The sequence below is a fragment of the Pleurodeles waltl genome, chromosome 11 (genome assembly GCF_031143425.1).
Source record: "Pleurodeles waltl isolate 20211129_DDA chromosome 11, aPleWal1.hap1.20221129, whole genome shotgun sequence".
In the NCBI taxonomy this organism is placed as follows: domain Eukaryota; kingdom Metazoa; phylum Chordata; class Amphibia; order Caudata; family Salamandridae; genus Pleurodeles; species Pleurodeles waltl.
In genome coordinates this window covers 497,705,448-497,777,536 of record NC_090450.1, presented here as the reverse complement: position 1 = coordinate 497,777,536, position 72,089 = coordinate 497,705,448, and positions in this window count along the sequence as shown.

Genomic DNA, 72,089 nt, shown 5'->3' with positions numbered 1-72,089 from the left:
GCCACTGCTCCTCCGCCTGATGATGCTAATGCACACAAGAACAGGGAGACCACAAAAAGGGGGTGGAAGACAGAAGAAAGACATGTTGAGTGCATGCATTACCGCTACCGTTGGCGAACACGACAGACACAGAAGCCCCGTGCACTACGCCATGCTCTTGGGCTCCACTGTTCAATTCCTGGGAAATGGCCTACAAGGCTATGGATGACATCTGCACACATAGATGATACAGGGGCAGGACTAGGTGTGCTTGGCACTCTACAGAGGTGAGCTGGGGTCCCACATGGCCTGCCTTACGGAGGGGCCTTGCCTACGGAACTCGCCCTGGCCTAGGGAAACCCACAGCCCACCTCCCCCACCCAGACCCCTCCACTGCGCGCAAAATCAGCAGAATGAGAGTGTACTCACCCCCTGGTGGCTGCTGTGATGGCCTCAAGCGCCCATCCAACTCCGGGTAGGCTACCGCAAGGATCCTGAACATCAGGGGGGTCATGGTGCAACTAGCACCCCTCCCACGTTGGGAGGCCATCCCCAGCTGAGCCTCTGCCGTCTTCTTGCTCTAGCGGCGAATATCCTCCCATCTTTTCCGGCAGTGGGTGCTCCGTCTGTGGTAGACCCCCAGGGTCTGGACGTCCTTGGCGATGGCACGCCAAATATCTTTTTTCTGATGGGCGCTGACTTACATAAAATGTACAGGGGAAAAAGAGAAGTTATTACCAACTGCACCGTCAAATTGATTGGCCCCCATCCCTACCCTTGACATGTGGCACATGCATTCACCGTCTTTCATGCACGCAGCACTCTCCCCCCTTCTGTCTTACATCCAGCCCTCTCCACACAGACATAGCCCATACAACATGCTCCCTGTGTACTTACCTGTTTGTCTGGAGGACCGTGGATTAGCGTGTACTGGGGGAGGACCCCATCCACGAGCTTCTCCAACTCCTCCGATGTGAAGGCAGGGGCCCTTTCCCCAGACACTCGAGCCATTGTCTCTTCCAGACCGAGGTCACAGCAGCACTTGCAGTGTAGTTCCTCTCCTGTCAAAGATCAGGTATCGAGTGATTGAACAGATAGAAAATGGCGGTCACATCCGCAGCGGTGCGTATCGTCACCGCCGGCGTACATCATCATTGGCTCCTGGGACCCATAGGGTCAAATGTTAACCACTGCAGCATTGTGGCGCGGTCTTCGACCGCCTACCGCGACGGTGTACAATGCCAGCGCAGTTACCTCACATCCCATTGTCCCACTTTAGAGGTCAGGCAGCTGCCATTTTAGGGCCCCACATGGCTTCATTTCCAACTGTGTCACACATACCTAGGCTTAGACTCAACACACACACAGGCCACCTTTTGTGTATGATTGGTGTTCTGGGTAAACTGTGGGTACGTACCTCTGAGTTGTTTGACTCTGTACTCGCTGTTGTCCTTCATAGGCACCGTCCGCTGGGACATGTAAGGAGATGGCGGCATCCTCCGGTGTGCCGACCGTTGGTGGACCTGTCGACAATGGAGGAGCGACCTTTGATTATCACATACAGGCTTGACCGTGCCACAATCCAGGAACTGTGTACCCAGTTGGAGCCAGACCTGATGTCAGCAATCCACCATCCCACAGGAATCCCCCCTCAAGTGCTGTCAGTGCTCCATTTCCTTGCAAGTAGGTCTTTTCAAACAACAGTGACCATAGCATCAGGGATGTCCCAGCCTATGTTTTCCAACGTATTGTCTAGAGTGTTGTCTGCCCTTCTGAAACACATGCGGAGCTACATCGTTTTCCCTCAGGTGGAGGATTTGCCTACAGTGAAAGGGGATTTCTATGCCCTGGGACACATCCCCAACATCATAGGTGCCATTGATGAGACCCATGTGGCTTTGGTCCCCCCCCACAGGAGTGAACAGGTGTTCAGAAACCGGAAGAGTTATCATTCTATGAATGTACAGATGGTATGTTTGGCAGACCAGTACATCTCCCATGTGAATGTCAAGTTCCCTGGCTCAGTGCATGACGCCTACATCCTGCGGAATAGCAGCATCCCTTATGTGATGGGTCAACTCCAGAGGCACCGTGTGTGGCTATTAGGTGAGCACCTGGAGGCAAGTCAGTGGGAATGTTTGTCTGGGTCTGGGGATATCCCTCCAGGTTAGTGCGTGTCTAACAGTTGTCCCTCACCATTTGCAGGTGACTCTGGTTACCCCAACCTGTCATGGCTACTGACCCCAGTGAGGAATCCCAGGACAAGGGCAGAGGAACGCTACAATGAGGCCCATGGGTGAACTAGGAGGGTGATCGAGTGGACCTTCGCCCTCCTGAAGGCCAGGTTCAGGTGCCTCCATATGACAGGTGGATCCCTATTCTACTCACCAAAGAAGGTGTGCCAGATCATCTTGGCCTGCTGTATGCTTCATAACTTGGCTTTGCGACAACAGGTGCCTTTTCTGCAGGAGGATGGTCCAGATGGCGGGGTTGTTGCAGCTGTGGAGCCTGTGGACAGTGAAGACGAGGAAGCAGAGGAAGAAGACATGAACAACAGGGACTCAGTGAACCAGCAACATTTCCAGTGAGACACAGGTAAGAGTACAGACCTGCCTACTACATGTACTTTAACACTACTACCTCTCTACTGTGTGTCGTTTTCACCCAGTGTATGGTCACTGAGTTGTCACTTTCCCTTACGATTTCACAGATGTGGGTCCCACTGTGTGACATCTGCTTAGATTCCTCATAGACTAGAGCTGTGTGACATAGGTATGTTGACATTACAATTTAAAGAGCATTTTGTCACTGTAATTGCTAATACACTATTTCGAAATCACAGACAGACTCCAGATTGTTTTGTGCTTTAAGTGTGTTTATTTAAGTGCTCAATATTGGAGGGGGTAGTGAAATGGTGAGGGGTGATGGTGGAGGAATGTCCATGGCAGAGTCCAGTCTATTAGTCTCACTGCCCAAATGGGCATAGGAAGTGGAGGTGGGGCAGTTAAAGTATGGACAGGGTGACAAAGTGGGACAGTAGGATGACAATCAGAATGGTCTCATTTCTTGGCGGGGGTCTTGGCATCGTGCTCTGTCTTTGCCCTGGATCTCTGGGACCGTTTGCGGGGTGGTTTTCCCTCTGCAGGGTGTGGGGTTCTGGTGTGGTGGTCCTGTGGCAGGGCGTCCTGTACACTAGCGCCGGCGAAGGTGGTGGGCAGTTCATCGTCCATGCTAGTGTCAGGGGCCCCTTGTAATGCCACAGTGTCCCTCCTGGTGTTGAGTACTTCCTTCAGCACCCCTACGATGGTGCCCAGGGTGGAGCTGATGGTTCTGAGTTCCTCCCTGAAAACCATATACTGTTCCTCCTGCAGGCGCTGGGTCTCCTGAAACTTGGCCAGTACAGTTGCCATCGTCTCCTGGGAGTGGTGGTATGCTCCCATGATGGAGGAGAGGGCCTCGTGGAGAGTGGGTTCCCTTGGCCTGTCCTCCCCCTGTCGCACAGCAGCCCTCCCAGTTCCCCTGTGTTCCTGGGCCTCCGTCCCCTGGACCGGGTGCCAACTACCACTGCCCCCAGGTCCCTGTTGTTGTTGGGGTGGTGGGTTATCCTGGGTTCCCTGTAGTGGTGGACACACTGCTGATTGACGTGTCCTGGGGACGGAGGTATGGGCCCGCTGGGTGGGTGCTGTGCTGGTGTTTCCAGAGGGGGGAAGGTCTGTGGTGGCCTGTGACTGGGTGAGGCGAACCGACTGTCCCGAGGTCCCCAATGGGCCGGGCTGGTCATCTAGATCCAGTTGGACAGAGCTGCTGTCATCACTGTGGGCCTCTTCTGTTGGTGGTGTGGACATCTGTGGACCCTCCTGTCCGGTGACGTTGGGTAGGGGTCCTGCATAGGTATAAAAGGATGGTTATTACATCTGTGTGTGTCATGGTGTGCAATGGGTGGGTGACCGTGTACCCCAGTGCTTGCATTCATGTGTGGGACCTTGTGTGAGGATGGTTTAGGGGGTTGTATGGGTTGTATGGGTATGTGCAGTGGCCATGCTTTAGTGATGGGTGTCCATGCTTTGTTGTTGCATGCAAGGCTTGGTGTTGGGATGGGTGGTTTGTGATGTTGGGACATATGTGAGGAGTTGGGGTGCTTGGGGTGAGGGTGGGGGTATGTGATGGCATGCAGGTAGGGTGGGGGATGTAATAATTAAGATTTGTCTTACCAGAGTCCATTCCTCCACCTACTCCTGCGAGGCCCTCAGGATGCAGAATCGCCAAGACCTGCTCCTCCCATGTTGTTAGTTGTGGGTGAGGAGGTGGGGGTCCGCCGCCAGTCCGCTGAACCGCCTGATGGTGTCTTGAGACCACGGAACGCACCTTCCCCCGTAGGTCGTTCCACCTCTTCCTGATGTCCTCCCGATTTCTTGGGTGCTGTCCCACTGCGTTGACCCTGTCCACTATTCTTCGCCAGAGCTCCATCTTCCTTGCAATTGAGGTGTGCTGCACCTGTGCTTCAAATAGCTGTGGCTCTACCCGGACGATTTCCTCCACCATGACCCTGAGCTCCTCATCCGAGAACCTGGGGTGTCTTTGCCGTGCCATGGGGTGGTGTAGGTGATGTGTGGGGTGGAGTATGTGGTGTTAAGTGTGCTGATATGTAGTGGTGTATTGTGTGAGGTGTGTGGAAGTTCTGTGGGTGATGTTGTTGTGTGCCTGTGTATGCTGTTGTTCTTGCTGGTGCTATCTCTCTCTGGCCTTCTTTCTGAATTTTTGGTCATGGGGGTTTGTGGGTGATGTGGGTGTGTGCTTTATATTGTAATGGGTGTGTGGGAGTGGTGTGTGTTTGTGTATCAGGTGTGTGTATTTCGAATTGTCCAATGTGGCTGTGTTTTGTAAGAGTGTGTGTATTTTGAGCGCGGCCGTGTGTACTGCCAATGGAATACCGCGGTTGAAAGACCGCTGCGTGGATTCGTGTGTCGTGATAGTGTGGGTGTATTTCTGTTGGCGTGACGGTGGAGGTTTTGTTTTCGCCAGTTTATCACTGACCTTTGGTGTGGCGGACTTGTGTGGGTGTCTGAATTTTGGCGGATTCTGAAATGTGGGTCATAATAGCTGTGGCGGAATTCCGCAGTGGTGTGCTGGCGGTCTTCTGCACGGCAGTAAGCGGCTTTTACCGCCAATGTTGTAATGACCGCCATAGTTCTGTCCGGCTTCGTTCAGCTTTCTGGACATGTAGGCTACAGGATGAAGTTGGCCAGAGTCTTTACTTCGTTGTGACAAGACTGCACCAATTGCCACATCTGAGGCATCAGCTTCCACTATGAATGGACGATCCACATCAGGGTGAGTCAAGACTGGGGCCGTGGAAAAAGCTTCTTTAAAAGTTGAAAAGGCTTAGTCAGCTTCTGGAGACCATACAAATTCTTCTTTCTTTCTCAATAACTTGGTGATTGGGGCCATTGTTTGAGAGAAATGGTTTATAAACCTGTGATGAAAGTTTGCATACCCCAGGAAACATTGTACATCTTGAACAGTTTTTGGAGTGGGTGTAGGAGGCTGGCCTGGCTTGTAGTGGGTACCAGAGGTACCTACATCTTGTGCCAGGTCTAGTTATCCCTTATTAGTGTAGAAGAGGTGTTTCTAGCAGCTTAGGCTGATAGAAGGTAGCTATGGCAAAGCAGCTTAGGCTGAACTAGGAGACATGTAAAGCTCCTACTATACCACTGGTGTCATATGCACAATATCATAAAAAAACACAATACACAGATATACTAAAAATAAAGGTACTTTATTTTTATGACAATATGCCAAAAGTATCTCAGTGAGTACCCTCAGTATGAGGATGAGAAATATACACAAGATATATGTACACAAACCAAAATTATGCAGGAAATAGCAAAAGGAAGTAATGCAAGCAATGTAAATTTACAGTAGGTTGCAATAGGAGCACATAGGTATAGGGGCAACACAAACCATATACTCCAAAAGTGGAATGTGAACCACGAATGGACCCCAAACCTATGTGAGCTTGTAGAGGGTCGCTGGGACTGTAAGAAAACAGTGAGGGTTAGAAAAATAGCCCACCCCAAGACCCTGAAAGGTAGGTGTAAAGTGCACCTACTACCCCCAGAGAGCACAGAAGTCGTGATAGGGGGATTCTGCAAGGAAAACAAACACCAGCAATGCAACAACAATGGATTTTCGGACCTGAGTACCTGTAAGAGAAGGGGACCAAGTCCAAGAGTCGCGACAGTGTCGAGAGTGGGCAGGAGCCCAGGAAATGCCAGCTGAGGGTGCAAGGAAGCTGCCACTGGGTGGAAGAAGCTTAGGGTTCTGCAAGAACGAAGAGGACTAGGAACTTCCCCTTTGGAGGATGGATGTCCCACGTCGTGAAGAAGCTTGCAGAGGTGTTCCCACGCAGAAAGCCCGCAAACAAGCATTGCTAGCTGCAAGGGTTGCGGTTAGGGTTTTTGGATGCTGCTGTGGCCCAGGAGGGACCAGGATGTCGCCACTTGGATGAGGAGACAGAGGGGGCGCCCAACAACGTAGGGAGCCCTCACAGAAGCAGGTAGCACCCACAGAAGTACCTGAAAAGGCACTTAGAAGAAGAGTGAACTGGAGTCCACCCGAAGTCACAAAAGGGAGTTCCACGACGCCGGAGGACAACTCAGAAGGTTGTGCACTGCAGGTTAGAGTGTCGGGAACCCAGGCTTGGCTGTGCATGAAGGAAATCCTGGAAGAGTGCACAGGAGCAGCTGCAAATCCCGCGGTACCCAGCAATGCAGTCTAGCGTGGGAAGGCAAGGACTTACCTTCACCAAACTTGGACTGAAGAGTCACTGGACTGTGAGAGTCACTTGGACAGAGTTGCTGAGTTCCAGGGACCACGCTCGTCGTGCTGAGAGGGGACCCAGAGGACCGGTGATGCAGTCTTTTGTTGCCTGCGGTTGCAGGGGGAAGATTCCGTCGACCCACAGGAGATTTCTTCAGAGCTCCTGGTGCAGAGAGGAGGCAGGCTACCCCCAGAGCATGCACCACCTGGAAACAGTCGAGAAAGCCGGCAGGATGAAGCGATACAAGGTTGCTAGTAGTCATCTGGCTACTTTGTAGCGGTTTTGCAGGCGTCCTGAGCAGTCAGCGGTCGATCCTTTGGCAGAAGGTGAAGAGGGAGATGCAGAGGAACTCTGGTGAGCTCTTGCATTCGTTATCTGGTGAGATCCCCAAAGCAGAGACCCTAAATAGCCAGAAAAGGAGGTTTGGCTACCTAGGAAGGAGGATTGGCTACCAAGAGAGGTAAGAGCCTATCAGAAGGAGCCTCTGATGTCACCGGCTGGCACTGGCCACTCAGAGCAGTCCAGTGTGCCACAAATACCTCTGTTTCCAAGATGGCAGAGGTCTAGGACACACTGGAGGAGACTGGCTTATGCAGAGATGGGCACCATCTGTGCCCATCAAAGCATTTCCAGAGGCTGGGGGAGGCTACTCCTCCCCAGCCTTCACACCTATTTCCAAAGGGAGAGGGTGTTACACCCTCTCTCAGAGGAAGTCCTTTGTTCTGCCTTCCTGGGCCAGGGCTGCCTGGACCCCAGGAGTGCAGAAACCTGTCTGAGGGGTTGGCAGCAGCAGCAGCTGCAGTGGAGACCCCAGAAAGGCAGTTTGGCAGTACCCGGGTTCTGTGCTAGAGACCCGGGGGATCATGAAATTGTCCCCCAATGCCAGAATGGCATTGGGGTGACAATTCCATGATCTTAGACATGTTACATGGCCATGTTCTGAGTTACCATTGTGACGCTGTACATAGGTAGTGACCTATGCACAGAGTACGCGTGTAATGGTGTCCCCGCACTCACAAAGTCCGGGGAATTTGCCCTGAACGATGTGGGGGCACCTTGGCTAGTGCCAGGGTGCCCACACACTAAGTAACTTTGCACCCAACCTTCACCAGGTGAAGGTTGGACATATAGGTGACTTATACGTTTCTTAAGTGCAGTGGTAAATGGCTGTGAAATAATGTGGACGTTATTTCACTCAGGCTGCAGTGTCAGGCCTGTGTAAGAATTGTCAGAGCTCCCTATGGGTGGCAAAAGAAATGCTGCAGCCCATAGGGATCTCCTGGAACCGCAATGCCCTGGGTACCTCAGTACCATATACTAGGGAATTATATGGGTGTACCAGTATGCCAATGTGAATTGGTGAAATTGGTCACTAGCCTTTTAGTGACAAATTTGGAAAGCAGAGAGAGCATAACCACTGAGGTTATGGTTAGCAGAGCCTAAGTGAGACAGTCATCACACAGGGAACACATACAGTGCACATACTTATGAGCACTGGGGCCTTGCCTGGCAGGGTCCCAGTGACACATAGACTAAAACAACATATATACAGTGAAATATGGGGGTAACATGCCAGGCAAGATGGTACTTTCCTACACAACCCCCCCCCCAAACGAAGGACAATAAGACTAGCCATGACCTGATGAGTCTTCATTGTCTAAGTGGAAATATCTGGAGAGTCCATCTGCATTGGAGAGGGTACTCCCAGGTCTATGTTCCACTGCATAGTCCATTCCCTGTAGAGATATGACCCACCTCAACAATTTAGGGTTTTCACCTTTCATTTGTTTTAGCCAAAGTAGAGGTTTGTGGTCTGTCTGAACAATAAAGTGAGTGCCAAACAGGTATGGCCTCAACTTCTTCAGTGCCCAGACCACAGCAAAGGCCCCCCTCTCTATGGCAGACCAACGCTTTTCTCTAGGGGTCAACCTTCTGCTGATAAAAGCAACTGGTTGATCCTGGCCCTCAGAATTTAGTTGTGATAAGACTGCCCCTATCCCTAATTCAGATGCATCAGTTTGAACAATGAATTTGTTGGAGTAACATGGGCTTTTTAGGACAGGTGCAGTGCACATGGCCTGTTTGAGCTCCTCAAAAGCTTTCTGACAGCTAGCTGTCCACAATACCTTTTTCAGCATCTTCTTGCTAGTGAGATCATTAAGTGGGGCTGCAATGGAGCCATAGTTTTTAATGAATCTCTTGTAATACCCTATGGGGGCCTAGGAAGGCTCTCATCTGGGTCTGTGTTGTAGGGGGAACCCAATCCATGATTGTTTGGATTTTCCCCTGAAGTGGTGCAATCTGTTCTCCACCTACCAGGTGTCCCGGATAAACCACCTTTCCCTGCCCTATCTGGCACTTTGAGGCCTTAATAGTGAGGCCTGCCTTTCCAGGGCCTCCAAAACTTTCCAAAGGTGGACCAGGTGCTCATCCCAGGTGGAGCTAAAGACAGCTATATCATCTAGATATGCTGCACTAAAAGCCACCAACCCTTGCAGGACTGTGTTCACCAACCTCTGAAAAGTGGCAGGTGCATTTTTCAAACCAAAGGGCATCACTGTAAATTGGTAGTGCCCTCCTATAGTTGAAAATGCAGTTTTAGGTTTAGCATCCTCAGCCAATTTGATCTGCCAATACCCTGCAGTCAAATCAAAGGTGCTTAGATACTTGGCAGATGCCAGTGTATCTATGAGCTCATCTGCCCTGGGTATAGGGTGAGCATCAGTTTTTGTTACCTGGTTGAGACCTCTGTAATCTACACAAAACCTCATCTCCCTTTTTCCATCTTTTGAGTGAGGTTTTGGTACAAGTACCACAGGACTCGCCTATGGGCTTTCAGAAGGTTCAACCACTCCTAGATCAAGCATTTTCTGAACCTCTTGTTTTATGCAGTCCCTGACATGGTCAGGCTCCCTATAGATTTTACTTTTGACAGGCATGCTGTCTCGAGTATCAATTGTGTGTTCACACCAAAATGTGGAGCCTGGCATAGTTGAAAAGAGTTCAGAAAACTGTCCAAGGAGATTTATGCAGTTGTTGTTCTGTTCTGCAGTAAGAAAGTCTGCCAAAACCACTCCCTCCACTAAAGCATCTTCTTCAGTGGATGAGAAGAGATCAGGGAGAGGGTCACTCTCTTCTTCCTGTCCCTCATCTGTTGCCATGAGCAGGGTGAGATCAGCCCTGTCATAGTAGGGTTTTAGGCGGTTGACATGAATCACCCTAAGGGGACTCCTGGCAGTGCCCAGGTCAACCAAGTAGGTGACCTCGCCCTTCTTTTCAACAATTAGATTGGGTCCACTCCATTTGTCCTGGAGTGCTCTTGGGGCCACAGGCTCCAATACCCACACCTTCTGTCCTGGTTGGTACTAGATCAGAACAGCCTTCTGGTCATGCCATTGCTTCTGGAGCTCTTGGCTGGCCTGAAGGTTTTTACTGGCCTTTTTCATGTACTCAGCCATTCTGGATCTTAGGCCAAGTACATAGTCCACTATGTCCTGTTTGGGAGCTTTTAAAGGTTGTTCCCAACCCTCCTTCACAGGTGTTAGTGGACCTCTTACAGGGTGTCCAAAGAGGAGTTCAAAGGGGCTGAAGCCCACTCCTTTCTGGGGTACCTCCCTGTTGTAAGCAAAAAGGAGGCAAGGTAACAGGATATCCCATCTCCTCCTGAGTTTTTCAGGGAGTCCCATTATCATTCCTTTGAGAGTTTTATTAAACCTCTCTACCAGTCCATTAGTCTGTGGATGATAAGGTGTGGTGAATTTGTATGTTACACCACAATCCTTCCACATAGCCTTCAAGTATGCAGACATAAAGTTGCTACCTCTGTCTGATACAACCTCTTTTGGGAAACTCACCCTGGAAAAGATTCCAAGGAGGGCCTTTGCCACTGCAGGTGCTGTAGTGGTCCTTAGAGGAATTGCTTCAGGATATCTTATGGCATGGTCCACAACCACCAAGATAAACCTATTGCCTGAAGCAGTAGGAGGGTCAAGGGGGCCAACTATGTCAACCCCAGCCCTTTCAAAGGGAACACCAACCGCAGGTAGTGGGATAAGGGGAGCCTTTGGTGTGCCACCAGTCTTGCCACTGGCTTGGCAGGTCACACAAGACTTACAAAAATCTTTTGTGTCCTCTGACATCCTAGGCCAGTGAAACAGGGGGACAAGCCTTTCCCATGTTTTGATCTGGCCCAAATGCCCAGCCAAAGGAATGTCATGTGCCAGAGTTAGGAGGAACTCTCTGTACTGCAGGGGAATGACCAATCTCCTGGCTGCTCCAGGTTTTGGGTCCCTTGCCTCTGTGTACAAGAGGTTGTCCTCCCAGTATCTCTATGCGAGTCACTGACATCCCCATTTTGCTGTTTGACAGCTTGCTGTCTGAGACCCTCTAATGTGGGACAGGATTGCTGTGCCTCACTCAGCTCCTCCCTGGCAGGCCCCCCTCCACCCAAAAGCTCAGCAGTGTCTGCTGCCGGCTCATCTGGTGAAGGTTCTGCACAGGGAGGAAATTCTTCTTCCTCAGAAGAAGAATCATCTGTAGAGAGAGGGATAGTGGGTAGGGATTTACCCTTGCTACCTCTAGCTTTAGGGAGCACTTGGTCCATTGTTCCAGGATCCAAGTCACCCTGTCCTTTTTGCTTTTTGGCCTGAGCCCTTGTCAAAGCAAAAATATGCCCAGGAATGCCCAGCATTGCTGCATGAGCCTCCAACTCTACTTCTGCCCAAGTTGATGTCTCTAAATCATTTCCTAGTAGACAGTCTACAGGTAAATCTGAAGCAACCACAACTTTCTTTGGACTAGAAACCCCACCCCCAGTTGAGATTCACAACAGCCATGGGGTGGCTAAGAGTGTTGTTATTAGCGTCTGTCACTTGGTACTGGTGACCAAGTAGATGTTGTTCAGGGTGTACCAGTTTCTCTATTACCATGGTAACACTGGCACCTGTGTCCCTGTAGGCCTGAACCTCAACACCATTTATTAGGGGCAGTTGCTTGTACTTATCCATATTAAGGGGACAAGCAACCAAGGTGGCCAAATCAATGGCACCTTCAGAGACTAGCACAGCCTCTGTGGTCCCCCTAACAAGACCAACCCCAACTAAATTACCAAAAGTGAGCCCAGCTACTCCTTTGGATTGGCTATTAGTAGGTTTGCTCCCACCACCACTGCTATTACTAGGGGCACTAGAGTTTGCAGTAGGGGTTGTAGTAGTGGGAGGTTTGGTGTTTTTCTTTGGACAACTGGCATCAGTTGTCCAATGGCCTTTGACTTTACACAAATAACACCAAGGCTTTTTAACTTGATTTGAAGAGGATTTGGACCCACCAACCCCACCAGAGGATTTTTGTGGGCCTGATGAAGACTCAGTTTTAGTTTTGTCCCCACCCTTGTCAGAAGACTTACCATCCTTCTTCTTGCCATCCTTGTCACCCCATGTATGAACTTTTCTGTTCACTCTTGTTCTAACCCATTTGTCTGCCTTCTTTCCCAATTCTTGGGGAGAGGTCAGATCTGAGTCCACTAGATATTGGTGTAACAAGTCAGACACACAGTTATTCAGAATATGCTCTCTCAGAATAAGATTATACAGGCTTTCATAGTCAGAAACTTTGCTGCCATGTAACCACCCCTCCAAGGCCTTCACTGAATAGTCAACAAAGTCTATCCAGTCTTGTGAGGACTCTTTTCTGGTGTCTCTGAACTTAATCCTGTATTCTTCAGTGGTTAAACCAAATCCATCCAAGAGTGCATCCTTCAAAACTGTAAAATTGTTAGCATCACTTTCTCTAACAGTAAGGAGCCTATCCCTACCCTTTCCATTGAAAGATAGCCACAATATAGCTGCCCACTGCCTTTGAGGGACCCCCTGTACCATACAGGCCCTCTCAAGTGCAGCAAACCACTTGTTGATGTTATCCCCCTCCTTGTAAGGGGGAACTATCTTGTGCAGATTCCCGGAATCATGCTCTCTAACAGGATTACTATCAGGAATACTGCTGCTGCCACCATGGGGTCCTAACCCCAATCTCTGTCTCTCCTTCTCCAGGTCTAAGGATTCCCTGTCTAGAGCCAGCTGTTGCTGTTTAAGCTTCAGTCTGGTTTCTTCCACTCTCAACTTTTTGAGTTCCCTTTCTAACATGTTGTCTTCAGGGTGGGTGGGTTGAGAAGGCTTGGACACTGAGGACAAATTGGAAACAACAGAGGGAGATCTGTCCCTAACAGCTTGGACTCTAACAACCTGGCCTCCAGAAATAAAAACATCCCTACTATGATGGGAGCTCCTATTACTACCAGCATTGCTATGTGGTCTGCTAAGGGGCAGATTTGGAGCAGAACCCTCCCCACCTCCCTCAAGGAGTTCCCCTGGGTCAGAATGGGAGCTATCTATTAACTTCTCATTTGAAGTGCCAGCTAGGGACTCATCATTCACAATGAGCATGTTATACAGAAACTCTCTTGTAGGGTTCTTTCCTATCGCTAAACCTCTATCTAAGCGGAGACTCCTTAGGCTCTTGAAATTTAAATTGTAATAGGTAGTATTGACCATTTTAAGAGCAAACTCTACAGCAGACATGATAAAATAAGGTTTAGAGACAGTGAGAAGAGAGAAAAAGTTTCAGGACTTTTTATAGAACAGAAAAAAAAAACTTTTTCAAACTTTTTAGAAGTTTTGGAGTACTTTTCAGCACTTAGTAGAAAGTGTAAGAGGAGAAAAGCAAAACTTTTTAGTTAAGTGTACATACACTGAACGTGTTTTGTATATTATTCTCTTCTGAAAAGTACACAATGACAAAGTGGTAAGTAGTTACAAGTACTTATCCCACCGCTGCACAACCAATGTAGGAGGCTGGCCTGGCTTGTAGTGGGTACCAGAGGTACTTACACCTTGTGCCAGGTCCAGTTATCCCTTATTAGTGTAGAAGAGGTGTTTCTAGCAGCTTAGGCTGATAGAAGGTAGCTATGGCAAAGCAGCTTAGGCTGAACTAGGAGACATGTAAAGCTCCTACTATACCACTGGTGTCATATGCACAATATCATAAGAAAACACAATACACAGATATACTAAAAATAAAGGTACTTTATTTTTATGACAATATGCCAAAATTATCTCAGTGAGTACCCTCAGTATGAGGATGAGAAATATACACAAGATATATGTACACAAACCAAAACTATGCAGGAAATAGCAAAAGGAAGTAATGCAAGCAATGTAAAGTTACAGTAGATTGCAATAGGAGCACATAGGTAGAGGGGCAACACAAACCATATACTCCAAAAGTGGAATGCGAACCACGAATGGACCCCAAACCTATGTCAGCTTGTAGAGGGTCGCTGGGACTGTAAGAAAACTGTGAGGGTTAGAAAAATAGCCCACCCCAAGACCCTGAAAGGTAGGTGTAAAGTGCACCTACTACTCCCAGAGAGCACAGAAGTCGTGATAGGGGGATTCTGCAAGGAAAATAAACACCAGCAATGCAACAACAGTGGATTTCCAGACCTGAGTACGTGTAAGACAAGGGGACCAAGTCCAAGAGTCGCAACAGTGTCGAGAGTGGGCAGGAGCCCAGGAAATGCCAGCTGAGGGTGCATGGAAGCTGCCACCGGGTGGAAGAAGCTTGGTGTTCTGCAAGAACGAAGAGGACTAGGAACTTCCCCTTTGGAGGATGGATGTCCCACATCGTGAAGAAGCTTGCAGAGGTGTTCCCACGCAGAAATACCGCAAACAAGCCTTGCTAGCTGCAAGGGTCGTGGTTAGGGTTTTTGGATGCTGCTGTGGCCCAGGAGGGACCAGGATGTCGCCACTTGGAGGAGACAGAGGGGGCGCCCAACAACGTAGGGAGCCCTCATAGAAGCAGGCAGCACCTGCAGAAGTACCTGAACAGGCACTTAGAAGAAGAGTGAACCGGAGTCCACCCGAAGTCACAAAAGGGAGTCCCACGACGCCGGAGGACAACTCAGAAGGTTGTGCACTGCAGGTTAGAGTGTCGGGGACCCAGGCTTGGCTGTGCACGAAGGAAATCCTGGAAGAGTGCACAGGAGCCGGAGCAGCTGCAAATCACGCGGTACCCAGCAATGCAGTCTAGCGTGGGGAGGCAAGGACTTACCTCCACCAAACTTGGACTGAAGAGTCACTAGACTGTGGGAGTCACTTGGACAGAGTTGCTGAGTTCCAGGGACCATGCTTTTCGTGCTGAGAGGGGACCCAGAGGACCGGTGATGCAGTCTTTTGTTGCCTGCGGTTGCAGGGCGAAGATTCCGTCGACCCACGGGAGATTTCTTCAGAGCTCCTGGTGCAGAGAGGAGGCAGGCTACCCCCAGAGCATGCACCACCTGGAAACAGTCGAGAAAGCCGGCAGGATGAAGCAATACAAGGTTGCTAGTAGTCGTCTGGCTACTTTGTAGCGGTTTTGCAGGCGTCCTGAGCAGTCAGCGGTCGATCCTTTGGCAGAAGGTGAAGAGGGAGATGCAGAGGAACTCTGGTGAGCTCTTGCATTTGTTATCTGGTGAGATCCCCAAAGCAGAGACCCTAAATAGCCAGAAAAGGAGGTTTGGCTACCTAGGAAGGAGGATTGGCTACCAAGAGAGGTAAGAGCCTATCAGAAGGGGCCTCTGACGTCACCTGCTGGCACTGGCCACTCAGAGCAGTCCAGTGTGCCACAAACACCACTGGTTCCAAGATGGCAGAGGTCTGGGACACACTGGAGGAGCTCTGGGCACCTCCCTTGGGAGGTGCAGGTCAGGGGAGTGGTCACTCCCCTTTCCTTTGTCCAGTTTTGTGCCAGAGCAGGGCTGGGGGATCCCTGAACCGGTGTAGACTGGCTTGTGCAGAGATGGGCACCATCTGTGCCCATCAAAGCATTTCCAGAGGCTGGGGGAGGTTACTCCTCCCCAGCCTTCACACCTATTTCCAAAGTGAGAGGGTGTTACACCCTCTCTCAGAGGAAGTCCTTTGTTCTGCCTTCCTGGGCCAGGGCTGCCTGGACCCCAGGAGGGCAGAAACCTGTCTGAGGGGTTGGCAGCAGCTGCAGTGGAGACCCCGGAAAGGCAGTTTGGCAGTACCCGGGTTCTGTGCTAGAGACCCGGGGGATCATGGAATTGTCCCCCCAATTTCAGAATGGCATTGGGGTGACAATTCCATGATCTTAGACATGTTACATGGCCATGTTCAGAGTTACCATTGTGACGCTGTACATAGGTAGTGACCTATGCGCAGTGTATACGTGTAATGGTGTCCCCGCACTCACAAAGTCCGGGGAATTAGCCCTGAACGATGTGGGGGCACCTTGGCTAGTGCCAGGGTGCCCACACACTAAGTAACTTTGCACCCAACCTTCACCAGGTGAAGGTTAGACATATAGGTGACTTATAAGTTACTTAAGTACAGTGGTAAATGGCTGTGAAATAACGTGGACGTTACTTCACTCAGGCTGCAGTGTCAGGCCTGTGTAAGAATTGTCAGAGCTCCCTATGGGTGGCAAAAGAAATGCTGCAGCCCATAAGGATCTCCTGGAACCCCAATACCCTGGGTACCTCAGTACCATATAATAGGGAATTATATGGGTGTACCAGTATGCCAATGTGAATTGGTGAAATTGGTCACTAGCCTGTTAGTGACAAATATGGAAAGCAGAGAGAGCATAACCACTGAGGTTCTGGTTAGCAGAGCCTCAGTGTGACAGTTAGTCATCATACAGGGAACACAGACAGGGCACATACTTATGAGCACTGGGTCCCTGCCTGGCAGGGTCCCAGTGACACATAGACTAAAACAACATATATACAGTGAAATATGGGGGTAACATGCCAGGCAAGATGATACTTTCCTACAGTGGGCCAATCAGATACAGCTTGTTCTTTCTTTTCTGCCATGACCATACCTTGTGGGGTAAGGATGACCCCTAAAACCTCAACTGGGGTAACATGAAACTCACACTTGGTTAGTTTGCAATATAAATGATGCTTTCGGAGAGCTGTGAGAATTTTCTTGACATGTTGCACATGTTCGGTTTCATTGTCTAAGTAGATCAAAATGTCATCGATATAGACTATTGCAAATATGTTGAGATACTCTCTAAGAATGACATTCAGGAAAAATTGAAATGCTGCTGGAGCATTGCACAGGCCAAAAGGCATGACTGTATCTTCAAAGAGACCATATCTTGTCTTGAACACAGTTTTCAATTCATCGCCTTCTCTCATTCGGACTAAATGGCAAGCACCTCATAGATTGAGCTTAGTGTAGATTTTTGCTTTTTTCACTTGGTCCAACAAGACAGGAATCAGGGGCAAGAGGTATTTGTTCTTGATCGTGACCTTGTTCAAACCCCTATAGTCAATTCAGGTTCAAAGGTCCCCATTCGCCTTAGGGACAAAAAACAAAGGAGAGGCTGCAGGAGACTTGGAAGGGCGGATGAAGCCATTCTCTAAGAATTGATCTAGGTACTTTCATAAGTGTTGATTTTCATGTTTTGACAAGGCGTATACACGACAGCTGGGGAGTATTGCACCTGGAGTTAGATCAATTTGGCAGTCATAAGGTCTATGAGGAGGAAAGGTTTCTGCTTCTTTTTCATCGAATACATCTTCATAGGACGAATATTGTCTGGCCAACTTTACTTCTTTCTCCGCTGCAGTGGCTATGTAAGAGTTGCAATTTTTGGCGACTTGAGACGTCTGGAAGCATTTTTTATTACATAGGGCGGAAGAGAACACAACTTTCCATTCTGCCCAGTTAATCTCAGGATTGTGGTGAGTTAACCAGGGTAAGCCAAGGATAATTCCATATTGAGGAGCATGGATCACGTCAAAGATGAGTTTCTCTTTATGTTTGTTTCTTTGATTCCCCCCCTCACAGATCACCGACAAGGGGACAGTCTGAAGAGTTACTGGGCCTCCAGTCAAGAGTTTTCCATCTACTGCTTGTATTATTTCTGGAGTCTTTTTCTCGGTGTATGGGATCCCCCATGCAAGAACCAATTGGGCATCAACGAAGTTGCCGGTAGCCCCAGAATCTACGATGGCCTTCATGAAATAGTTATTTTTCTATGCTTGAACTTTTATGCCCAGCTTGAGATGTCTAGACTGTGAAGGGTCCACAGTAACACCCAAGAGCAACCCTTCTTTACATCTTGGGTGATTTAGTTTTCTGGCTCAACTTTTGCATTGGCTGCAAGTTTCTGGACAAGACCTCGTTTGCTCTTTGGTTTGATTGTACACTCTTTGGCAAAATTACCCTTGCGCCTGCGATAAAGACATTGTCCATTCTTTTTACGTAGATCCTTTTCATCTTTGGTCAAAGGCCTCCTGATTGTTCCAATTTCCATAGGTTCTGGAGTTCTTTTTTTCTGGGTTCTTGATTCTCTATTATCGTGAACACGCCAGGAATATTTCTCAGTCTTTTTGCGTGTTCCCCTTTGTTCTGCTAAACAATGATCCAGTCTCAAAACAAGGTTTATTAGATCTCGACAATCTGTAGGCTGCGGGTCTATTTGAGCAAGGATGTCCTTTAACTCATCCTTGAGTCCTTTGTAGAACAAGGCCGCTTGCTTTTTTTCAGGGCAGGATGTCTTGGCTACCAGCCAATGAAAGTTAGCTAAGTAAGACACTAGATCTTGGTTACCTTGTCGCAAAACACTCGTTCAAACTCGCAAACAAAATTTTCCAATTGTAAAGTAGGGGACTGTCTTTACGCACACGAGGAATTGCCCAGGTGGCTGCGTCCCCAGTCAGGTATGATAACAAGAAGGCCACCCTGGATTGGGCATCAGGGAAAGTGTGTGGTTGGCAGGTAAAATGTAATTCCACTTGAACCAGGAAAGATTGCGCTTTCAGGGGATCGCCTGAGAAATGTTCTGGAAGAGCTAGGGGAATGGCTGAAGGAACGTTGAGGGAAATATTTGTAGGAGGATTACCTCCAGAAGCTTGAGAAGAAGGACCAGGCCAAGACACACCCAAAGGACTTTGGGCCTGATTACAACTTTGGAGGACGGTGTTAAACCGTCCCAAAAGTGGCGGATATACCACCTACCGTATTACGAGTCCATTATATCCTATGGAACTCGTAATACGGTAGGTGGTATATCCGTCACTTTTGGGACGGTTTAACACCGTCCTCCAAAGTTGTAATCAGGCCCTTTGTTCCTTCTTTTCTACCCTTTCCTGCAACTGACTCACTCTCTCAGCTAGGCTGGCTGCTATATCCTTTGACGACACTACCTCTGCTTGGAGCTGCGTGATAACCTTGACTAGCACGTCCAATGGGGCCATGCTGAGAACACACGTAAATCAGGAGGATAATTAATTCATGGGCTCACTATTCTGTCAGGGCGACCAGATCCTCGGGGTCTGCGCACGTTCCCAACACGTCCACCACTAGACAGCTCCAAAACTCTGATAGAAAAATCACAGAGCCTCAGAGAGTCCAAGCGGGGGAAAAGGGGATTAGGATGGGAACAGCTGGGAAGGAGACCTGTAGGAAGCAAAAAGTTAAACCACACAATATCAAGATTTCATCACATTGCTTTTCACTAAACTATAATTCTAAGCATTGCATACTGTAACCATGGATAACTTAAGAAAGGACTATAACTAGGCCTCAAGACGCCTGGGTACCTGGGAATGAATCAAGAATGGTTAATACAACTTTTCATATGAACTTTTCATGAAATGTCACATATTGTCTAGGAATATAAGAACCTTCTAGAATTATGTTTCCAGAACAAACCTTGTCTTTCTACATGAGTACAAAAAGTAATCTGAACATTCTGAGGACTTAATACGCACATATAATGTAACGTCTTGAATTTTAACACCTTTGCAGGAAATTCAAAAGCCCTGGATAGTTGTGTGCACTTCAGGAAACACTACACATCAAAGTTTTAATTGCCATGAAATGACTGCGCACACTGTAAGCGATCTGAACACCCAGGTTTAAATGCAGGATATGAATCGTGCACACTGTCGAGTCCAACAAGTATATGCAAATGCCATGAAATGATCGCGCACACTGTAAGCGATCCGAACATCAAGATTTGAATGCGGGAATGAATCGTGCGTCTTGCCGATTCCAACAAGAATATGCAAATGCCATGAAATGATTGTGCACTCTGTAAGCGATCTGAACATCAAGGTTTGAATGCAGGAATGAATCGTGCTTCTTGCCGATTCCAACAAGAATATGCAAATGCCATGAAATGATTGCGCACTCTGTAAGCAATCTGCACATCATAGTTTGAATGCGGGAATGAATCGCGCGTCCTGCCGATTCCAACAAGATTACGCAAATGCCATGAAAGGATTGCGCACAATGATTATCAAGAGTTAAATGCAAGGAATGAATCGCACGTCTTGCCGATTCGAAAGCCACCATGCAAATGCCAAGAAATGGTAGCGCACAATGAGTATCAGGAGTTAAATGCAAGGAATGAATTGCGCGTCTTGACGATTTGAAAGTCAATATGCAAATGTCAAGAAATGGTTGCGCACACTGCTGCCGACCCAAATCTCAAAAGTCAAATGCCAAGAATGAATTGTTCGTCTTGCCGAATCGAATATCAACATGTAAATGCCAGACCCCACGAGCACATTCACATGCACAAGGAAAAATCTTTCAACATGAAAACTAGGCCCAAAAACTCGAATGCCTTTTAAAAAGGGGTCGGGCCCAGTCTGACCTCCACCTTACCGCCCTGTTCAAGGATCACCAATACAATGAAGGGCAAGGCCTGGAGAGGTCAAAGTAGGCCCCCGGAACAGGAGCTCAGGAAGTTGCTGCTGCTCTGCACCGGGTTCTCTGAATAGGGAGCACGTGGAGCTGGGCTGGCTCACTTATATAGAGTCTGGCCCTGTCATGCTGCAGGGAAAGCTTCTAGAAGGTGCTAGAAAGGGACCACACCCTAACACACTCAGTAAGCCTGCAGCAATACATTGCAAATGAACAGTTATTGCAAACATCATTAATAGTGTTTTTCAAGGTTAAAGTCAGCAATGCACAAGGTTAACATACTGCATATAAATACAATGCATGAATTAGGTCCTTGCATAAAGGTTGGGTTTTTGCATTTTAGTCACCTGCAGAGCACGCACTGCCCTGATGTTGACAGTACTAGTGAATGTAGACAAGTTTTTGTATTTAGAATCACATGGAACTTTATGTTAAAGGGGCAGGATCATACCAGGTGTTTATTTCATATTTGGAAATTTTCTCTGAAAATCTATCATGTGTACATTATTAATAATCCAGTCTGTGATGGGAAATCAAACTCCAGAGTAAGAGAGGAGCAAGTGCCTCAGAGATAGTTGGAGATATTTTTGGTGCCATAATTTCATCCATGGGAGTAATCTTGAATGGTCTCAAGATTAGGAAATTATCAACAATAGTAGACAAACCATCTTCTGACACTGCAGGTGTTATGTTTTTAATGGACACAGAGATGGTTGCTGTGAGATCAACGTTTTTTGCAAAATCACCTTGCATTAGACATTTTGGGGGTCATTCAGACCCCGGCGGGTGGCGGGAGCCGCCCGCCTGGAGGGAACCGCCATATGGCCGCTCCGCGGTCAAAAGACCGCGGAGGCCATTCTGGCTTTCCCGCTGGTCTGGCGGGCGACCGCCAGAAGGCTGCCCGCCAGCCCAGCGGGAAACCCCTTCCCACGAGGAAGCCTGCTCCGAATGTAGCCGGCGGAGTGGGAAGGTTCGACGGGTGCAGTTGCATCCGTCGCGAATTTCAGTGTCTGCTGAGCAGACACTGAAATTCCTTGTGGGGCCCTCTTACGGGGGCCCCTGCAGTGCCCATGCCATTGGCATGGGCACTGCATGGGCCCCCAGGGGCCCCATGACACCCCATACCGCAATCCTGTTCCTGGCGGGTGAACCGCCAGGAACAGGATGGCGGTATGGGGTGTCGGAATCCCCATGGCGGTGCAGCAAGCTGCGCCGCCATGGAGGATTCCTGAGGGCATCGGAAAACCGGCGGGAGACCGCAGGTTTTCCTGTTCTGACCGCGGCCAAACCGCCGCAGTCAGAATGCCCTGCGGGGCACCGCCAGCCTGTTGGCGGTGCTCCCGCATCCCCGGCCCCGGCGGTCCTTGACCACCGGGGTCGGAATGACCCCCTTTATGCGCAAAGGGGGCAGAGTCTGTAAAAAGTTACATGTGCAACATTGTTGAACGTACTTATCTGACAATAGTAAGAAGATAAGAAGTACATTTCAGTCATGACTGACGTGAAAAGAGATCGGAAAGAGATGACAACAACATGTGCACAAGAAGCTATTGGAAGTGGTTTCCCATCCATTGGTAAATGGTTTGGGATCATCGGAAAGGAAAAAGTAGGAACCATTGTGAGACCATTGCTGATTGTGTTTTTTGTGTATCTTAGTTACACTTGGATTTACAAACTATGCAAGATATGGAAAGAGAGAAGAGTGAAGACTAGGCAGAAGAAAGAGGAGATAGGAATGGGGACTAGGAGAAGCAATTATTATTGTAACTTCAAGAGATTGGTGGATTATAGCAGACCTTATTAGGATGTCATCAAAATTCTTAATTGTCTCATTGAAATGAGAAGTTGGCCTATTTCGCCATCAAAAGAGGGACTGATAGAGCTCACAGATTTAGGCCCTCATTACAACCCTGGCGGTCGGTGATAAATCGGCGATAATACCGCCAACAGGCTGGCGGTAACAAAAATGGGATTATGACCATGGCGGAAACCGCTCAGACAGACAGCCTCTTTAACACATCAACCGCCACGGCGGTAGCAACAAGCACCACAGCGGTAAGCTCCAACAGCCAGACGGAAGTCAATGTACCGCCCAAAGTATTACAACAGGCCTATCCGCCACCTTTCCCGGGAAGGTACCAACGACATCAAAAGCACGACGGAAACAGAACACAGGAGTCAAAGGACTCACCTCTGGAGACACAGGGAACAACCACGACGCCATGGAGCCCGCGTTGCACATGTTTCCCATGCTCATCTACCTTTTCCTCCATAACGAACACCAACGCTGGCGAAGACGTCCACGGTGAGTACTGCCGCCTAGAACACAAGGGAGAGGGGAGGAAAAAGAGAGTGACTCACACACGCAACACGCAACAACCCCACAATACAAATCCACCCCATACCCCTCAGGAATAATGCAAGGAAAAAATTATTGGAAAAAAGTGAGTGTAATACGATTAAAGAACATGAATAAGTGCATTAAATTACAAACGTATATACATATTTACAAATGGAGGGACACTGCCCAGTCCTCAATGTCCGTTGGCCACAGGCCCACAACACATAGGCCAAGGCCCCACGTCACTCCTGCAACACGGAGAGAACACTGCAGGGGCATCAGGTCGAAAATACACAGGTACCTCAGGGGGACGGGGAATGGGGGGGGCACCTCAGCTGAAGATGGTACAAAACCACTGTTCCTGGAGGGGGCTACATGCCCTAAACGCTTTCCTGGTGAGTGCAACGCCACAGTCTCTCAAGTGGCTGATTTGCCCACTGCTTGGTCCTGGGGAGTGCAAGGCTACAGTCTCTCAAGTGGCTAGTTTGCCCACTGAATGCTCCTGGGGAGTGCAAAGCCACAGTCTCTCAAATGGATGGCTTCTCCACTGGTTCTGGAGAGCGCCTTGTGCCCAGTGTGCTTCATCCTGAGAAGGATGGGGTGAGTGGATGACTTCTTCTACTTGTTTTGGAGGGGGCCTTGTGCCCAGTGTGCTTCATCCTGTGAAGGATGGGATGAGTGGATGTCTTCTTCCACTGGTTCTGGAGGGGACCTTGTGCCCATTGTGCTTCATCCTGGGAAGGATGAGGTGAGTGGATGGCGTCTCCACTGGCTCTGGAGGGGGCATTGTGCCCTGTGATGCAGATCTTGGGGAGTGCAATGTCACAGTCTTTCACCTGAGAGTCAGACCCACTGGATATTCAGGGGCCAGGACGCACAACAGCCCATGGAGGCAGGACTACACAATGTCTGCCGGCGGTGATGGCTGCTCGGTGGTGGTGGTGGTGGTGGCGGTGCTGGTGGCGGTGCTGGCAGTGGTGGGGGAGGCTCCAGCCCTTCCCCTGCAGTCTCAGACGGCTACCCACTGGGGCTGCTGGCAGTGGTGCTAGTGGCGGTGCTGGAGTTGGTGCTGCTAGTGGTGGGGGGAGGCTCCAGCCCTTCCCTTGCAGCCTCGGACGGCTGAACCACCATGACGGTGGTGGGGCCTTCAAATGAGTCCTAGCACCAGGCCTCCTGTCCTTCCTGCCTGCTGGTGCAGGCCCCTTGCCCTTCCTTTCAGCAGCCGGGGATTGCCTCTTGCTCTTCACACCTGCAGCTGGTGGTGCCTCCTTGCCCTTCACAACTGCAGCTGGTGGTGCCTCCTTGCCCTTCCTATTCACAGCTGGTGGTGCCCCTTCCTTGATGCACCTGGTGGAGGCACCCTGTCAGTGTTGCTGCCTGGTGCACGGGATCCTCTCCCACCTGCAGTAGCTGTTGACACTACTGTGCCCCTGGACTGGGTGGCTGAACTACTTAAAGACTCTTTTTGATTTTTAATTGATAACTTGACTTGCGTATTGTGGATTTTTGTTGTTTTGCTCTTGTTTTGTTTAGATAAATATTTCCTATTTTTCTAAACTGGTGTTGTGTCATTTTGTAGTGTTTACATTAAGTTACTGTGTGTGTTGGTACAAATACTTTACACCTAGCACTCTGAAGTTAAGCCCACTGCTCTGCCAAGCTACCAAGGGGGTAAGCAGGGGTTAGCTGAGGGTGATTCTCTTTTACCCTGACTAGAGTGAGGGTCCTTGCTTGAACAGGGGGCAATCTGACTGTCAACCAAAGACCCCATTTCTAACACACACACAGCTCAGTGTCCTACATCTTAACCCTCTCTCCAGTGAGTATACCCATGGGCATGAACACTGTGCAATATATAATACAAAAAAGGACCCGACATCCCCTAACAGTCTGCGCTAAAATCACAATGTTTATGGAGTGAAAGATGGCATTACGATTCGTATTTTTTCATTAGTCCTCATTCACCAATAAATACTCTCTCTCCTATACAGAGCATGCGTCCCTTTCCTTTTCTGAAAGTCGTCCGTATAAAAGCAATAAATTACACCTCACATAAGACCTGATCATGACACAGGTCTAAGAGCCTTTTCATGGAGCAATCATTGGGCTAGATTAGCCTTTCGCCAAACTTCAAAGCTTTCACAACATTCTACATTCTTTTCAGTCTTTCATTTCTTATCTAATTCTGAGTAAAATACTGTTTTTGCTACCCATTCTCATAAAGTTGGTGCTGTTAACAATGTTTAATATTTATTAATCAAGATGTTAGAAATGTCAGGTCGAATAGGGGCCCTATATCTGCTCTACTGGTAGGCTTGTTCCCTACTTCGATTATAACGAGTGGTAAATACCATTACCCAAAGGTGAGGTATTGACCTTGTGTGGTAAATATATCCTACTTCAAGTTTCCAACATCAGAACGAGGTATAACATACAGAATTGGTATTTAAAACACCACATTACACATTTTGCCTTTTTACAGGCTTTTACCCTGATAAATTGTGGCCTGTCCATCCTCCGAGAACCGATCCGGAAAAACTGCGAGGGTGTGATAAATATAATATCACATATCGCATAATTCCAATCCCCGGGCCACCTCCTCTTTTTACAGGTATCAGAAGGAGATCCTTCAGTTGTAGTCAGGGTGCATGTTTTTTATGTGTGTACTAATCTTGGTGTAAGATGAGGGAATCTCGTCGACCCTGCCGGATCTCTGACAGGACGCACTGTTTATCTCTTATCCTTCTGGTATGACATGCGGAAGGGATCAAGGGCACCTTGGTACACCTTCACAGCAAAGGGGGCCAAAACGTCACTTTGTGACCATGCCTAGAGTATTCTAAGGTAAAACCATGAGCATTCTGCAAACATTGTTTCTCATTTCTACAAAGCTTTGAACATTTGACAAATAATTTACAGATTTCAACGCACAAATCCCGATTGAACTATAAACCGTGTAGTATGGTGTACTTCAACAATAATACTAGTCAGTGAAGGCATGTTGTATGTAGTCAAGCTATTGTTCTGTTAAAATGATGAGCTCACAGTTTCCCCTAATTACAGTTACAATAAAAACCGGCACACCAAGCAACGCCATTACCATAATGCTTGAAATCTAATCCTCTAGAATGTTTTAATAGCAGTAAAATTTTTAACTAATTTGGGTTAACACTCCTTTTATGATGTCTTCTTAGTTTGGCAAGAATATGATTTATATTTCAATAACACTCAGTTTTAGTATCCATCAGCTAGCAGAGGCTTGCTGTACACCAACACGGCGTTGTTAAATGTGGGAAAATACAAAAAGATTTCCTTGGTTTAATTTAAGGACATTTAAAAATTAGATGTCTTTCAAAGCATTTCTCGGCCTGGAAGTAGAAAGCAGCATGCATTTTAAGAGGGGGCTGGTGCAAAATGTATCTTTAATAGACAGAGAAGGAGTTCTAGCTAACATGAACAATTTAAGATCCTGATTTAGTTCCAGACAACTGTTATAAATATTTACGTATTCAAAAGCAATTGCTTTTCTTGCTCCAGCCTTCAAGAGGATGCAGAGATGCATATCGTGAAAGGTAATGCAATGCATTTCACTGTCAAGAAAGATGGGGTTTATGACCAAGACACTGCCAAGGGCAGCGTGGACATCATTTCACCAAAATGAAAGTTATGTGGACAATTATGTTTAGTCAAGTGGCAGGTCTTACAAAGTGCAACATCTTGGACACCCCTTGCATCTTAACAATTATGGATGTCCTTGAATAATGCAGAGTATCATCTGCTGATTGTGGGGATTGCCAGGATGGGGTCCCTTAGAAACAGAGCTCGCAACGTTTCCTGACACATTGTATATATATGTAGTTGCTCATGTGTTAATTTGCTATGGAATTCAAACGTTTTTCTTACAGGCCATGTGATCTTGTGATGTTGTCCGTCACCCATGTAAGTGTGATCAGCTGATATCACCTCTTCTCTTTACAATATGATTTAGCTCTTTATGGCCTTGCAGCCTTCCAAACCAAACGGTTCATAGTTTACTAAGTGAGCAAGCACACTGAAACCTAACCCTATTCACAGGGCATATTGGTGGGTATCTGTTACTTTAGAGCAAAGGGCCTCATCTACAGATCCGTGTTTGTATTGCAAGTCAGTTGTGTGCAGGGAAAACACATTCACTGTGCAGGCAGCTGTCATTCCGCTCAGCTTTTAACACTCTGTCACGACAAGTGAGAACGTCCTTCCAAAGTCTGAGTACATTTCCAGTATTCACATTAGAAATGCCCCTGACATGTTGTTGCCACTCATCTTCCATGCATGGGCCATTTTGAGGCTTTTCTGTGCATGATCACCACAGTTTGCAAAGAATTGACGCCACTGGAACTAGTGGCGTGTAAACCATTCTAGATCAGTCAGTTGACTGATGCATTTGCTTGCTAGCCACATGTGCTCCATATATCTTCTCCGAGGAGTGGTAAACTGTGACTATTCGATTAGGGGACCTTCCTCTACACTCAAAATGAAACTGGGTAATGCAGAGTTTAGTGGGCAGGAACTTGGATTTTTTGGTATCTGGTGTTACCTCTCACATCTAGTGTGCCCCCTAAATTTTGCTGACTCATTTTGCTAACCGTGTTGTTAAAAAAAATGAAAACTCATTTACATTATTTAAAAACAGATATTTCACAGCACTTGGAAAGCAAGATATTGAATCATCTGAAAGAAGGTACAATGAGAATCAAAAGACTATTCTGCTAAAAATCTTTGTGCCACTAAAAAACTAATCAGAGTTACAGTGGCGTTAAATGTGGAACCCAGAAATATAATGTCACGTCATATGCTGACCTCTCCTGGTGGCATCAGATATATAAAATGTCTAAATAAGCAGAAATGTAATAATTACATTTAGTGTAGACGGAGAATAGTATTACATACAAATGTTGATTTATCATGAGGAATATGTGCGTTACAGTTCCACTCCAATTCATTTATATCATCTAAATTATTGTAAACAGGTGGCTGCTTCTAGTATCACTGTCAACGCCTAGATGGTTTCAAACTGATTATGTGGATGTGAAAGGCTTCTAAAGTTAGTCTTCCAAATAATCAAGCATGCTATCATGCTGCAGTTACACATCAAGGCCCATATTTATTCTCTGTGTACTCTGAATTAGCGCCATTTCTTTTGACACTAATTCAGCGCAAACTTAACTCCATATTTATACTTTGGTGCTAGACACATCTAGCACCAAAGTTATGGAGTTAACGTCATTTTCTGGACGTGAAAACCTACCTTGCGCCAATGAGATGCAAGGTAGGTGTTCCAGTCCAGAAAATGATGGGATGGCCCTTGCACCATATTTACCCCATGCTAAAATGTAGCACTGGGGGATAGGGGCCTCAAATAATGGCGCTAAGCCTGCTTAGTGCCATTATTTAACGCCTAGGTCAGGGCAGGCGTTAGGGGACCTCTGGGCCTTTTTCCATGGTCAGAGATCAAGGAAAGAGCCCACAGGTGCCCTTCCCTGGCCCCAGGGACACCCGCAACCACCCTACCCACACCAGGAAGACACCTAAGGATGAGGGGACCCCATCCCAGGTAGGAAGAGGTGAGTATTTTTTTTTTTCGAAGTGCCATGGGGGGCCTATTCTGGCCTTTCCTAAATGGCACTGTGCCCAATGGCCATGCCCAGGGGACATCAGTCGCCTGGGTATGGCCATTGGGTTAATGGGTCATGACTCCAGTCATTAACTGAGACAGGAGTCATGTCCATGGGGTTTTAACGTCAAAAAATGATGCTAGTATGGGCAGAGGCATTTTTTTTGCCCCTGCCTGTACTAGCGTCATCCTCTGACTCTAAACCCCCTGTTCCCCCTGCACCTCCCTCACCCGGCTAGCGTCCTTTTCTAAGACGTTAGCCGGGCCTTACCGCCGGCTAGCATCATACCATAAATATGACGCCTGGCTGGTGTCTTGGAATGGCACTAGCTGCCAGTAAACTTTTTGACAGTGAACTGCGTTACTGCAGTTCAGCCTCAAAAAGTGTAAATATGGGCCCAAGCACCTAGATGTCCCTTCACTGAAAGCACCATTGACTCCGCCTATTGTCCAGCAGACCTGGACTGTGGTTACTTTTATGCTTATTGCCTCCACTCAAGTTATGTATTAGGTTTGTGGTGCATAGCCTGTTATAGTGTAATCTGCTAGGTCGACTCAACTCTTCCTTTTCAATCTTTAGCAATGCTCCTGAGATGTATCCTAGTCAAAAATATCACAAGCCGCTTACAGAACCGGTGTAAGGAACTGCTTGTGATTGAAAAAGTTTGGGTGGAGAAGTTTTACTAATCAATAGCTGGGAAGCATTATAAAAACTACAGCTTTAATAAAGATCTGTCATTTTGTACAATAATCAAAATCTTCAGGAGATAAGCAAATAAATGTCTCCTTTCAATTATTCCTTCATTTGGAAAATACTTGTGATTTTTACAATCCTGAAATAATTATCCTGAAAATCTTGACAAGTGAAGCACATCTCTGTGTAGGCAATTGGTAACTATTTCCACTGGCGTTATTAAAACATGTATGATTCATCAAGTGGAAAGGTGATGCAAATTTCCATTAACCCTTACATTTTTAGCTTTTTCTCAGAAGTGAAAAATATTTTTCCTCACAGAGAATTCCCTTCGACAGCAGAACATTTTGGTCGAGTGCTTTCTATTTCCAGCCTAGAAACAAACTTAGGGGGTCATTCTGACCTTGGCGGTCCATGACCGCCATGGCGGAGGGCGGCGGAAGCACCGCCAACAGGGTGGCGGTGCTTCCTGGGCGATTCTGACCGCGGCGGTAAAGCCGCGGTCAGAAAAGGGGAGCCGGTGGTTTCCCGCCGGTTTCCCGCCGGTTTCCCGCTGGTTTCCCGCTGGCCCAGGGAATCCGCCATGGCGGCGCTGCTTGCAGCACCGCCATGGGGATTCCGAGCGCCTTCCCGCCAGCCTGTTTCTGGCGGTGTCCACCGCCGGAACCAGGATGGCGGAAACGGCTGCCGTGGGGCACCTGGGGGCCCCTGCACTGCCCATGCCACTGGCATGGGCAGTGCAGGGGCCCCCTAACAGGGCCCCACAAAGATTTTCACTGTCTGCTGTGCAGACAGTGAAAATCGCGACAGGTGCCACTGCACCCGTCGCACCCCTTCAACTCCGCCGGCTCCATTCCGAGCCGGCTTCATTGTTGAAGGGGCTGTCCCGCTGGGCCGGCCGGCGGTCTTCTGGCGGTCGCCCGCCGGCCCAGCGGGAAAGCCGGAATGGCCGCCGCGGTCTTTTGACCGCGGAGCGGTCTTTCGGCGGGAACCGCTTGGCGGGCGCCGACCGCCGCGGTCAGAATGACCGCCTTAGTCTTCCACCTTGCCCAGAGCAAACCTGCGCAAATTTCCGAGGCAGGAAACTAGATGCAAAATGCTGCTGGATCTCAAGAAACTCATGAGTTGGTGGACATTTACAGATTATTTGCTAGTGGACCCATCCAGTAATCAAACACAAACCCTCTCACCCTGATTTGTGCAGACAGACATTTCAGCAAACTGGCAAAATTTATAGATTAGCAAATCCATTTGGAAGGACAAACTTTCACATGAATCAGTCACAGGATTTTGTCTTGTTTTTAACTTCTTCATTGAAAACATTTAAGAATCAGAAATGGATTATTCACAAAGGTAAACTTACATATGAGTAGATTTACACATTTAGGTTTACACTTACATTTCTGAGCAAACTTTCTACAGTTGTCTGTTCACCATTTACTAGTCTTGCGGTAATGAAAAGCATAGACTTATATCTCCTCCACCCTGTGAATTTAGGTGGTTGAGCCTAATATGTGAGCGTAAAGTTACTACTTCAACTTTTCACACAGAGGTGGAGGTCTCTGTTACTTGGGTGGCTATCTTCAGATGGTAAAATATAGGGAACATTTTAATTCTTTATTAAACTTAAAAAAAAATAGTAAAAATATTTTAATGTTTAATGTTAATGTTAATAGAAATGCATTTGAAATATTTATTTTAAATCTTGAGAAAAATTAAAAGTGCTACAGAATTAGCATTTTCATTTTTAATACTTTAAATAAATAAATATAATTTGTTATTATTTAAATAAAAAATCCCATGCAAAGTATAAAATGTAAATTTATTTATCAAGTAGTAAAATATTTAACATTATGGTCAGAGTTAATTAAAATTAAATGCACACATTTTCAAAACATTAAAACTACATTAATGTTTAAAATATAAAAATGGCTAATAGGAATTGTATTATAAACTAAAATCTTTGTTAGTTTATATATAATTTTTAACACTAAATTAAATGTATTTTATTTATAAAAGTTAAATAAATGTATTTAATTTAACATTAGTTTCTATGCTTTTTTTTAGTTGCTTACCTCCATATTTTCTAAAGAAGAGTGGTTAGTCATGTGTGGTGCTGGCCTTACTCCAGTCCATTTACAACAGTTTGGTTTAATTTAGCTGTACTAACTTTAGGGCAGCTTGTAAATAGGAATGGGCTAACCCTTCTGAGGGCGGGTGTACGTCCATCCCTAAGCCCCTCCCTAGGCCTCCCTATACTGCTCCTTTCTTCACTTTTAACCCCTCCCATTTAGTCATCAATAATCTCAATTTTCCAGCAACTCCTCACTTTCCCTCCCACATGTACTACTAAAACGTTTATCTGTGTGAACATAGATCACCAGAATCTGGGGAGAAATCTCCACACACAAAAGGTAGAACAGGCAAAGGTTTATAGGTCCCCACAGAGGTTAGTGAATAGCATTTTGTAGTGCTTAATTAGTACTATTTTGGTACTACTTAATGTACTACACAGAATGCAGTTTGTGAATAACCCCCAGAAAGATTTGATGATCAGAAATGTAATTCACATGAATGTAGAAAGTTCAGGCCAATGTTGACCTGCTAAGAATCAACATCCTAGTACGTGTTTTTGTAGAGCGTTGATGCACAACAACCTCTAAAGAAAGAGGATGGCATCATCACTGAACATGTAGGTGTATTGACCAAGAACTTCTTTATGATAATTTCTTCCTTACACAGTGTTTCACATACCTTTGCTGTCTCTGAGTGCTATTAAGAGCTTGTGTCACTGTTAGTGAATTTCATGGCACAGGCTTCCACAAGGGTATATGGAGTCACCATCCCTGTTTAATCAGATCCCAAAAAAGAATCTGGAGTCATTGAAATTGCTATGCCAATCGACTTTTGTACAGTACATTGCTGATTTGCTGATTGCATCCAGAACAAGGGACGAGTGTAAGCATGACTCGATTGCCCTGTTGAATCATTTGGGAGAATTAGGACATAAAGTCTCGCCTGTGAAATTATAGTATTGTCAGAAGTCAGTGAAATATTTGGGACATCAGATTGAGAAGGGATTGAGAAGAATTTCCAGAGAAAGGATTACTATGTTTCTGCAGAGAAGTCCCCCGACTTCACAGAGAGATGTCAGAATGTTTCTGGGAATGGTGGGGTACTGTAGACAGTGGATTCTAAATTTTGCAGAAATTGCCAAACCCTTACAGCAATTGACACATAAGGAAGTTACAGATCCCATTACCCTAAATGAGGACCAGATGAAAGCATTCACCGAAATGGGAGAGAGTTTCTGCAGAGCTCCAGCGTTGGGAATGCCTGATTACACAAAGCCTTTCACACTGTTTTGTCATGAATGTGATGCTTGTTCTTTGTCTGTCTTGACACAGGTCCATGAAGGTGCTTATCGCCCAGTAGCTTATTTTTCAGCTACCTTGGACCCGGTTGCAGCAGCTTTACCAGGTTGTCTGCGTGCAGTAGTCGCAGTTGGTCAAAGTCTTTCCCAATGTGAGGGGGTATTCATGGGATAACCTTTGACGGTAATGGTAGCACATTCTGTTGAGATTTTACTGACAAGGACAAAAACACAATATTTGACGGGAACCAGACTGACAATGTATGAGACGAGCATATTGGATGCTCCAAATGTAACATTGAAAAGATGTACAGTGCTGAATCCAGCAGCATTACTCCCAAGTGACACTGTTGAAATCGAAAAAGAGGAAGATATTGAACACGATTGCCTTGAGGTAACTGAACTGTGTACAAAACTGAGGCCTGATATTCGAGACACACGTTTGGAAGAAAATGACCAAATTGTTTTTGTTGATGGTTCGTGTCTCAGAGATGGAACAGGCACACTGAGAGCAGGATATGCTGTGTGCACAATTACAGGCACATTGGAGGCTTCATGGCTTCCAGGTGCGTATTCTGCACAAGTGGCAGAACTAGTAGCCCTTTCTAGGGCTTGCTATGTCTCTGCAAGGTTAAGAGTCACAATCTACACTGATAGTCAATATGGATTTGGAATTGTCCATGATTTTGGTCAGTTGTGGTCGCAACGAGGTTTTATGACCTCAACTGGAACTCCATTGAGAAATGGCGACCGGATAAAAGAGTTGTTGTATGCAATTCAGTTACCTGAAGAAATTGCTGTGGTAAAATGTAGTGCACACAAAAAGACACAGGATTAAATTTCTTTGGGTAATGGATCTGCAGATCAAGTCGCAAGGTTTTGCGCATTGATCTGTATATCGTTTAAAGACAAGTGGGAACTAATGCCTGAAGAAGAAACAAATTGTGCACGTTTTGCTTTGAAAATAATTGACACTTTGGAGGAATTGAAAACGTTGCAGGAAAACGCAGACAAGGAAGAGAAAAGGCTTTGGTTGAAATTGAAATGTGTTCAAAGACCAGATGAGATTTGGGTTTCTGAGGAGGGCCAGATGGTACTGCCAAACAGTTTGTTGACCCAGATGGCCCTTTATATTCATGGCCAAGCACATATTGGGAGAGATGCCATGGTTAGATTGTTTAAAGTTGATTGGTTAATCCAAAATTCAGACAAGCAGCAGAGGCAGTATGTCATAGACGTGTAATCTGTCAGCAACTAAAGGTGGGAAAAGGGACAGTGGTGAATTTGAGCCACATTGGAAGAGCAGGAGAACAATTCAGCAGAATGCAGTTGGATTTCATTGAAATGCCTGTATGTGGTGGACTGAAGTATGTGTTAGTGATTGTGTGTGTGTTTAGTCATTGGATTGAAGCATACCCCACAAGCAGGAATGACAGTCTCACAGTTGCAAAGCTGTTGCTTAGAGAATTAATACCACAGTTCGGATTTCCAATCTCTTTAGAATCAGATAGTGGAACGCACTTCAATAACAAAGTGATCAAACTCTTATGTGCATCATTAAGCATTGAGCAGAAGTTGCATTGCAGCTACTGTCCAGAAGCATTAGGACTTGTAGAGCAATTGAATGGTACGTTGAAATCAAGAATTGCCAAAATGTGTGCGCCAACAAACCCGAAATGGCCAGATACATTACCTTTGGTGTTGATGTCAATGCGAAATATACCCAACAGAAAGACAGGACTGTCACCCCATGAGATCCTCATGGGAAGAGCAATGAGATTGCCAGCAATTCCAGCAAATGCTCTTGTCAATATTACATATTGCAGATGATATGGTGTTGGACTACCTCAAAGGTCTGGCTGAGGTGGTTCGATCTTTCTCTCTGCAGGTGCATCCATCCATGACCCAGGTCACAACCTAAGAGCTGGAGATTGGGTCGTCATCAAAAAGCACATTCAAAAGACTTGCCTAGAGCCGTGTTGGAAGGGCCCATACCAGGTGGTGCTGACAACCACAACAGCTGTGAAGTGTGCTGGACTACCTAACTGGATACATGCAAGCCATACCAAGAGAGTGGTGAGTCCACAAGATCATGAAGAAGTGTTGTTGAGAGCACCAAGAGCAGCAAAACAGGTGGCCCTTCCTGAGCCAGAGCAAGTCGAGCCTGAAGTTGACCCAGAGCTGGTGGAAGATGGGTCAATTTCACCAGTGAGAGACGAAGGTGCAGGAGCACAAGAAGCGGAGCAAGAGTCTAATTCCACGGAAACGGCTGGAGAACCAAGCACAGGAGGGGTTCTCCCAGAAGTAGACGATGCCGAAGCACAACCAGACCAAATGCCAGACCACGAGGGGGATAGAGTCGAGACGGATCAAAGCTAAAGTGATCCGACTCCTCCTGAGCCCGTTGCAGGTCCGTCAAGAGAAAACACCATAGATAAAGGGAAAGAGAAGAGTTCAATCTTAAAGAGATTACTGACAGAAGGAACAAGGAAAGGAGACAACTGGCCTGAGTCGCAAATAGGCAAGAAGACGGAATTGGTTGTAAACAAACCAATAGAGGAAGAAGTAGACGCTACAAGAAAGGACGAACTAAGTGAGGGAGAATTAGCAGGAGAACGAAGGTTGAAAAGAAAGAGAGTAGCAAGTCAAAGATACGTAGGTCCTGAGTGGGCATAAGCAGCAACAAGTAAATGGCAAAACGAGTTCATGTCCTTTTGCTTTGACAGAGAAGTTCAGAATCAGTATTCTGATGCAACCTGAAGGGAATCAATAGACTGAAATGCTAAGCTAATCTGAAGGAGAAATTAAAGAAAAGACTGTTGAAAATAAACCCGGATACCGAATTGTGAGAAAGAAGCATATTTTCAATCTTGATTTTTCCTGTTGCACCTTATCTAAGAGTTATTTCTGCTTTCTGATTCTTTACAGATCATGGCTGAATTACATCATAGCGTTAGAAATATTAGGTATTGTAGATATTTGAGTGTCGGAGTGGCAATCATGTGTGGAAGAATGTTTGTAATAATGATTCTGGGAATGTCTATTCATGAAATGAAAGCTGCTGCTATTACTCCTGTTCATGAGACTACTACCCTAACAGCTTTAGAGAAGTTCAAGCTAAATGAAAAATATTTGCATGACTATACTAATGCACGAGGAGAGCTTTCTTCTAATGTTTTCTATCTGTTGTTGAGTGAGCATATAGAGATGATGAATGCAAAGAATTGTCTTGTGTGTACGCAGATCCCTTCCTCTGTGGAAGAAGGGGTTACGTACCATAGTTTACCCCTAACTTATGGCATAACTTGTAGTTTGCTACTAACCAGGTTCTATAGCCAAGAGTATATTCAATATTTCTACTCAAACCATGACCTGGTGTTTTCCTTTGTTCCTATTATTAGATATTTGAACAAAATAGCTAAAGAACATGATATAGTATTAGTTATAGGATTCTTTGAGCCAACACTAACTTTTGGAACTGCTTATGCTCACCGTAATAATTTGACCTGCTTATTAACCCCGTTGGAAAAGAGCTTTATAGGGCATACCAATGATAGAAGAAAGCATTAAAAGAGAAATTAGAGAAAGGGCTAGAGAAAATAACTTATAAAAATGACTATGCTCACACTGCAATTAAAACACAAGGGAGATTAGCTTTAGATGCATTACACGTGGGGAAGCTTTGTATATATAGGCCAAAATCACGCACAGACACTTTGTTTGTGGGAACTAGTGAATGTAGGCATGTGTTTTTGTTTCAGAGTAAATGGACTTTTATGCTGAATGGTGAGGACCCTGTGATTCCTGGGATTTATTATATTTGTGGACTTAATGCTTCTTACTGTCTTCTGAGGGGATGGTATGGGACATGCTATTTAGGGATAGTTTTCCATAAGATTTATCAGATAGATGATATAAAGAAAATACTAAAAGTGACTGAATTACATCATGTGCGACAGAGGGAAACCGCCTCTGCAATTGTGGGGGATATTTTTGGGGCAATAATTCCTTCTGTAGGAGTAATTTTGAATGCAAACAAGATACGGAAATTGTCTACTATTGTGGATAATATGCTAGCAAATTTTACAGGGGCCATACTCCTGTTCAATACTGAATTGGCTGCGGATAGGGCTATGACGCTTCAAAATAGGCTTGCTTTACACATAATTGTAGCGAAAGACGGCGGAGTCTGTGAAATGATTAATGCTAGGCATTGTTGCTCGTTTATACCTGAGAACGATAAAGAGATAAGAGACTTACTTACTAATTTAACTAATTCAAGCAAGGATCTGAAAGAATTGAAGGAACCAGGGGTTGGGAGAAGGTTGGACATGGATTTGCCTCTGTGGGAAATTGGTTTAGTCAAATTTGGAATGGGGTATTATGGAAAGTTGTCCAAGGAATATTAATTGTGATTGTTTCCATATTAGGATTATGGGGTATATGCAAATTATGGCAAAGGGTAAAATTAAGGAGAGGTAAAGATGATCCGAGGAGGGAAGAACCACCTAGGAGACAAATTTATAGGGATAATTCAAGAAGAAGACAAAATACATCTGAAACAAATTTGTAAAGTGTTGACAAGAAAGGTGTGATGGGAATATTTAGTCATCAGAGGAGAGACTGATGGAGCAGATATGCTAATTTAAGAAATATATATTGATTAATGTGTGTTTACTAATGAGAAAATTGCATAGAGAAATTGATATTAGAAAATAACGTGTATAATCAAAAATGTGCCCACGGAGACTGGTACCATATGTATTAACAGATGCTAAATAATGGGAAGAAGTATATGAAACGCATTAATATATCATAACTGGATGTATAACCTAAGTTTTGTGTTAATTCATATTCTTAACTTAGCCAGACTAAAGGCCTGGCTTCACTGGACCTTGCCTGCTTACAACGTGAAGACTCAACAAGGCTTGCGAGGACTGGTAACCGGAGTAAAGGACCTTGAACTGTGCAGAGATCAGATGGCTCAGCTAGAACATTCTGCAATGTACCAGCGGACAGGAGATGATGAACTCAAGTTGATACAATTATGTGTAGTGTAGGATAAATGTACTTTCCCAGGACTCGAACAATAGAGGCACTGACTAAAAACTATAGATGCAACATTTTTGTTACCTGAAGAGCCGGATGATGTTCTCATCACCAGAAGGACCAATCAAATTTATGGAACCTGAAGCCTAAGCAGAAATTTAGATTCGGTAAATAAAAACTATAGGTTAGAGTCCTAACTTCCGACAAGACTGACCAATTAACAATTAGTGGGACAGACTGGGAGGCCCTAATAAAAAGTTGTGACAAGGTGAGAAATATCAGAACGTAGAAGAGAAAGTTGATGACATCAGGAGACGCTGTCCGAAGTGCTGATAATTGGGCTTATACTCTGTGAGCCTGATCCGTAGCTGACCATTGATGACCTGGGGACGAAGACTGACTTGTTGCTGATCCATCTTGGATAGGTAGCTATGGAAATGTGACTGACTAATTTTGTGTCTTTTCTATTAGGTACCAACTGCGCTGTTGTATAGAAATTCTCTCTTAGGTAGATTTTTCCAAATTAATGTTTTCTCTAAATTGTTTTCTCATGAAGATCCACATGCTGATGCTAATCTTGGTTAGCTAGGCTGATAAGGGAGACGTTGACGGTGACAAATGACTGACGAATTGAATTGCTGAATTATTCCCTAAACGTTAAGAATCACTGACTTATGATCTGCAATTATTGCTTATGAATGTCTTTGAAGATTACTGGTTTCTTTGATGCATTAATAAAGATGGGTTAATAAAAGCAAAATTAACTTTTGATTAGAATTATAATGAACAGGGAATAAAAATTCTTAACCTTTTCCATGAGTGATGGTTATTTCTGATTAATATGGTTATTCTTTCTTGGTTCCTTGAGGGTACATATTGATTAATTCATGTTGATTATTAGTTCAGCAATCACTGAATGATTAGGATACTCCATGCGATTCAAAAGGTCCATCGACCTATACGCTTCCCCTTGTAAGTTTACTTATTAAGGACCACGCACGCTAGCAGGCGTAATCATTGTGATTTTGACTGAAATGAATGATTCAATTCGAATAATATACTTGTGACTAGACTAACAAGTTTTAGATGCAATTCAGTGAACCTGGGATCAGTTAAAATAATTAGGTCTGGCACGCTACAACGCTCTATTGGTGTTGTTGCTAATGTGTGTTTTATTTCAGTAAAGCACAGCAATACAGATAAATATTGTGGGTGTTACTAAGTTTTGTTCATATTGTGGTTATTACATTGAGGAATGTGACGAGAGGGAGTTGACTTATTATGGAATGTGAATATATTATGAATGGAATAAATTGAGCTTTGGGTTACTTTTCTCTGCAGGTCGAGATACAAAATACAGATAACAATGCTTTTGAACTTATATTGCCATATGAGTACACATCGCATTGTTTGTGGTAGGTCGCCAATGTGCCAGGTATATAGTATTTGGTTTGTCGTTCCCTGGGTTAATGTTTTAGTTTTATTTTGATTTTGTTTCAGACTTATAAAGGGAATATTTCTTCTGTTTGGAATTTACTACAATTAGATTGGATTCACGGCAAGACTTGGTTTTGGTTGCCATTAAGGGTGTTTTGGGTGTTGTGTGTCTTAACATAGAATGCTTAATTTGTATTGAATGCTTTGACTTGGTGGAGGCTGTATGTTTGGGACGTCTTTATGTTTCACTTATACAACACTTAATATCTTTCTACTCTAACTACATGGGATGTGGATTTCTAATTTCCTCTCACTGCTACCAAGACTGCATGAGTTTCTCTAAATCATGTGATACAGTTTACTCACCACTCTACGGATTTTATGAGGCTTCCCCTCGTACTACACAAGTATATTGGTGAAGGAATCCACCTGGATACTTCACAATGTCCATTGTCAATAGTACATTATGGGGGTCATTACAACCCTGGCGGTACAAGACCGCCAGGGCTGTAATGACGGAAGCACCGCCAACAGGCTGGCGGTGCTTCCCAGGTCATTACGACCGCAGCGGTTTCCCGCCACAATGGCCCCGGCGGTAGTAATCTGCCAGGGCAGCGCTGCCCAGGGGATTTCGAGTCCCCCTACCACCAGCCTTTTCCTGGCGGTTTGAACCGCCAGGAAAAAGGCTGGCGGTACGGGGAGTTGCGGGGCCCCAAGGTCGTAATGAGGGCCTATGTCTGATCTTTGGAGCCCTGATGAAGTCATAGGTGACCCAACTATATACAACGAAACACTTGTTGTGTACACTGTGGCGTACAAGAAGCTTTGCTACATTAATAAAATCATATCATGATTGCTGAACTGCTATGATCAAGGCGATACTGTGGCTCTAAAGAAAATGACTACAAATAAAGGACTAAGAACACATGGATTTATGAACATGAAATAATTTTTTGGTTGCTCAGAGGCTTTTCTGTTGTTGTATTTAGAAGTCCAGTGTTTCTAATATGGAGGTTAGTGGTAACCCATTTGATCTCATTAGAGCACCATTTCTTATTTTGGATTTCATACAAGCAATACGGTACGCAAGGGTTGCCGCTCGTTTTCCTGGTCACTCATCTCATGCATTTGAAAAATGGGTAGCTCACAAGACCATGCAGAAATCCAAAGCCAAAATGGAAGAGCAGAGAGTTCTATATTGCTAAATTCAATACATTGCAAATAAGAGCCAATTCAGGGCCTATTCACAAAGACTTTGCTAGGAGTATATGTGAGTTATTCTTTTAATACTCCTGGTTTACTCCAGAATCTCAGGAGTGTACCAGGAATAATTTAGGTACACCACTGGCTTACTACTTGAATTCAGACGTACGCTAGAAATAGTAGCAGAGTAAGTCACTTCAACATTTTTGTGATTCAAGCCCTAAATCTGTCGACACAGGATGATAATGTATTGAAACATGTAATACTTACCTCCCTTAAGCTCTACATTGTAACTTTTTATTATTTGGATACGTTTACCCTCTTGTTGGAGATGCTGTGGTTGTTTTATTTCTACAATATTTTGTATTTTAGGGTTATTTATTGTTTGGTGCCTATTGACATAGGGCTGTTGCTATGCTTTATAAAACTGTTAAATAGAGGGATCAAATAAATGCATGAAAAATGTACCTGTTTCCTTATATAATGCAAAAAAATAATAATATTACAAACATGCATGTTTTTCCTTTTTGGACATATCAAAAGAGCTATTAATTAGGGGACAGCAGAGAATTGTCTAGATAGTCCTACTTTACAGCAGGAATTACCAAAAGTTCATGTCAGAGTGAATCACAATCTTTGCATTTTCAAATAAAACTTGAGAAAAGGACAGTCTGAAATTCTTGATACAGTGTGATTTGATGAAAAGAAAATCAGTGCTGTGTGCACAAGGCTGGTTCTAAGGCAGTACTAGGTGGCCACTCACAGTGACACCAGCACCAGTGATCCAGAATAGCCCTAGATATGGAAAAAGGGAAAAACATTACATGTAAGCAAAATTCTTGCAAAACAAATGTCTGCAGGAGAATTTACCGCACGTAACATATATACATAAATATGATTTACTAGTATCGCTGTAAAAATCGCATCCCCCAGAAACTTTTTGAATGGTTAAAACTTCCAATATTTTTCAGGGTAAAAATGCCCAGTGAATACCAGGACATGACGATTTTGGTGTGTGAAGTACCAAAATCCATGGTATTTCCAAATGATTTAGTAAAACCCTGTAATCAAGTAATATTTATTGCTTTTGATACGTTCCAACCCAGTGGAGTCAGATTTTAGCAGCTGTGATCAATATCGCACCAGTTACTGGCCCACTTGTAAAGAGTGGTCTAAATGCTTCATTCCAGGGCGGTTCTAGAGTATTCTTTTGATGTGTGGAAGACATTGGCAAGGAAAATAAGAGATGCTATCCCACCTGGGATGACCATTACTGTGATCTGGCAGCTCTCCTGCCGACGAGCCAGCAGGTCAAAGGATCACACTTGTGGCCCACACATGAATCCTTTTACTATCTGCATGTGGACACCAGAAATAAGACTTTTCACAAATGTAGAAATGCATATACTGAAAACAAAGAAAAATAAAGTACTCTAATATGGGGAGAATTAAAAAAAATTATTCAGAGATTTGGAAAAATAGACATAAATAATATCATAGTATTTAGACTATTGGTTCACATTTTAAACACATTTTAGAACTGAATTCTAAGACCCATGGTTGCTTAGTTAAAACACAGATAGACGCAAAGTTCCACATGAACACCATATGATATTACAACCCAGTAGCAAATTTCAGACGATTTTGTCATACAAAACTTAGCACAACAATGGGGGCCAAACAGCGGACATTAGGGGGCATATTTAAGAGCCCCTAGTGCCATTTTTTTTACGCTAATGTGGTGTTAGAAGGTTATATTTACAAAGTGGTGCAATGGCATAATGTATGCAAAGGGGGCAATCCACCTTTTGGGGGGGGGGCAAAAAAATTGCACAAAAAAATCAAAGGAATTTCTTTGCGTCATATTTTATGCCACTTTTAATGCCTGCTCAGAGAAGGCGTTAAAAGGAGGCTTCCATTGGTTACAATAGGCCTCTGGGTGCTTTGCAGGATTAGCATCGAAATTTTTTACGCTAATCCTGCAAAGCCTTGGACTAGCGTAAAAAATTCTGATGCTAGTCCCCTAACTACTGCCTTGGTGCACCATATTTTAAATAGGGCACACAAATGGCTTTAGGAGGGCGCTAAGGGGGCGCAAGAAAAGTGGTGCTGTACTGTCTACAGCACCACTTTTCTTAAATATCCTCCTTAGTGTTTGCAAACATCAAAGTGGGTCTAACATGTGCTTTTAGGCCATTATCCCCCTCTGCAAATGACAGAAAGAGAAATTGTGTGAAAATTGCATGCCTAGTGAATGCTGAACCATGCACAACCAGTATTTACTGACTCCTAATTTGCACTCAATAGACTGTGCAGTTTGTGGCACGTATTTGAGTGGCCCTAAATATCCTGATTTGCAATGGACTTCCACAATCGTGATATGGTCATCTCTTCCTCTGAATGGGGATGCACCATTGGAAAACAGGCATTGGAAAATGCAATGGGTATGCGGTCTTCGCTAGCCTTTTGTCTTTGTCAGTGCTTGTTTTGTTGTGTTAGCTTTGTTACAGCGGAAGCTGCTGGCACCTCATCAATCTGGAAAAAAAAAGATGGCTAGAAGCAAAAATAATTTTGGGGCATAGTAGTCCTTTGCCTTTGAGGAAACAGCTTTCTGTATGAATGTGCTCCTTGTGAAATGGCAAAATGGCCTAATTCACATTGAAATTAGCCAACAGCTGAAGTGGGCTGAACCTCTACCCTGGGCCGCATGCTCTAGTGGGCTGAAGAAAAATGTGAATGAGCAGAAGAAAATACCAATGAATAAAACGGGTGTGCTGAAAGCCACTATAATAAGTATATAATACATAAGATTTTAGCAAAATCAAAATGTCTTAGCTGAAGTTATTAAAAATAATAATCCACCTTCATTAAATATGACTCCAATACCACTACTATGAATAAATGAATACAATTCTTTATTTGCATGAATAATTACCTTCTTAGCAAAACATGATTAATATAAGAACATCAAACACTGTAAAACTTATACAGCTATTAAATCACTGCAGGGCCAGCTTTAGGGTGGTGAGACCGGTGCGGCCACACCTATTCCTGACATCAGGGGGATGCTGTGTTTAGCAATAACTTACAAATCTTGCGATTTAAAAGCACCTGCTGAAATGTTGTGCGTCCAGCCTTCAGGAAGCAATTAAAATGTCAAGTTAACTCTTGAAATTAATGTGCAGTTTTGACTGGCCATAAAGTAGCGCAGAGGGTAAATATGCCTGCTGCAAAGAACACAACTATATTTTATGTGGATAGCTGAGCGGATTGGTAGTCAGCCTTTAGCAGTATTTTAAAACAAATGAAATGAATGTGAACAAGAGACTATGGACAGAGAAGGGGCACTTTTTCTGGGTGCTAGTGAGGGAATCCGAGGAGGAGGTCGTGGAATGGGGGGGAAGTCAAAAAAGATTGTCACACCGGGAGCTACCAGCGCTAAAGCCGGCCCTGAATCACTGTTTGTCCTACAATAGATATTATGAGATACTGTAAAATATGTGCCATTAAAACTAACGTAAAAATAATTTTAACCATTAAAATAGTTTGAGGCAATTGTATATTAGATATAATTCAGACCTTTCATTAAACTGAGAAAAAGCCTTAGGGCCATATTTATACTTTTTGACGCAAAACTGCGCTAACGCAGTTTTGCGTCAAAAAAATTAGCGCCGGCTAACGCCATTCTGAAGCGCCATGCAGGCGCCGTATTTAATCAATGACGTTAGCCGGCGTTAGCCGCCGGCGCTGCCTGGTGTGCGTGGAAAAAAACGACGTACACCAGGCAGCGCCGGCGTAGGGGGAGATGGGGCTTGGGCGTCAAGAAATGGGGCAAGTCAGGTTGAGGCAATTTTTTCGCCTCAACCCGATTTGTGCCATTTTTTTCAACTCCCAACCCCCATAGCAATGACTCCTGTCTTAGCAAAGACAGGAGGCATGCCCCCTTGCCCAATGGCCTTGCCCAGGGGACTTATGTCCCCTGGGCATGGTCATAGGGCATAGTGGCATGTAGGGGGGGCACAAATCAGGCCCCCCTATGCCACAAAAAAAAACAAAAAAAAACACTTACCTGAACTTACCTTAATGTCCCTGGGATGGGTCCCTCCAGCCTTGGGTGTCCTCCTGGGGTGGGCAAGGGTGACAGGGGGTGTCCCTGGGGGCATGGGAGGGCACCTCTGGGCTCCTTCAGAGCCCACAGGTCCCTTAACGCCTGCCTTTTGCAGGCGCTAAAAAACGGCGCAAAAGCGGCCGTACGTCATTTTTTTTGACCCGCCCACTCCCGGCGTGAATTTTGCCCGGGAGTATAAATCCGACGCACATGCCTCGGAGTCGATTTTTTAGACGTGAACGCCTACCTTGCATCTCATTAACGCAAAGTAGGTGTCCACGCTAAAAAATGACGCAAACTCCATGGACTTTGGCGCTAGACGTGTCTAACGCCAAAGTATAAATATGGAGTTAGTTTTGCGTCGGAATTGCGTAAAAAAAAACGACGCAATTCCGGCACAAACGGAGTATAAATATGCCCCTTAGTGATCATTAGTAGTATAAAAAACTGTGCAAGTACATTCCATTAAACTAAGGTGAACCTAAATATGACTATTAAGAATTTAAGGCAATTGTACATTATAAATAGCTATCGCTTTTCCATGAGCTTAGATAGAGTCTTACCAGTCCAATGTTCAAGTGAGTTTTCACACTAGTAGCAGTTCCTCTTTATCATAACATTAATCCCAGTATTGCAATGTCCTGCGGCAGGGTAAAGTCCAGATACTCTCATGCAATTGCAGTTTTTCTGCTGCCAGTTTTAAGAACTTTGTATAACTGCAGTTCAGAGGCGTATAAAATGATTTAAAGCCTGCAATTGCCGCTTGCCAGCATATGCGTACTTCCCGCTGCTTAAAGAAAGTTTTTAACGACCTCTTCCTTTCTTCCAGTAGTGCTGGACAAATACACGTCAGATTATTTATATTTCCTTCCCCTGTTGTACACAATCTACAAATAGTACTTTTTATTTCTTGGATCCAGGGTATTGCATGGGAGAGACCAGGAAGGATACAAAACCGCAACCTGATGAAATCGTTTTTCAGGTGCTTGACCCATCCTGTCTCTAAATAAGGCAGCGGTTTAAGAATTTTATGTTCATTTATTATTGCCCAGATCTGTGTGCAAAAATCACTTTATCTGTTAATAATGATTTTTTTTCATCCGATCATTGATAGCATTTTTAAAAGACTCCAGAGGCAAGGGCATGCCCATAATGGACGAACCGCTAAATCTTCAATCACGCTTCTAGATATTGCTGTAATGGGGCATTCATATCTATCTGTTGATCTTGCCAAAGAGCTTGAGGTAAATGGTTTGATTCACAGGACTATTATTTTCTTCACTTTTATATATGCCCCTTTCCTCCCAATCACTAGACTTACTAGGACGAACCCCAGCCTTATCTGTGCCAGGGAAAGCGGAAGAATGACCTATCTTTTTGGAAAGAATTATATTCAAACTTGTGACATCCCTGCCCTGTAGTGCCTCATTTCCATATGTGATGCTTGGTAATAATTTTGCAATTATCACTTTTAATAATGGTAAGTGACTTGGTCCATCAACTGACCTCTGTAGTGAATGAAATTATAGGAGTAATGTAGTTCCCTTCCTCTGCAAGCCATCTTTCTGTTGTTGGAAGGAGTCCCTTTGTTACTCCGAGATACCTCTATGTTTTAACCGGTTCCAGTTGTTCACCTTGTGGGTACCATTTGTACATCTTTTATAGTCTGTTACTCACTGCCATGATCGTAGTTTTTTTTTCTCTCAATCGTCATTTCATTAGCTATTGAACACTGCAATATTTGATCAATAACACATTGTAAACCAGCTTTAGTTTAGCTTAAAAGAATCACACCATCCACTTAAAGGAGGTTCGATATATGCTTGTTACCCAGCTTTGGGGGATGTGTGTTTACTTCGTCCAATGATTGCGTCAAGCCAGCCAAAAATAGGCTGAATAAATATGGTGCCAGGAAGCATCCTTACTTCAAATCCTGTCAGCATTCAATTTTCCTAGAAAGGAAAGAGCCATCCCTTATTTTCACCCTTGCCCAAGTATCTGAATATAGCATTAGAATTGCTTTTAAAAGGCAGGGGGAATACCCAAGCAACCCAGTTTTTGCCAAGGTATGTCGTTGCACACAATCATATGCCGACATAAAGTCCACCAACTACAGGTAAACTGATTTCTTACTTAATTTGTGTTACTCAATTAGCATCAAGAGCGCCAATGTATTTGTCGCCATCCCGGGGCCTTGGGGATTATATATTTCCCTTCTGCCCAATCATAGTGTTCACCTAAGAGCAGATCTGCAAAGGGATTTGCCTCAGTGTCTTGTAGCGTAATTAGGAGATAATTTTCTGGCCGATGCCAATCTCCTCCTTTAAAAATAAGGGTGATTGTAGAGCCTTTCCATGAATCAAGGATGGTTTGTAGTTAAAGTGAGCTGTTAAATACTGTGGACAAACCTTCAGCCGAAAAAGCTGGGTTTACCTTATACAAGGCTTGTAGTATTCCGTTTGGTCCCGCTGCATCATCCTTCCTGCTCAACTTAATAGATTTACAATTTTTTTCCTCAGAAAAGTTAAGTTCTTGATCACCAAGGTTTGACTCCTCAACTGGGGAATCGATAATCCTTTTTTTCCACAGAGGGTGATATAAATACCCATGGTTGGTTAAAATATTTTGATAGATAAGCAAACGAGGACGTTTCTGTTAGTGTTGAAGTTGTGATTGCTGCTGGGACCCTATTCAGGGGGTTAATTATTCTCCAAAAACTCTGTGAGTATTTCTGTTTGCTGAAAAATAGCGCCGTCACACAGATTTTTTGTTTCTTTGTTTTTCTCTCTTCCCAGACCAGTCTCCTGTAAGTTTTGTTAATAGGTTTCAGTTTGGCTTGGATCTCAGTGTTTCCTGGCTGCCTCCTTACTAATCTTAGGATTCTATTCTGGTTTCTTTTAGGAATACGACATGGTACCCGTATTGTAATCTTATCGAAAGCTTGTAACTGGAGTTGTGATTGATGGTTCTTATTGTTAATTTCCAGTGGGCTAGTAGCCAGTACCCTTTGGTAAAAATTGTCCACTATGATATGGATCATGAGAACCAAGTGAGGAAAAGCCTTTTATAAGGCTTGAGGCAATGGTTTCAATTGAATCTATTATATTTTCAGTCCAGCGCAGTCTCCTAAAGTGTGTTGCCCCTGCCTCACTTGGCAGGGAGTTCGCCTTTAGATGTAAGTTGCATTTGGCTTTTATAACCAGAATTTGTTGCCCATGATAATTTCCGTTTGTTCCCTTAGTTTTAAATAATAAGATTTGATGAAATAACGGTAGACTTCTTACTGTGAAATCGATTCTTGAATGCAGACCATCGGCTTGATAAGTCCATGTTGGAGAAGTGTATTTTTGCTGCCTGCCATTAACAACTCTTAGACCAAAGGCTTCTAAGTCGTCTACTAACACTGATGCCCTCACACCTTTTGGCCATTGCCATCATGGCTCATGCACTGGTTAGGAATTGCCTATAGGCGATTCGCTTGTGCCGGATTTTCCTCTCTTTGAAAGGGCCAAAGCAAGTTCATATTATAATCGCAGAACACTATAATATCTACGGGGATTGTGACCTGTTGTAGTTTAAGCAGAGTATTTATCAGAGTAGTAAACATTAATGTCTTTCTCCCCAGTCCAGACGGATGTAAATGGTTATTATCAGGAGGGATCTAAAGGTCCCCTTGTGTCCGATCATCAGTTTTACAACTAGAATATTATACTGGTCTTCTAATGCCAGTTGCTCAGTTTCAATTGTATGCCTTGCAGCTATAAAAGTTGCTAAGCCCTCCATGGCTTCCTATAGTTCTTAATTTTAACTGCCGACTTAAATTAGCCCACAAATCCATCCGATACAAACAGCTGTGTTGCCCATGGTTCCTCTAAGAGGATGATGTTAACGTCCTTAGTGAGGGTTTCCAAATAGTTATTTGACATTTTGGTATGCACACCATTTATGTTCCATGAACACATTTTGAAATTGTCATTTAAGTGGTTGGCATCAGTTGGTTGTGAAGGCTGTAAATTAGATTGTCATGGATGTCCGCACCCATGTAAGACTGCTGTTAGCCAGCCTAGATTAACTTGTGTTACACTGTATGTTCCGGCCTGAGATTGTGCTACACAAAATCGGAGTGCCATTTTGCATATCAGATTTTTAAGTATGGAATATACTTGTTTTTTTGCATTGATGTTGTGTGACTCGGAGAGATCTTCCTGAGGCACAAATGGAGCTGGATATAGTGTTGGCAAGGTATATTAATTTGCCATTCATGGAAACACTCTTTTTCCTGGAGAATATTCTTAGCTAAACAGACGGAAACCCAGGTGGACTCTTTTGCTTTACTTTCTCCGGAGGGCAGAAATCCATTATCATCTATATCTTCCGAGGTAAACTTTACCAAGGATGGAATTGCTTGCAAAATCTTTAGGATGTTACTGCTCTGCTGGTTAATTTGGGTGCCACTGATGCATCCAATGGTCTTATCAAGTAATCAGGAGTAGCAGGCACACAGGATTCCTGATGTTCCTCCCTATTGACCATAGGTTCATGATAAATCCCGCTGCCATTTTGAGGTGATAATAAGCTGGAAGAGTTTTGTGATGATAGTAATTTCAGCGAAAGCAATTCCAAGTCAGTTATCGACCCTGATGAAGCAGAAAATGAAGGTTTTGATTTATTAACGCTTAAACGTAGTGTGAAATAATCATGTGTGACTTTAACCGAACTAATAAAGATTGTACGGGAACAAAAATGTGCCCTCAGAGTAGTTTGCCAACGTTTATACGCGTGCTTTATATAACGTGGTGTATTAGAATTGCACTAATCCGACATAATCATAAACGTGTGCTATGATTTGCTTGTTTGAAATGTTTTAGCTTAGCATTACTTTAGCGGAGGCTTTGGCCTAGTTGCCCGGTCTCACGGTTTAGATGCTCGTATTTTTCCACTGTGCTATTAAACGTGTATTTTTGCTTGAAGCTGTACTTTTCCACAGAAACTGTTCACATGCTTATCTTAAAGTTAGTGCCAGCCTGGCATATTTTCTCTTTAATTCAAGGTCGACTTGCAGGTGCGGACAATGGAGGCTCTGAAAGTGAGCTAATTGGCAGACAATGTTGCAATTTGCGTACCCATCTCCAAGGATAATGTATGCTTAAGTAAAAGCTTGAGAACTGTTGTTTTTGATTGGACAATTTGAAGCTAACCTATGAACCCTCCAATGGAAGACCCTACTGGACTTGAACTGTTGTCTATAAAAACCAGGTGCACGAGAAGAAGGTAGCCATTACGCGCTATGATTGCCATTGCGCCATTACAGCCATTACCAGCTCGATACCCGCCATTTTGCAGACTTCGTAGCTATTATGGCCCACTTTGCTGCGACGCCATTTTGAGAGACTTAGATTTCTTTCTCTAATCGAGAGAAAGAGACTTTAAATGATTCTTGCCCTAGAGACTTTAACTTTGATTTGTCCCTTTGCATGAAGTAGTAGTTTACCTTGCTGCCGTGAGGCATTTGCCCCGTCCACCCCTGCCCCTTTGTCCCGTCCCATGCTGATCAAGAAACGGTACCCATGATGACCGAAGAACGGTACCTGTGAGACGAAGACTTCCTTGTATGCTGATCGTAATTGGTAAATATGAAAAGAAATTGTAAAATTGCATTGTGTTTCTTTTAGGTAACCAACTGCTGATTTTTGGTAAGATCCCTAGTTAAGAGTTTTTCTAAATTAATGTTGCTAAATTGTTTTTGCATGAAGTCCCACATGCCGATGCTAATTTGAGGTTAGACGAGGATTCCATATGTCGCACGATGCAGTTGGAGATCTTGTTATGCTGACTAAATGTATGCCATTAGTTCATTACAGATTATCGTATTAGTGATTTGCATTGCTATTATCGAATGCCTTGTGATTCAAATGCTTCATAGATTGCACTTGTTTCGGCGTTATGGACAGCTATTAATGTTCATATATGTTTATCATTTGGTGTTGAGACACATTTATATTGTGCTAGCTTTGTTAATATAGGAAATAAAATTCACTAACTTTGAATAAACTGGTGTGGTTATTCCTGACTGAAAGGTCAGGGTTCGTCGAAATGTATTCTGGATTAATTGTCAAGTGTTATGTTGATCAAGGTATTGCTTATGTTCGTTATTGATTATTGATTTGATGCGACTGATCGATATAAGAGTACAGAGAGTTCCCACTTAGTCAAAAGATTCATCGGCCTAAAGAGCGTCCGAACACAGGTAAAATCATTACTACGGACCGCTCTATCAGTAGATGGTAGCAGAGGACGGTTACGTCTTTTGGGACCCTGTACTATTAGAGTACATGGTGTTGAATTAACGGTTACGCATTTTGAGGCATCATTCGAGAAGTTGAATTAGATTTTTCTTGGATAAAATAGATTGACAAGATGATGATGGGCTAGGTCCACCGCGACTTTCCCGGGATCTCGGAGCTTGCGAATGGAGAGAACGGAGGTGTGGAATCAGCGTTGGCGGTACTAGTGATGGTATGAGTGAAGCTAGGGTTTTGCGCTTGCACAGCTTATTGCCGCAGGGTGTGTGAAAAGGTTGCGAGGATTTTTCTTTTTAGAGGATAGCGGAGGTGCGACTCCGAGTGTAGAAGTAGTGAAGTCGTCGAACTTCATAGAGATAGCGGAGGTGCGGCTCCGAGTGTGAGAGTAGGGAAGTCGTCGAACTTCATGTGCGTGTGGCGCTTTGTGCATAAAAAGGTCGACGTGGTTGTTGTTGTTGACACGGGCCCTGCGAGGTCAAGAGACTCCGGAGTATGTTGATCCATGTTGTGGTCTGGGCGGTTTAGTAGGTTGATCGGGCATGGTCGACAAGTCGGTACGTGTGTTAGGGAGTGAAAGGAACTTCGACTTCGGGCTTTGACAAGATTCTAAGTGCACTAGAACAGATCATTGACAAGTTGAGAGTAGGTCTGCGGGTCAGATTTGCTTGCGAATGTGGGGACTGAGAAAGACGGAATAGCGGCCGGAGGCTAGTGAAAGGTCCCGAGGCTAGTGAAAGGTCCCTAAGGTCCTGAAGCGATTGTGTTACCCTTCCTGTAGTAAACCGACAGATCTGTTTTATTTTTTGGTAGCTCGCGATACATGCAGAAGTTGTTACGAGAGGAGGTGAGTGAAGGAAGACTAGCCGCGAGGCTTTGTCAGCCGCAGTGTGTGTGACGTCACTAGGAGCCGCGCTGGGATAGGTTGGTGGGCGAGAAGGGTCGCGCACGGATTGGACGCAGCCCGTGGGACTCGATTGGAAGGGGAAAGGCAGGCGAAGAGTATTCCGGGAATTAAAGTCACCTATTGATTACAGATTTTGGGGAATTAAAGTCTCCTATTGATTACAAACTTTGTGAAATAAAAGACGAGAAAATGAAATTCTTTAAAGCATTTAGGAGTGCGATGAAGGGGGAGTCTTACATTAAAGCGAGCGTAGGAGAAGAGACGCCGCCCGAGGGTACACCAGCTTACATTGTAATGGAAGAGAAGGGGGTAGCTCCGTGCCTTTGGCTAAAGCAATGGCACAAGTTGACAGAAAAACATGGGAGCGTAGCGTTCCCGATACATGGGACATTCAATATAAGGATTTTAGAGAATTTGAGATTCGCGATGTACGACATGAAGGTGCCTCCAAGGCCAGCACAGTTTGAGGCTCTAGCAATTTGGGAACTAATGGCCAGACAGCAACAGCAAAAGAAGTTCGAGACCAGAATGAGGAAGGTAGAAAAGACACTAACGGATGCTAGGTGGGATAATGCACAGAAGGTGTGGAGATCAGATGTATTGCGGGGGATAAAATTGTTTCCAGCAATTACTAAGGAAGGAGAGGAGACAGGGAAGAAAGCCACCTGTAAGACGGACAGGAAGTGTTCCAAGGATAGAGAGGACGAGGAAAAGTTGAGAAGAGAAGAGGAGTTAGAGGATGAGGAGTTGATAATGCAATTGCTGAACGACCGTCCACCGCCTTATGCAGAGAATGGACAAGGTCCAAGTACCAGTTCTGCCCCTCCGGCACCGGTACAGAACAGTGAAACACAGAGTTCAGGAGCGTCGTCGGGATCTAAGGACCCGAGTCTGCTGTTCACCCCGCAGATACCGCAGGTTAGGAGAATATATCCAGATGTGCCCGTGTTGAAACCAGCAGAAAATTATCAGCCGCAGATGCCAGGGTACTACAACAGTGATAACAGTGCAGGAATGATTCTAGATCCAACCGTAAGGGGAGTACAGAATGGTTACAACCAAACGATGGCACAAGCTGAATCAACTCAGTTTTTGATGCCTCAAAAGCAGATGCAGGGAGGAAACGCACATGCTCAAATGACGGGGAGCCAGATGGGCATGCCGGCAGTGATGACCCATGGTGTGGGAATGAACATGCCTCAGAACATGGGGAATGGACAGAACCCAGACGCAGTATCACTACCCATTACTGTAGGTCCACCGGTACCTCTATATAGTCAGCCTAACTTGGGTCTGAGCAGTCAGGGATCAATGCTGCAGAATGGGACAGAAAGGAGGTGCATAGACAACACCCCAGGGATAACTCCGATAGCGACTCAGCCAAATGGGTCTGGATCCTTGATGGAGTTTAGTCCCATATGTGCTCAGTCAACACTGGTGAGGTCGAGCCACCCACTGATAATACCTCTAACATCGAACACTGAAAAGTTGCCGCAACCATCAATGGCAGTCGATGTGAACGCTACGCTGATGGGGGTGAATGCGCAACAGCTGACACAGTGGTTCAACAGTTTAAATTCCACACAAAATTCAGCTAGTGGGAAAGGAGAAGACTATATGAATAGGGTCAGGTTGAACATGGAAGCACAAGAATTGGTGGAAGGGACCATGGGTGTGAACAGGTTAGAGTCCTACACGGAAGAAGAGCTGAGGTATCTATGTCCCAGGATTACGAAGGAAGTGAACAAGATACATAAGAGCTTGCAGGAAGCAGCTGACAGAAACGGGGTTGACATAGACAAGATGAAACACTTGAGCAGGAGCTACAGGTTAGATTTTGGGACCACAGATTTTGAACACATGAGGTCAGCAGGCATGAAGACCCACCTTAAAGAATTGCTGCAGAGTGCAGAAGTGTGGAGGTGCTTAGACAAATGGGAAAGCAGGTGGGTAAAGAGGAAGGAAAAGAGGAGGGACAGTGCTACAGAGCACAATGAGAAAAGACCGCAGAGTAGTGATACGGTAACAATGTTACCAATGAGGGAGACAGCAGGGGGAAAATTAGTACATGTACCATGGCACAGAAGCGACATTCAGTCTTTTACGGACGATTTTCCCAAACTAAGAGAGAAGCCGATCGAATGGTATCAACAGACTGACAGGTTTGTGAAGCTTGCAAAGTGTCTCTGGGAAGACCTGAACACTCTCTTTGAGATTGTGGTTCCGGGAGATTTGTGGGAGGATTGCAAAAGAGCTGTAGGTTGGCCGACAAGTGAACCAGAGAGAGACAGGGAGACAGGTGCACCATCACCTATGGTGATGAGCTTGTATTATAAGGTGATTGAGCATTTGAAGACTAAGGTACCAGCGAAGAATGTGGATTGGCAGAAGATTGATCGAACTGCCCAAGAGGCCAAAGAATCGATTCATAGTTACTATGAGAGGTTGTTGAAGGCGTTCAAGAATTACAGTGGCACGGAAACAATTGAGGCGAAGGACATGCTCCATTTCGTGTTCAGATTTGTGGAAGGGCTGAGACCAGAAATAAGTCAAATGATAAAGTCGCATTTGATTTGTTGGCAGTCTAAACCGATTGATGAGGTCTTGACTTATGCGAAATACTGTAGCGACGAAATTGAAGTGAAACAGAAAAGGCTGAAAGAGAAGGTGATGATGATGCAGCTTAAGGCAGCTCAGACAGGTCTGCAAGGTTTGCAAGGGATGCAAGGGTTCCAACAGCAGGTACCACAACCGCAGTTGCAGTTGCAGGGAAACATGGCGTTTCAGCCACAGGCCAGAGGCAGAGGAGGTTTTGTGAATAATGGTCCGGATTTGAACACTGTTGTGACGGGTGTGCAGGCAATGAAGAAGGTGATGCCATGTCACGTGTGCAGAATCGTCGGTCATTGGAAACGCGAGTGCCCGATGGTGGTGCAGGAAGGTGCAGGTGCAGGTGCAGGTGCAGGTGTAGGTGTTGGTCAGCAAAACAATGATGTCAATGCATTTCAGACAATGAGGGGACCGAAATTGAGAGGTCCAAGCCCAAATTTTCAGACCGTAAATCAATTACAGGGATTACAACCTATGCAGCCGCAGCAGATGCAGATGCCTCGTATGCAGATGACGCAAAGGCAGCCAATGCAACAGCAGTTACCTATGGTACCTAATCAGCAAATGCAAATACCCTTGGCACCAATGAGTCAGCAGCAAGTGATGGTTCCTCCACAGGTATCGGGTCAGGTAATGAGTACAAATGGAACCGTACAACAGTTCCCATTACACAGTGAGAGTGGAATAAACAATGTATGGGAGAGTGAAAGTTCAGGAGAAGAAGGAGATTGTGTGCTTGCGGCATCCTTGGAAGTTGATCAAAGGGGTCCGTACGTAGAGGGAAGAGTAATGGGTCATCGTGTTTCATTCTTGGTTGACACGGGAGCCACACGTTCAACAGTTAAGAGCAGTGAAGTACCAAATTTGCCACTCTCAGGGAGGACAGTTCAAGTGGTGGGAGTAGCAAACAGACATCTGACGAACCCAATTACAGATCCGGTACCAGTTAGCATCGGTAACTATCAAGGGGTACATCAGTTTGTGATATGTGACTCAAGCCCAATAGCACTGTTGGGAAGAGATCTATTGTGCAAATTGGGTTGTTCGATCATGTGTTCAAACGAAGGGATAACAATACAGACGAGCAGTGATGGGGAAGAAGAGGACAGTGTAGAGGGGGATGAGATGGAAACTGTAGATGAAGAGTATCCTCTGATTTGTCTTTTCCCGATGATAACTGAAGAAGATATCCCAGCTGAATTACGGGAGACAGTCGGAAAGGAAGTGTGGGACATGACAGGGAAAGAGGTGGGATTGATGAAAGGAGTGGAACCAGTGAAAGTGGCTGTAAAGCCCAATGCAATCTTTCCCCAGACCCCACAATACCACATGCCACAAGATACCCTCATGAAAGTTGCTCAACTCATTGACGAATTTGTAAAACAAGGGGTACTGAAAGAAGTGTTAAGCAGCCCATGTAATTCGCCAATAATGGGACTAATAAAGCCGAGTGGAAAGGTCCGTCTCGTGCAGGATTTGAGGAAAATAAATGACATCATAGTCAAATGCTGCCCAGTAGTACCAAACCCAGCTGTGATAATGTTTCAAATTCCTTGCGATGCCGAATGGTTCTCAGTCATCGATTTGTCACAAGCATTCTTTTCTGTGCCTCTTCATGAGGACAGCCAATTCCTCTTTTGTTTCAAATTCCTGGACAGAGTGTACAGTTGGTGTCGAATACCTCAAGGGTTTTCTGAGTCACCGTCAATATTCAATCAGATTCTAAAGAAAGATTTGGAAGAATTAGAATTGCCATTCGAGTCAACCCTAGTACAGTACATTGATGACTTACTGGTTGCATCAAAGACAGAAAGTGGCTGCACAGCCGATACCATTGCTCTGTTGAACCATTTGGGAAGGAATGGACATAAAGTGTCCCCCTCCAAGTTGCAGTTCTGTCAGAAGAAAGTGAAATACTTGGGTCACCAGATAGAGAAAGGGTCACGGAGAATAATGAAGGAAAGAATAAGAAGCGTACTACAAATGAGTCCACCAAAGACAAGGAGGGAGGTGAGGAAGTTTTTGGGAATGGTGGGATACTGTCGCCAGTGGATCCCCAACTTCTCGGCTCTAGCAAAGCCCCTACTGAAACTGACCCAGAAGGATGCCTTGGATCAAATTGAACTGAAAGGAGATGAGATGGATGCTTTTGTTGAATTAAAAGAATGCATGTGTAGGGCTCCAGCTTTAGGTATGCCTGATTACACAAAGCCTTTCACATTGTTTTGTCATGAACGTGATGCATGTTCTCTGTCTGTCTTGACTCAAGCCCATGGTGGCGTAAACAGACCAGTAGCGTATTTTTCAGCTACTTTGGATCCGGTCGCAGCAGCACTCCCAGGGTGTTTGCGCGCCGTAGCAGCAGTTGGTATCAGCCTCACTCAGAGTGAAGGAATAGTGATGGGACACCCAGTAACAGTCATGGTCCCTCACTCAGTTGAGATACTTTTGACCCGCTCCCGAACGCAGCACATGACAGGAGCAAGACTCACAAGGTATGAAACGATTATTCTGGGCTCACCGAATGTGCAGCTGAAAAGGTGCACTACGTTGAATCCAGCAACCTTGCTTCCTGGAGAAAATGCCGAAATTGAGAACGCTGAAGACGTCGAGCATGACTGCCTTCAGGTGACTGAATTTTGCACAAAACCTCGACCGGACATCAAGGATACTAAGCTTGATGAAAATGACCAAATTCTTTTTGTTGATGGTTCATGTCTAAGAGACGGGATGGGGATTTTGAAAGCAGGATATGCTGTATGCACTGTAACAGGGGTCTTGGAAGCGGGATGGCTTCAAGGAGTCTATTCTGCACAAGTAGCAGAACTTGTAGCCCTTACCAGAGCATGTCAACTGTCTGCATTGATGAAAGTCACCATTTATACAGATAGTCAATACGGTTTTGGGATTGTGCATGACTTTGGACAACTATGGTCTGACTTCTTCAGGATCCCCAGTGAAGAACGGGGAGAGGATAAGGGAATTGTTACATGCCATTCAAGTGCCAGCTGAAGTTGCAGTGGTAAAGTGTAGTGCTCACACGAAAGGACAGGACTATGGGGGTTATTCTAACTTTGGAGGAGTGTTAATCCGTCCCAAAAGTGACGGTAAAGTGACGGATATACCACCAGCCGTATTACGAGTTCCATAGGATATAATGGACTCGTAATACGGCTGGTGGTAAATCCGTCACTTTTCCGTCACTTTTGGGACGGATTAACACCTCCTCCAAAGTTAGAATAACCCCCTATGTGTCTCTGGGAAATGCATATGCGGATCAAGTCGCAAGATTTTGTGCCTTGAACTGTATATTACTCAGGGATGATTGGAATACGATAAATGAGCCAGAACTCGAACCAGCTGAAGCATTTGCCTTGAAGGTCGTAGATACAATAGATGAACTAAAAGCATTACAAAATAATGTCAGGGAGGATGAAAGAGATTCCTGGATTAAATCACAATGCATAAAGAGACAAGATGAGTTATGGGTTTCACATGAGGGAAAATTTGTTTTGCCAAATAGTCTCTTATCACAGCTTGCGCGGTTCTATCATGGGCAAGCTCACCTAGGGAGAGATGCCATGATAAGATTGTTCAAAACTGATTGGTTTAACCCCAGATTTCGTCAAGCTGCAGAAGCAGTTTGCCATCGATGTGTCACTTGCCAGCAGATGAACCCAGGAAAGGGAACAGTTGTGAACGCGAGCCACATTGGTAGGGCAAGCGGGCCTTTTAGTCGAATGCAGATGGATTTCATTGAGATGCCTGTGCATGGGGGTCTGAAATATGTGTTGGTGGTTGTGTGCATTTTTAGTCACTGGATTGAGGCATACCCCACACGTAGAAATGACAGCCTTACAGTTGCGAAGCTATTGTTGAGGGAGTTAATACCACGTTTCGGATTCCCGATCTCTTTAGAATCAGATAGGGGAAGTCACTTCAATAACGAGGTGATAAAGTTACTTTGCGAAGCGCTGAACATTGAGCAAAAGCTGCACTGTAGCTATCGCCCTGAAGCCTCAGGACTGGTGGAGCAGATGAATGGTACGCTGAAATCAAGAATGGCAAAAATATGTGCATCGACAAATTTGAAATGGCCTGACGCATTGCCCTTAGTACTAATGTCAATGAGAAATACTCCCGATAGAAAGACTGGATTGTCTCCGCATGAAATTCTCATGGGCAGGGCTATGAGACTTCCTGCAGTTCCCGCAAACATGCTTTTGAATATTACAGATGATATGGTGTTAGACTACTGCAAAGGACTGGCTGACGTGGTTCGCTCTTTCTCTCACCAGGTGGAAGCGACCACCTTGCCACCGATCCAAGGTCCAGGACACGCACTGAAAGCAGGTGACTGGGTCGTGGTAAAGAAGCACGTGAGAAAATCGTGTCTGGAACCCCGTTGGAAAGGCCCTTTCCAAGTGATCCTGACGACAACTACCGCTGTGAAGTGTGCGGGGGTTCCCAACTGGATTCACGCCAGTCACACAAAGAAGGTGTTGTGTCCCACAGATGAGGAAGTTGAAGCGCTGAAACTACCAGTGCCTGACAAAACAGTGCTGAGTGCTGAGACAGAACAAAACCGAACTGAAGGCGAGCAGGCAGAAACGGGAGAGAAGGAGATATTCTCTGACGACGAAGACACCAACTCGCTTGGGGGAAACCAAGGAGAAAGTTCAGACAGCGACGAAGCAGCTGAAGGTGACAAAGAACCTGAAGCAGGTGAGGGTAGCAAAAAGCCTGAAGCAGCTGAAGGTGACAAGGAGCCTGAAGCAGCTGAAAGTGATAAAGAGCCTGAAGAAAGTAACGGTGACGAAGGGCTCGAAAAAGGTGAAAAGGCAGGAGAGCCTGATCAGAGGAGGGCTTTCCCAGAAGCAGACGATACAGAAAAAGAAAAGGAGAACATGATCGATTCCCCAGAAGGAGGGAACGAGGCAGAACAGAACGAAAAGGTTCAAGCTTCCACAGAAAAGACAGCAGGTCCATCAAATGGACATGGTGCAAAGAGAAGACTAAGGGCCTGATTCTAACTTTGGAGGACGGTGTTAAACCGTCCCAAAAGTGGCGGATATACCACCTACCGTATTACGAGTCCATTATATCCTATGGAACTCGTAATACGGTAGGTGGTATATCCGCCACTTTTGGGACGGTTTAACACCGTCCTCCAAAGTTAGAATCAGGCCCTAAGTATCTCACCAATAAAAGAAAGAGGCAAAGAAAGTTTGGGCGACGGAGGAAGGCCAAAAGTGAAAGAGAAAAGAAAGGAAGTGACTGTTGTGGAACAATCCTCAAGTGAAGAAAAGGACTTGACAAAAGAGGAAAGTACCAGCGAAGCAGAGTCGAAAAGGGAAGCAAAATTGAAAAGGAAAAGGATACCAAACAGGAGGTATTCCGGTCCTGAATGGGCATATGCAGTCAATGACGATTGGACTGACGAGTTTGTATCTCTAAGCATCGAGAACGAAGAAGAAGAAGAGATACCAATAGAAAAGAAAAGTTTCATAGACTCTGTCGATTGAAAGGGTAATAAATGATATTGCTTGCTACGATCTAAAGTGAAACAAACAACCAGTTGAGACATTGCTAAACCGGACGACACTTGCTAAACCGATAAAGACTGAGTTATTGCCGAATTGAGACAAATGCTGCTAACCGATAAGTGACTGGCCTTTTGAAGAAGACGGTGTGAACATTGCGCTCGTTCAGCTTTGTAACTGAATTGCTAAATAGTTTCTTTTATAGGTGCTTCTAGCTCTCTGATTCTATACAGATCATGACTAGGTACGCTACGCAAAATAATAGAAAGAGATATTGGCTTGGTAATTACATGTGTCATAATAATAATGGCAATTGTGTTTGGAATGCATGGAAAGGGTGAAAGTGAGAATATCGAGGCTTCTACTATTGCTCCTGTTACTGTCACTGAACTAACACCATTGAAAAGACTAGCATTGGATGAGAGGCTCTTGCACGATAAGAAAGAGCTTTCGTATAACGTTTTCTATCGCTTACTAACAGAGTATGTTGAGACTATGGATGCGAAGGATTGTTATGTGTGTACACAGATACCGACATCAGTAAAGGAAGGGGTAACTTATCACCACATGCCTCTTACATATGGGATTACATGTAGTATAGTAATGTCTAGGTTTTATGGTCAAACTAACATACAGTATTTTTACTCGAATTATGATGTTACCTTTGCTTATGTTCCTATAATAGCACAGCTAAGCCAGATTGCTAAAGATTGGGATGCTAAAATAATGAGGGAATTTTTCGAGCCAATGCAACCTTTTGAAACGGCTCATGCTCATAGGGAGAACCTTACTTGCTCAGTCTCTGCTGTAGAAATAAGCTTTTTAGATCGCACAGATGATAGAAGGGCACAAATGAAGGCGAAATTAGAAAAAGAGTTACATAAGAGGACTTCAGTAGATAATTATGATTTTGCTGCTATAAAGACACAAGGGAAAATAGCTTTAGATGCTTGGCATGTAGGGAAATTTTGTATATATCGAGGTGAATCTTATTATGACAATATTTTTGTAGGACCGAGTGAGTGTAAACATACGTTTATTTTTAAGGCCAAATGGACATTCATGATGAACGGACTTGACCCTGTCATTCCAGGTGTATATTACATTTGTGGGCATAATGCCTATTATCGTCTTCCAAAGGGATGGTGGGGGAGATGTTATTTGGGTATAGTGTTCCCAAAGGTTTATCAGCTGGATGACGTATCGATGATTCAAAAGACATCTGGATCCCATCGTATCCAGAAAAGAGAGACCGCAGCTGCTGTGGTAGGTGATATATTTGGAGCCATGATTCCTTCATTGGGAGTTGTGTTGAATTCTATCAAAATAAGAAAGTTGTCTACTATAGTGGATAACATGCTGACAAAGTTTTCAGGTGCTATAATCCTGATAGATGCTGAACTTGCAGCGGAAAGAGCCATGACTCTTCAAAATAGGCTTGCTTTAGACATTCTTTTAGCAAAGGATGGAGGCGTTTGCAAAATGATTGGTGCCCGACACTGTTGTACCTATATACCCGATAATAGTGTGAAAATTAAAACTATGCTTGCTAATCTAACAAAAGAAAGTGCAGATTTGAAGGAACTGAAAGAACCAGGAGTGTGGGAGAAGGTTGGAAAAGGACTTGCTTCAGTGGGACATTGGATTGGGGGAATTTGGAATGGAATATTATTGAAAATAATAGAAGGAACATTAATAGTAATAATTTGTGTGTTTGGAATTTGGGGAATAAAAAGGGGAATAATAATGATTATGGAAAGAATTAAAAGAAGAAAAGAAGAGAAAATTATGAAAAGAATGGCAGAAGAATACAAAGCACAAACTAGGGGAACTAAAAGGAAAAGGAAACTGACAGAATTTTAATGGAATAAAATTTGTGGGCATGATTTGTGTGATGACAAGTAGTCATCAGAGGAGGGATTGATGACGCAGAAAATGAAGGTTTTGATTTATTAACGCTTAAACGTAGTGTGAAATAATCATGTGTGACTTTAACCGAACTAATAAAGATTGTACGGGGACAAAAATGTGCCCTCAGAGTAGTTTGCCAACGTTTATACGCGTGCTTTATATAACGTGGTGTATTAGAATTGCACTAATCCGACATAATCATAAACGTGTGCTATGATTTGCTTGTTTGAAATGTTTTAGCTTAGCATTACTTTAGCGGAGGCTTTGGCCTAGTTGCCCGGTCTCACGGTTTAGATGCTCGTATTTTTCCACTGTGCTATTAAACGTGTATTTTTGCTTGAAGCTGTACTTTTCCACAGAAACTGTTCACATGCTTATCTTAAAGTTAGTGCCAGCCTGGCATATTTTCTCTTTAATTCAAGGTCGACTTGCAGGTGCGGACAATGGAGGCTCTGAAAGTGAGCTAATTGGCAGACAATGTTGCAATTTGCGTACCCATCTCCAAGGATAATGTATGCTTAAGTAAAAGCTTGAGAACTGTTGTTTTTGATTGGACAATTTGAAGCTAACCTATGAACCCTCCAATGGAAGACCCTACTGGACTTGAACTGTTGTCTATAAAAACCAGGTGCACGAGAAGAAGGTAGCCATTACGCGCTATGATTGCCATTGCGCCATTACAGCCATTACCAGCTCGATACCCGCCATTTTGCAGACTTCGTATCTATTATGGCCCACTTTGCTGCGACGCCATTTTGAGAGACTTAGATTTCTTTCTCTAATCGAGAGAAAGAGACTTTAAATGATTCTTGCCCTAGAGACTTTAACTTTGATTTGTCCCTTTGCATGAAGTAGTAGTTTACCTTGCTGCCGTGAGGCATTTACCCTGTCCACCCCTGCCACTTTGTCCCGTCCCATGCTGATCAAGAAACGGTACCCATGATGACCGAAGAACGGTACCTGTGAGACGAAGACTTCCTTGTATGCTGATCGTAATTGGTAAATATGAAAAGAAATTGTAAAATTGCATTGTGTTTCTTTTAGGTAACCAACTGCTGATTTTTGGTAAGATCCCTAGTTAAGAGTTTTTCTAAATTAATGTTGCTAAATTGTTTTTGCATGAAGTCCCACATGCCGATGCTAATTTGAGGTTAGACGAGGATTCCATATGTCGCACGATGCAGTTGGAGATCTTGTTATGCTGACTAAATGTATGCCATTAGTTCATTACAGATTATCGTATTAGTGATTTGCATTGCTATTATCGAATGCCTTGTGATTCAAATGCTTCATAGATTGCACTTGTTTCGGCGTTATGGACAGCTATTAATGTTCATATATGTTTATCATTTGGTGTTGAGACACATTTATATTGTGCTAGCTTTGTTAATATAGGAAATAAAATTCACTAACTTTGAATAAACTGGTGTGGTTATTCCTGACTGAAAGGTCAGGGTTCGCCGAAATGTATTCTGGATTAATTGTCAAGTGTTATGTTGATCAAGGTATTGCTTATGTTCGTTATTGATTATTGATTTGATGCGACTGATCGATATAAGAGTACAGAGAGTTCCCACTTAGTCAAAAGATTCATCGGCCTAAAGAGCGTCCGAACACAGGTAAAATCATTACTACGGACCGCTCTATCACCCCCCAATATAGACTTTCTGTCAGCTCTGTATTTACTACTGCAGTCTCGGTCTCCTTACAGGGCCCAGTGTTTACACTCTGATCATCTAATAGACAGTTGACATTTGTTGTCGGTGGAATCGGTTTTGGGAGGGCCCCTGTTTTCTTTGGTATAGCCAACATTGCCCCAACGAAGTGCTTTAAAAAGTTGAACTTATGCAGAATCCTTGTCGACTTTTCAAACATTTAGGGCCTTATTTATGAAAAGTTAGTGCCACCTTTGCGTCACTTTTTGATGCAAAAGCAGCTCAAACTTACAAAATATAGCTATTTTGTACGTTTGCGCTGCTTTTGCATAAAAAAATCGAGCAAAGGCGGCGCTAACTTTTCATAAATCAGGCCCTTTGGCCCATATTTATACTTTTTTAGTGCCGCATTTGCGTGGTTTTTTTTTTACGCAAAAGTGGCACAAACTTACAAAATACAATTATATTTTGCCAGTTTGTGCTGCTTTTGTGTCAGAAAATGACGCAGAAGTGGCGTTAAAAAAGTATAAATATGGGCCTTAGTGTATTGGAGATATTAACGTCTGGAGTCGTCCTGCAGATTTTACTCTACAGTTTTTTTCTTGCTGGTGTGGCTTGCAATTCTTTCTTTCTCTTTGTAAGGGGCAATGGCGCCTGTTCGCGACATGATCTCATATTTTCCCCCTACCCCTTCCAGATTGTTTTACTCCAGTGGCACAGATGATGTTTCTAGCTCTACTATCACTACTTCAAAATACAGTTGTAATGTTTCTCGCTCTGTAAAGTATTTTAGGACCTCGGGTCTGGTTCTGTGGAACAACATAAAGCCTAAGTCACAGATTCGTAGATGTTCTTCTCGTCCTCAAACATTTCCAGCTGCACTTTTATCCTGCTCAGATTAAACAATGGGAACATCTTCATGCTGAACAGAACACATCCCTGCCTTTACAAGGGAGAAATCCATTCTTTTTCTCTGGCACAGTCAATTTCTAACCATGTTCTTTCATTTAAAATGTAAACACACTATTGTATTGCTGAGAGTGAATTATTTGGGAACACACAACTTATTCTTGGTCAAAAAAGCAGCCAGTGATGGTGACCCAGTCAATTAAACTGAAGAAAGGCAAAACCAGCAGAACTGTAATGTGTCAAAGAGTCAATAGAAGGCAAGGTTTCACGAGGAAGTTTGGCACACCTCTCCTATGTGTCCCTCTAAATTCTCTTCTCCTATTCATCCTTTTTTCGCCTTTCTCCTCTCCCAAATAGCTTTTAACCCTATTTTTGTTCCTCTTTTCTTCTCTTTTTGGCTCACTAGCTTCCTTCTTTCTCATCTATTTCTGCCCGTCTCTCCATATTTTCCCTCTCTATAGTGGTCAAAGTGCATTAAGAAGTATGGGGACTGTAATGCTGTGTGAAGTAAGTGAGCGTGGAGGCAGTGTCAAATGAGTGGGTAAAAAAACATTTTTTTTAAACTTTTTCTCGCTTTCACCTTCAGGTAACTATGTATCAAAGAAGCCACAGCCTAAAAGCAAAATAAATGCATGTTCAGTTAATCAGTGACGCATGCACTGTTATACAAAAGTCTATGTCTGTAACTAGAAGCCCACAGAATTGAATCCTGGTTGGTGCAGCGGAGAATAGTGACTTGTGTATGTTTAGTGCTACTAAGTGCCATTCTGTGACAGAAAGCACTGTGAATATGTAAGTCATATAACAGAATGCTCAAAGAGGTTTAAAATTAAACAAGTGCTTCTAAAACATAGATTTGAATAATATCCAGACTGCACATAGTGGAATTGTCCTAATAACTATCCTTTAAAAGCACACGCTTCACAGCTCATGAGGTAACTCCCTTGCACTGCCACACAAAAAGTTTAAATCTGTGCTTTCAGGGTCCTTCAAGTGAATCAACTAAAGACTGTACCAGCTTCCAAGCTGCATTTAGATTTGCAGAATAATCAGTTGTGCACATTTCACTGTTGTAAAAAGACAACAATCCCTGTACATTTAATTCCAAGAGCACAGTCGAATTGCCCTACAAGCCTGTCAGACATCGCATGACATGCAGCTACTGTAACCTACGTTTCCAACGGTTTGTTAACTTCAGCAGTCTACTGGATGCCTACCACAATAGGACCTATTATAAGTGTCCCTCTTTAGGCCAATCCTAGGCAGCACGCAAGTGCTGTCTCTCGACATGTTGTAATCTACATCTGTGGGATTTCACCACGCCCATCACTTTCATTTGTACCTTGGCCTTCCTTTCAAACTTCCCTTGATTTTGTAGGTAAATGCTTCATGTTTGTCCTCCTTAAGGCTGTTTTTTTACCGCCTTGGAGACTGACCCTGTTACATGGAGGATTTCACAATCGGCCGTATACATAGTGCAGTGCACTACTTTTTTCTTTGCCTCACCGCTTCGCGCTGTGTGGACATATGCTGTTTCTTCCTTTTCCTTGTTTTGGGCATGTCACTGTTTGTGGTTTCTGGGTGCTACATGCGAAAGTGAAGTTCATATAGCGCGAACATGATCAGAAGAGCACTTTTGCATGACTACGTGACGTTTCATATAGCGCAACCTCGTACTTACTTTTTTCTCTTGTCTCGCCTCCCTCATAACCTGAATGCACAGCGTAAAACTTTTTTTTAAATGGGTGTCACACTTCATTTTTCCGCACAGCACCAGAAAGTAATTGGGATGTGTAGAATTCAACATTGCAGGGTGCCTTCTGAGGTTAAAAGAGGACCCAAGGGACACCTAGTGACAGCATATGGTACTGAACTCTTTCCCTGCTTCGTGCACATTAGAACAGTAAGGCCTATATTTATACTTTTTTAGCATCGCATTTGCACCGCTTTTTGATGCAAAAACGGCGCAAACTTACAAAATACAATTGTATTTTGCAAGTTTGCACCGCTTTTGTGTCAAAAAATGACGCAAATGCGGCGCTAAAAAAGTATAAATATGGGCCTAAATGTTGCAGGCTTTTTTCAGCCAGCCCATTTGACACACACTCTTAAGTTTTCCCATCCGTGTGCTTCTCCTTTTTTGAGGTCGAGTGCGCAAGCACTCTGACCTGTTGTAATCTATGTGTGGTCTTTTAACCACACCCATCACTATCACTCATTCATGGGCTTGCCTTTCAAAAATCCTTTGTTATCATTGGTAAATGCTTTACTTTTGTCCCTCCTTGGGCCAGTGTAGTTACTGCCTAGGTTCACATTTGGCCATATATTTTTTTCTGTGAGCGAACTTCTTTTTCCGTTTGTGTCTCTCCTTTGCACTCACGCGCCTGGCAGCCGTGGTGCTTTGAATCGGCTCTTATGTCAACTTTTCATTTTCAATTTATGTGGCAAGAAAAGTTCACTTAGGAATTTATATTGCTAATAGCTCGAGCAAGCGCGAGACCCATTGCGTTGCATATGCTTGTTTACCCTTTACATCGAGTACATTCATTTTCTGAGAGATTCTCCCTCGTGTAATAATTTAACATGTTTAGAATGATTGAAGGAATAGGTCACAGTTACATCGCTGTGGGAAGAAATGTATTCATGTGAAAAATAAACCGGTAAACACTCATACCATAAAATATTCTTTCCCAGTGAACGCTGCATTTATTTTGTTCTTTGGGCAGAGCCAATCACTTGACAAATAATCTGACACATTTATCTCTGTTCTTGGAGGATTTTGACATGAACATAACCAGGTCACCCGTGTTCCTGAGTTAGGATATCTCTTAGATATGGTCGCTATCAGTTTGGAGCCGATTGCCAGGGACTGTGATAAAATGCTCACATTAGATGAACTGTGAGATTTATTTCTGCCTGCATCAAATAGATTTCTTTCTCGCGCAGTGTGACAGTGCTGTCAAAATCTCTTTGCAGTGGTATAGTTGATTTTACCGGGTATTCTGCATAGTTTACATAAAGTGGTCTGAATTAATCGCTTGTTATATTAAGCTACTCATATATTCTTAAAACATGGCATTGTTCTTAATTTCTTATTCCTATCATTGCTGTTGATAATATGTTGTTTTATTATTATTATTGGGCGTATTACACATCAGAGATAATCCGTATGTACGTATGCGTAACATAACACTGGAAATCAATTTCTTCGTTTTCTTAATACTTTGTTTAACAAAATTGCACAACACGTTCTAGAAGCAGTTAATCCGATTTGGGTTGAGCATAGGGAGTAAGAGGGGGGCATAAAAACGGTGAACTTTGCCTTTTGTCATTTAAATCCCTTAGGACTGGTGTTTAGTGCTACAGAAACAAGCACTGGCAAAGCCAAATAAATCACACAGTTTCTGACCGTTTGAATTTACCAAACGCTTGTTGCTGAGACTGAAGAGCATTGGCAAAATGAAAACAAAAAGGTTTGTTGCTGATGCTAAACCGCATTGGTGAAAACAACAACCAGCCTCCTCCCACCCAAATGGCATCGCCATTCATTACAACGCTGTGCGGCCACTTTTTTTGAAGCAGTCTGATATACACATGCATGCATTACTTACTATGTGCATGCATTACCTTTACTTTACTTTTTCAAAATGGCAGATGCCGATCTTGAATCAGTAAAGAAAAAAATACAAATCTGCATGAACGCTCATTATCAAAAGAACACCCCACTGCAAATTGCAGCTGCTGAGACCTCTGGAAAAAATAAAAATAAAGGGCAGTGAAGCAAGAAAAGAGTGGGGGCTAACGTAACACCACAGAGCAGTGTGGAGAATGGTGAACAGGGAGGGGTGGGGAGAACGAGGTGGGCGCAATGGGAGATAGAAAAAAATACTGGGATCGACATTTTAAGAAATGGATGAGCGGGGTAGAAATAGAAATGAGAGAGCAGGAGGGGAGGCTGTGAGAAGGAAAACGGCACACAGGGTAGAGAGCAAGAAGACAAATGCACTTCAATAGAGTGCTGAAATAAAGAAAAAAGTACCTCAATGAAAGAAAAACAGAAAAGTAGCTTCCTGAATGTAATGTAAGCAGTGAAAGGATACGTCATCCGAACAAATGGATGATAAAGAAGCTCTCTGCCAGGGGAGGGACAAACATAGGAAAAGGACAGCAAGCAAACAAATAAGAAGCAATAAAATGAGATTGACAAGAAAACCAACCAATGATAAAAATGCGCTAACCCAAAGCTCACTGGAAGTATTAGTATTGTAGATACCAAGGGGCATATTTATACTTGTTTTGCGCCGAATTTGCGTCATTTTTTTTAAAGCAAAGCTAACTCCATATTTATGGAGTTGAAGTAATTTTTTGGATGTAGAAACCTACTTTGCATCATTGAGATACAAAGTAGACTGTTCCAGTGCAAAAAATGACTCTATGGCCTTAGTGCCATATTTATCTCCCTGTGCTGAAATCACGCACAGGGGGGAGCTTGCTGTGCACCATTATTTAACGCCTGGGTCAGGGCAGGAGTTAGGGGACCTGTGGGCCTATTTCCACGGTGGAACACCATGGAATAAGCCCACAGCTACCCTCCCCAGGCCAGGCCCTAGGGACACCCCCATCCACACCAGGGGGACAGCGTAGAATGGGAGACCCCATCCCAGGTAAGTATAGGTAAGTACTGGTAAGTATTTTTTTTTAAGTGCCATTGGGGGCCCTTAAGTGGGCCCCCTTACATGGCACTGGGTGCAATAGCCATGGCCTGGGGACACCGGTCCCCTATGCTGGCCATTGGGGTGGTGGGCACGACTCCAATCTTTTCTAAAACAGGAGTCATGTGGTATGGATGGTTTTGCGTCAGAAAATGACGCTAGGCTGGTTAGAGTCTTTTTTTTACTTTAACCTGCCTAACGTCATTATTTGGTGCAAAACCCCCTTCTTCCATACCGCCTGCCCCACCCGGCTAACATCATTTTTTTTTTACGCTAGCCTACCTTTTGCACCGGCTTTCACCATTCCATAAATATGGTCTCCGGCTGGTGCTTAGAAGCCGGTGCTAAAAGTTTTGGTGCAAAACTGTGGTGCAGTTTTTCACCAAAAAGTATAAATCAGGGCCCAAGTTCTCCGATGACAGCTAAAGCTGATTGGACCTGAGATCAGAAAACAGCTGAAGGGTATTGGATGAAATATGGCATGAACCTTGAACTTTACTAAGAAAGTGCCTTTCTTTGGAGTAAGTCTGTTTTTAAGAAATTAGTGTTACAAAAATGTGACAGTCGAGCTTGAAATTTTTTTCAACGTTAGAGCTATCTGGTCTGTGATTCTGTAAACTATAATTAAACCAGGGTTTGAGTACATTTTGTGGAACCCGAATTCAAAAGATAATTTAATTTGGTTGGAATAGGGAGATTTTTCTCTTGTCATCTATTTAGAGTCTGAGAACTCTAAACTGGGTTCACGGACACTACAGCTTTGATTTGTTTGAAAAGCTTTTCATATTCTCTTCCAGTTGACATTACAGAATGTGGGGGATGGTCTCCACAACCCAAAAAAATAAACAGTCGTATAAGAGCAGAGAGCTTACACTCTGACCTCAGGTCTAGGCAGGAGGACTGCCAAAAAGCTCCCCCATAGTTCAACACTTGCAAGAAAAATTCTGGTTTTCTGGGGTCTGCAAACCACTCTATGTGTTCATGGATCCCAACATACCCCTTGAATCTACTGCCAATAGTTTGCAGTGCTGGCCTTAGTCTGTGAACTATGGAAACCATGTACCCATGTTGTATCCCCTTTCAAGGTTTGCGAGCTCAGTACTAGGATTACAGGTTATTCATCTCTTGAACTAGCACTGGGTCCCTATGTATAGTCTGCTACCTGTTTTTGAGAACGTGGACAGTAGGCACCGTTTAGGTGTGTCAGGTCTGCAGCCTGAAAAACCTAGCCTGCTGACGATTGGTACATTTGTGGACTGTATAAAATTTAAATTTTGACTCATGAAATTGTCCACATAGGTGTGGCCTAGCTTCAAATTCAATTTTAGTCGGAGTGTCCACAGTGAACACAACTTTGTTAAAGTTCACCACCCAAGGTGGGTCGTGAGGCTGTGCACAGTATAGGTTGGCTACTCGTGGTGGGTCAGGTGAAAGGCCCGACCAGAGGCCCTGGTTAATGCTTAATGGTGCTGCGCATGAACTCACAATATTTATACCAATAATTAACAACAAAGAAAAGCAAGATGTCAGTCAGAAACAACAAATACTTAAACCAGTATATAAAACTATATTCGTAGTTGTCTCTTTGATAGTGTTAATGGTAAGACAATATGTAGTCTGACATATTGCATTTGAAGTTGCAGTTGTCACAATAAGCATAGCTTTTGACCGAGTGATGATTTTCCTGGCTGTTGTGTAAGTTATGCCTTGTGGAGCTAACAACAGTGGTTTTCAGGTTTTGGTATGTAGCTGTAACTTCACTTTAAGTATAATATCACTGTTGCTTCAGGGTACGAAGCCAAATTAATAGAGTGGTATAAGAACAAATATTCAAAATAAAATATCATAACGTATTCTGGGACTTATACAAATTACAGTGATGTTGCACAACCTGTGCGCATTCACTGTCGAAACTAGTGCTCTTGAAAATCTTCTGATTTCTCACAACCAACTTTCACAGTCTAGACTCGTCTTGGAAGAGTACAGTATTGGAGCAGAATTATTGCTATCACAATCATTCTGAGCATTAGAGTAGACTTACAGTCTAATTTACCTCTATATCTGGTTAATTAAAGATGAGTTCTTATGTAGCCAGCATTATATTGATGGCAGTTTTAAACAGGGGCGGCTCCTCCGCTATGGCGGAGGAGGATCGCCCCCCCCTCCCCCCACCGCCAGCAGCAGCTGCAAACATTTACTACAAAACGTTAATAAAATAGGTTTATTATTGTTTTGTAGTAAACGGAGCGGGCATTAGGGATGATGAGACTGAGAGGGGGTGCACAGCACTCAGCACTCCCCCTCAGTGCCCAAGTATGTTTGTCAGGCCGTCTCGGGCCAGCCAAACATACATGTGCAGTAGGCTCTATGCAGCCAGGCAACACAGTTGCTGTGCTGCAGAGAACAGGCACAGGCTCCCGGTCTGCCTGGGAGTGCCCTGGCTGGGCGCTCCCAGCTAATCCGAACGCTGCTTTGCATGCCTAGCCTCCAAAAATCATAATTTGCATTTCTTTGCCTAATAAAGTATTGAAAGACATGCATGGCCATGTTCATGTCATATCTATTCAGAATTCTACAAATCAGGTTCAGATCAGAATGACACCTCCTGGCTCAGCTCTTCATTGTATCAGCAAGGTTTTGGTGTGCACCCCCTGACAGAAGATCACCCACCTTATTTCCGGGACCCCATCTGCCTGGCTGGTATCTATGTGCCGTCTGCGCACCCACTTATTCATTGACTGCACAGAAGGCACATAGAAACAGAACATGCACCATGTTTGTTTGACTCACTCAAAATTATCTTTTTACAGTTCTGAAATAAATTCTAAAAGCTAGAGTTAATTTCTGGAAGTAAAAAAGTAATAGTTCCAGAATACAAGTATTTACTCAATATTTCAGAGCCACAGTTTGTTTTCTTTTAAAGTTTCCATCTTGCATTCCCTATCAGATCTGGTCAGCAAAAACGAATGGCTTTAGCTACACCTTACGAAGGGAGTGGCTCCCACCACTGTGACCTAGTGGCAGACAGGTCAGTGATTTTAATGACAGAGCCATCTGTAGCTCTGCTGTCAGAAAATATCAATAAGGTGGGAGAGCAACAAAATGGGAATGACACCAGGTCTCCCAGTTTATTGCCGCATTCCTGCTGCTCTGAACTGTAAA